This window comes from Phaethon aethereus (assembly GCF_964289735.1).
Source record: "Phaethon aethereus genome assembly, chromosome: 2".
In the NCBI taxonomy this organism is placed as follows: Eukaryota; Metazoa; Chordata; class Aves; order Phaethontiformes; family Phaethontidae; genus Phaethon; species Phaethon aethereus.
In genome coordinates this window covers 132,304,851-132,376,939 of record NC_138582.1, presented here as the reverse complement: position 1 = coordinate 132,376,939, position 72,089 = coordinate 132,304,851, and the positions used below count along the sequence as shown (strand labels likewise).

Here is a 72,089-nt window from a genome sequence, read left to right as displayed (position 1 = left end):
ACTGGGACTCTTTCCCCAGCATGCAAGCCAAAAATCTCTTCCTCTGTTCCAAATTACCATTCCTCTCTGAAAGAAAAGATAATGAATTGGAATAAAACCAGGCAGGCCATGGGGAGGCCCCAAGGTCATGGTCAGTGAAGCCCTGCAAGTGCCACCAAGTCCCAGCCCTTGCTTTGAACACGAGACCACAACGGCAAGCAATGCCTGCGGGTGTTATTTTGTTACGCTGATTGTTGCTTTGTTTTTCACCCCACATTTGGAAATGAAAGCAACTTTTAATCAAGAAGAAGAAGAAAAGCTGAAAAACAGACAGGACTTTTGGGTTCATCTTTGGTGAGGGTGATGGCACAGCAAGGGTGTTTGCAGAATTTTGTTCTGCTCCAAGACACTTCCCACATAATTAGCCCTCTTGCCACTGTGAAACTATTCAATATATACCTTCCCTAGTGAGCAGTCCCGTCTAACCACAGCAGTCAAGTAGCAAATAACACTTTGTCCATGCTTATATTTTCCATCTTCAACAGAGCAGATATTTTAGATTTTCCAACCACTCTTCTCCCATCCATGACAGACGTAAAAGAGGACAGTTAACACTTACTTCTCCTGAGGCCACCTCATTTAAACACCTATTATCTAGATTCTCAAGAAACTTTTTCTGTTCCTCTGGAAAGTGAGGGAGAAAAAGCATCAAATGAACAATTTTATTTATTGTGCCATCTATGAGTTTGTAATAACAATAATGCAATTCTGTCCCCAAATCCTTAGTTGTTCTTCTTGACATGATTGACTTAAAAGTGAGTACTCCTACTCATTGGTTTCTTTTCTTCCAAATAAATTCATAGTTTTGAGGTAGATTGGTTTGGTTTTCCCCAAAATACTCAATATACTTAAGCAGTGACTAAAGACAAGAAGATTGCTGCTTTTCAAAGAAGCCAATCCTGTGAGATTTCCTGGCTCTTCTCCTTTAAGTGTATTAACAGAAGTAGGAGAAAGGTGGAAGGTTCCTGACAATAACAGGCTCTGGCCCTAGTGGTCCCAGGGAATGAATGCATCTGTTCACTTCTGCAGGGATCTGAACTCAGATAAGTGAGGATCGCTGAGTTCACTCTACCATTAAATCTCTGCCACAGCAGCCTTCCACCATCACTGTCCAGGATCAAGAAAAATATTGTAGAAGTGTGAAAAAAACCTCAGAAGTATTTTGACTTGGCTGTGTACTTACTTGTGGCCTATATGACATCTGCTTTAATCTGGATCTTATCTCCCTCTAAAAAAAACATTTCTAACTCATTAAAATTATCCACACTCAAAAAAACCCAAGTAAAACAAAAACCACCCAAAAAACACCCAAGCCCAAAACCCCCAAACAAAAAACAAACCAGTGAGGACAGTGTGGGCTTCTTGTCATTTATGCCTATGGAAATTTGGTGGATGTAGGGACACTTCCTAACTGATTGTTTTGCACATTGTCTGCTTATGACAGAGAAAGGGAACCAGACAACAACAGTGAGCATTTTGTTAACAATTTTCCCCAAGAGCTTCCCCAGTTAGCTAGTCCAGGCAACACCTATATGAAGAAACCATTAGTTTCTCAATAACATCTTATCTACATTTTAGTAATTACATCTTTCTTCAGCATTTAGACTCTACAGTATGGGTGCTGTTTGAAAAGGATTATAGTAACTATACAAACTTATGCAAGCTAGAATTTTATTCTGAAGTGGATTAAAAATTGCCAGTTTGTTTCTTAGCAAGTGAGAAGTTGGAGTTCCATACCACAAAAGCACGAGAAACTGAAGAATTAGAGGGTCAGGAAACACAAATGAAGACAAATTATTTCAAAATATAATGTCTGAAGTTAATAGCGGATAACCAGGTTAACACTATGGAGATTAGGAAGTTCACACTGCAGAAAAGCAAAAAAAAAAAATTAAAAAGACATTGTTTTTATCCACCTTTCCCTCTTTTTAAAATGTATATAATAAGAGAGTATTTCTCTCAATGGGGTTAACAGAGCTGCAAATTGTCTAAAAGAGATCGTTCATTTTCTTTCACTTCTGGTTGACGAGCTCACTTTCACACCAAGGTAAAACACAAGTAGCTCAAGAGTTGTCTGAGGAACACTAGAGGATGGGAAGACTGAAGCTTTTCAGAGAAATGCAGCATTCAAAAAGGGTCCCAGGAGGTAAGAATTAGCATCAATATCCTGTACTGCTTGTATTACCTGCTCGCAGTCTCACAGCACTTTACGATATGACCAGGTTTGCATAATGGGAAATTGGTACACTGCTGATCTAAACTTAATTCACATCCAGATGCAGCAAGTTATTGTTTTTATCACCTGTGTCTCACAGGAGCTGTTGAACCAAATAGGCACTTTGCTCAAAAGGAAAAAAGAACATGGGTTAAAAAGGTAAGAATAGCTACTCTAGGCCAGAGTGCTGTATCCTCCATCTCAGTCTCATTTCTTGGACGGAGACCAGTAAGAGATGCTGAAATCAGACAAGAAGAACAGGCTAAGCACCCAGCGATGCCAGAATGCACTCCCAGCAATCAGCAGCTTTAGGACTTCTCAAAATCAGAAGTGTATGCTTCTGTATCCTAGCTGCTGATGCCATTTTCTTTATGAACTTGTCTGGTTGCTTTTTGAACCCGGGTAGAGTTTTGGTCTTCACAGCACTCTGTGGCAAAGGCTGCCAGACCTTAACTATGGATCATGGAAGAAAATTCCTCTGTGTATTCTGAACTTTTGAACCTGTTATTTCACTTAGCATCATGCAACTGAAGAAGTAGAGAAAATAGTGAATGACTGTTCCCTGTCTACTTTCACTGCTACTCATTATTTGATAAGAGCTCTTTCATATTCCTCCAAGTCATTTCTTTCCCATGCTGAAGAGCTGTCATCTATTTAGTTATGCCTTGAAAGGAAGCCGTTCTGTATCTTTGCTTTCCTTCTTAGTATGTTTTCTCTTTACTCTTCCTTTTTGAGAATGGAGGATTCATAAGTTGGGCACACCGTGGCTCTTACAGTGGCACAGCTGTTTCACATTTTTCTACTATACTCCTTCCCTAACACCACCTAATACACTTTTTTGCCTCTTTGACCCTCACTGAGCACTCAACTGACATTTTCACCGAACTGTCCAAAATGACTCCAAGATCTTTTGTGATTACTAATAGCTACTTCACAGCCTATCATTGTATATGTGAAACTAAGGCTATTCTCCAAAGCACGTTACTTTATTTTGCTTTTGTCAGCAGTAAGTATCGGATGGCATTTTATCACCTAGTTATGAAATGTGATCTTTCTACACCAGTTTGAAATAACCTGTTTCTCCTCTGAAACTTCCTTTCATGATCCTCTATCCCTCGTTACCAGATCACCCATGAACAATTTGGGCGGCGCTGTCTCTAGTATTCATCTCTAGCAGACTCCAATGATCTCCTTCCCTGTGAAAACTCATTATCTATCCCTACAGTCTGAGTGAGATTCAGTGTACAAAGAAACACATCTCATGTAATTTTCTGCACGGTATAGCCTGTATGGTGCCGACAAGCACGTGTTTCCCTTAAATCCCAGATCACGTCTGTCAGCTTTGTGCAGATGTCTTGGGTATCACAGAGCATCCCAGATGGCACAAAGTGCCTATTTTTAGGCAACTGAATCAAACTCTTTGTTTCCTGTTTCTTAACGAGTTACAGACTCATATAAGCACAATTGCATTGCTTAGTAGTTTTGTTCCTTTTCAAGTGGTTGGCAAAAGCTGTTTTGGAAATCCAGACCTACCGTATCAACTTTTCACACATGCTAGTAACTACTCTAAGAAAACCTCTAAGAAATTTGTGAGAGATGAGATCCTTCTAGAAAAGCAACGATGTCTCTTTTCTACCATACCTTATGTGTCTACTTTTTGCTACACTTCCTACAGTTTTTCTAATACAGACATCAGAGTTAGTGGCCATTAATTCCCAGATCCTCCTGAAAATCTGTTTTATAGACTGAGGTCATATTTGCCACTTTTTAATCACTCTGGTACCAAGGGAGTTTTAGGTGCTGTATTATAGAGTGAAACAGTTCTACTTCTCCACGCTAAATATTGATGCAAAGACCTTGAACTAATCCAAGCACTGGCTCAGCATAAATTAATCCATGAATTAATCTGTAGTCCAAACACGACGATCAGCTCTTGGCAAAAATGAGAGAGGACACGCATCTAATTCTTGGTCTATGGCCTTTTTGTGTTTAAAAGCTATAGCCATACCAGCAACTCCTCCTAGGGTAAGCACAATTAAGAGATGGCCAAAAAAGTTTTTCTGTCCATGCGGTTTGTATCTAGTCCTTAAGCAAAACATGCTACAGTAGCAAATGGATTTTTTAGCCAGCATTTGCACTGGTCCTATACTGCTATTGCCACATCAGCAAAAGGCTCTCACTCCTCACTGATATTTCTATGCCAGCAACACTCTTAAAGTGTGGGCTGGGCCTACTTTGTAGTACTTTCCCATGGCTGCCCCAAGGGCCACAGCAAAATCTCAGCTCTCCACAGCTCTGTGGCCCTGCCCCCTGTTTCAGTCTTCCTGCATCTTTCCCTCTACCTGTGCTTTCAAAGGAAACCAGCCCAGATGCTTAAACATCTGTCTCCCACTGTGCCCACACAAGCACATAGGGAAAAGACAGTGGGATATGGATCATATATCTGGATTTTTCACTGGTGAGACAAAGGTGAAAGCTTCTCAGGATGTTTAATTCATGAGTCATCACCATCATTAAGAATCAAAATCTTCCTGTGAATTCAGAATGTGAGTAACTGCTTGAATTAATTAAACAATGTCTCCTTTTGTGTAATGAGTAGTTAAAAAAATTGTATCTAAGTGAGTATACTGTCCTGTAAAGCTGTTTTAGAGGAATCATTGCTCTTGTGCACAAAGGAATCTATCTCCAGATGGAATTTACTCCTTTATAGGAATCTTATTTCTCTGTAACATTAGATGCAACATCTCTCTATCCTGTACTTCTGAAGACACTTATTCATAGCCACTCTTCTGGTAAGATAGTTGAATCTTGTGGTAATATTTAGATAGGGTCAGTTTCTGCCTAAAATGAATGTGTTGCTGTAGATTATTCCTACCCTTAGCCAGCATCGTATCACATAAATGCATTAGGACATTTTCCTGGACTACAATGTCTTTATACATACTGGAACAACTACAGAATAAACAAATGGAAAGGCATTCTCTGAAGCTGACCTGTGATTTGGAATTCTCTCTCAATTCCTTGAGCTTCATTTTCAGTGTATAAGAAGTCCAAGCTTCAATACTCTACAACTGTCACTTCCTCTTATGTTCGTCTACGGCTACTTATCTGAAAGGAATACAGTGTGTAACATGCCTTCACAAACACTCATGCATCAATACATCCTCCGTTCACATTTGTATTTCATAGCTATGTTGCATAGATCTCCATCAGGTCTAATGCTATTTTCGGCTTAGAGCCTTTGCCCCTTGCCACCTTCTTTCTTCACCTTCCCCAAAAGAAGGAAAATCTAAGATGAAAGTCAAGACATACTGACTATTCGGTAGGCTCCCACGGCTCATCTCTGCCTGGAAGGACCCTGTTCACAGAGGCTCGTTCTGGATATTTCACAGCAGATCACAAGCGTGAGAGAGAATTCTACCGAAACACTGTGTTTAATGCAGCAGCTTACTTTGCTCCTTCAGAGTTTCTCAAATGCTGAGATTAGGGTTACTTCTGTGCCATGCCAAATGGCAAGCAGCAAGGGAGGACGGGAAGATTAAGAGAGATCAGACCGAATTTTGACTACAAAGTGTGGGAAGACTCTGGAGTCTGATTGATGAAGAGCAGCAACTTTACAAGACCTTTTGTGTCTGACTCCGCTCCTGCAGCACACTTTCAGGGGTACGCACAATCTCCAAAGGCGCATCCAGAGAGCAAGGCATAGAGCGGGTGGTCAACGTCAAGCGAACAGGCAGCAGTTCCGCAGAGGGCTGCACAGCCGCTTCCCCGGAGCACAGCAGCTCGGGATGCGCACGGGGCCGCTGTGGTGATTCCAGATGCCCAAGAGGGAAGCGGCTCACTTGACCAACATTGCAATGTGGGCAGGAGCATATGGGTGCTTCAGGTATTACCCACACAGGTGGTACAACTCTCATTTGCCCTCAGGATTTCAAAAGTCTTTAAGAGCATAATTTTCACCTTGGAAACACCACAGAAATATCGGGCTGTAGTTGCTGGAGTGAAGCATTAGTTTAAGAGCATGAAATCAGTGATATTTTTGAGAGTGGATATGGTTGACAGTATGCTAGGATAGGTTAAAACCAAACAGCCATGATAAGTAAATATCTCTGGGGCGAGGATTGAGGAGGGGGTGGGAGATTGCAGCTAGGTGGATGCTTTAGCCCAAACGTCAGGAAGCAGTCTGCAGATGTTTCAGGGCCTATTTCAATATACAGAGCTCGAGTTAAGAGTCTATATAACAGATGGCAGTTTCTGAGTCACTAAACATTATTATTTGGCAACAAACTTATGCTCTCTCAACCATTTCTCAAGGGATTCTTGCCACAAAGTGCTGCGAAAGTGATGTGTATTCTGTAACTTTCAATTGCAGAGTTTCTAAACCGACAAGCAGAGCTCCATATAACTGTAGACACAGATACATATTTAAATAAAAGATCTAAAGTAAACTTGGCATACATCAGCTTGAGTCAGAGAAACCAACACTGGAGTCCAGAGGCCCACCATTTTCTGTGTATTTCTGGATTATTTATGCTTGCACTTCACTCTTTGCTAACAGACCAAATCATTATTTTCTTTAGGTAGATTTTTAGGAAATTTCGGTAAATGTGACGGGAATTGAATCTTGACACCAATGTCTGGCACTGAAAGTGACTTTCTCTTTAAGATATCTTTAAAAAACCCCAACTAAACCATATTTATAGTGTGATTCCAACAATGCTACTATGAGTATTACACATCCCACTCAACAAGTAGTTACAGGCTCAGAAGACCAGGTACACAAAACGATTCAGGTACCCAAATGGTTCCTGATTTCATTTAGTCCGAGTTTGGTGGGATTTAGGTACCAAAACACTTTCCAGGATCTGGCCCTGTGTATCTTTGCAAGGCTATTGGAGGCATTACTGTTAGGGACAGGATTAAGAAGTCCCAGCTCCAGTCTCATCCTCAGTTTATTAGGCTATAAACTTTTCTCAATTGCATCAATAGAGTTAATAGAAATAGAACACAACCTTTCTGTGATAAGACTCTTTATCACAGCAGCCTCCCAGAGACGCACAGTCTCTACCCTGCAGAGCTAATAATAGACAACATTCCTACAGGGACGTAATTCATGGAGCTGCATGCACAAGTCATGCACCAAAACCTCATAAAGCACCAAATGAATCACGCACGTAATAGAAACAAACAAGTTGCACACATTGCACAGTGAAATGTTCTATACAAACTATCTGCTTAAGAGCTACATATCTTAAACCCAAAAGGAGAGAGAAATGGTAGAGGGTAGGCAATAGCGAAATGATTGCATATCACACCTTGGGCAATGAGGTTGTTATTTTTGTCTCTGTGGTAACTCCTTCTGCCTGTTACGCATTTTATTCCTATTCTGTAAATACTGTTGACTAGGAAGAGAAGGAAAACTATGAATAACAAGAGCAGAGTTTAATCACAAGAAATCAGTATGGTCTACTTAAATCCGGGAAGAGGAAATACAGAAAAGAGGAAAGGATGGCTTCACTTAAAGCAAAACAAACCTTCAGAGTTAGAACACCTCTCTTTCAGAAGGCACATCCTCTTTGCTCCCTCCCCTGTACAATGCCATGCAGTTTATCGAGTGAAAGTCTACCGGATGAAATGCTTCTTTCTCAGCAATATGCCAGTGATATCCAGAACTGCTCATAACAGAAAGCCAAGTCTGCAACCATCTTTTGTAAACAGTCATTGGTTGTAGGCACATACGTATCTAGAAAGTGATGAATCCTCTCAATGTTGGCCTTTAAATTGTCATTTTTGGCACAAACCTGCATTTCTGAAAAACAGAACCAAGGCATCATGTTACACAGAAGAAAGACATCATGTTCCAAGCTGGAAAAATACTCTCCTTTTCCTCTGGGTTTTGTCTATCAAAACAGGGCAACAGAGCTTTTGCAACCTTGATATTGCACACTGACATCAAGGTGACTGCTATTATATCCTGTTCCCTGGGCTAGGTACGATAATGAACCTATTCTATCAGTACAGATGGTAGGAGTAGTTTGGGAAAGGCAACAGTTAAAAACCACTGAACTAAACTACAGCCAAAGATAAGACAACCCTTTTGAAAAATTAGCATATAGAAACCTTTTGGATTTTCCTTTAAAATTTCATATTTTTCTCTACTATTTGCTTTATGCATACTGCATTTTAATTTTGATCTGTTGATGATTCATAAGCAAAAAAAAAAATTACAGCTGATTCAAGGAACAACAAATCTATTATGTGGGTAACATCACAGCCTAATCTCCATTGCAAAAGTATATGGAGTGAAATCTTTGTTCCTTCTGGAAATGCACAGGAGTCTATCATTGATTTCCATAGGGATAGAATTTCAGCCATTAACTGAAGGTATTTCTAAATGCTAAGACGAGGCAGCCGGTGTAAAAACATACTAGTCAAAGTCAAACAGTGCTTAGATAGAAGAGTTTTATCTTCATTATAGTTTTGCTGTTTGAGGGGCTTGCAGTGAAGGCACATTAAATGCATTTCCAAAGTCAAGCTTTACGAGCTCTCCTGTAGCTATGTAGATATGGAGAATTAGATGTCATTAGAGCCAGCCCTTTGTGATCTCTTCTTCTCCTGCAATGTTTATAGCACGTCCCTGGTTAGCAAAATGTCCAACAACTCTAGAGATGTCAAATGTTTTCGGACTTGACTTTGTAGAGAAGCCGGCCGTAACAGACATGAAATACTCCCTAAACATTGAGCCTTGCCAAGCTTTCTCCTCCTCTGTATTTTGCACTCAAGTAGTGATGTCCATGCATCTCCACTGGTATCTCACCTTGCTCCCGAGCTTTGTCTGGAAGGAATATCAGCAATAGTTCTGTTTGTAGTGACCTCACTTCTTACTATTTTTTTTTTTAACTGCCTTTTTCCACCAAGTAGGAAGCAAAACAAAATATTGAGTCACAGGCTAAAACAGATCCCTAAGTCCAAAGAAACCTTTGAAAGGGATGGGTGTTTTCCTCCCATAAGACAGACTGTGTAATGTTTAGCACATTCTTTTGCTAAGTAACATGTTCCAGCTCACTTTGAGAGAGAAGCAGCATAAAATCACCTCAGCTTTTTTCATCACTACACGTTTTTCCAGTTGTTCTGTTGCCTGCTTCAGATATTGTAAAATGTACCAGTTCAGTCAAGTGCTGCTTCAGTCTGCATGAAAACAGGCATGAGAAATTCAATGCCTTTCTAGTTTCTTTCCTTTCCAAACTCCCATCAGCCATCATTCCATCTCTTCACAAACAGCATCCAGATGTTAATAAACATCTCAAACTTACTGTTTTTCAATGGCACAACCTTTTCCTATTCCGTTTTTCCTATCATTTATTTTGTCCACCCTGCAAACTTTGTTGTTTGCTCATATTTCCAGCTCACCACAAAATATGTTGTATGAGTGTCAACAGAAAAATTACTTTAATATGAACCAAAACAATATTATTTGCTTCAAATCCAGGGAACTAGAACCTGCATTTAAGTTTATGCCCACTGGAGCTTCCACTAATATTTTTCTGGATGGGAATTTAATGTGGAGCATCACTGAATGTTCCAGTTGGAGTTCAAAAGTGAACGTTTATTTTCAGAGTTCACAATAACAAGGAGACTGAGGATCTTTTGTATATTTTTAAAATGTGCTTCATTCAGTAGAAAATAGGTCCCCAGGTCATGATCTATGGATTGTAAATCAATACAGGTCTGATAAGGCTGACAAGTGACAGAAGTAGAATATGCAGCACTTTGCGCAGGCTTTGCAGTGTCACTGAACATACTAATGCCTCTACATTTAAGACCCTCCCCCAAATTAAATTTATGGGCATGCTGGTCTCAACTAGAGAAAGGAATTATAATAGTTATATGGGAAATACAAAATATATTATAATGCATCTCCCACGGTTCCCATAATTGTGTGTATAAACAGTTGTTTTCAACCTGAGTTCAGTGGACTCTGAAGGCTTGCAGACTACTTCTAAGAGGTCTGTTTACAGTAATGAATAAAAGCAAAGGCTTCTTTTCTGGGTTTAATTCTGCTAGGCAGTCTTCCCCTTCTCTACTGACCAAAAGTGCTTGAAATGACTGGTACAACCTAAAGGAGAATGAATTAGGTTACTTCCTCCATGGACCTGACAACAACAAAAACTGGCAAAACGTATTACTAAAAAGTAGCAGCCTATTTCCAGGCTCTTGGGACTGAGGCTGAAACAAGGGGGACCTCCCCCAGCAATGTACTACCTCCTCAGGAAGGCTCCTGCAGGGAACCTGGAAGACTCCAGACTCTTAAAAAAGGTTGACAGCAAGTCTGAAGAACCACAGAGTTTCTCAGGGAATCTAAAACTGCAGATACCAGAGACATTGCACCTTCAAAACCAGCTGAAGATCTGAGACGTGGTGCAAGTCTGAGCCAGATTTCTGTTAACGGAATCATGCTGCGTATCCTGTCCTGCAGAGATGAGGATAATCTTGTTTGCTCTTGAAAAGCTCACTTGTCTGGCTGTTCTTTGTGTCACAGGACAGAGACTTGCTATGAAGGGTTAAACCCTTGCCTCCAATTAATATTGTTTAATGAAGCTAATGGGTGTGCTGGGCTCACCAGCCCCAGTTGAAGAGCAGAGAAGAGCCAAGGGCTTAACCTACATCAAAGCCATGACGAGGGTTGGCAGCATTGAGGCAATCCGGGAGCAGACAGACTGCAGACAGCCAGAGCTCTCCTGGACCATGGAGCCAAGATAATGTACGAACACTGTCCTCAGGCCTCACATTCAGATATTCCCTCAGGGGAATTGCCAGAGCATGTGCTATTTGCTAACGCCCAGGATCAGGTCTCTATACCTCCCTGAGTGCAAAAGGGGATTGAATCAGACCTAAACCTAACCAAAATGCATTCAGACCAATGTTCTTAAGTTCTTGTTAAATTTGTACCAGCCTTCCCAAAATGTTCCTGCTAATCAGAATAACAGCTCAACTAGCACCGATGTCCCCAGGTAGACATCTGCTGAGCACCATGACTGTCTGCATCTGTGCAGGTCTGCAATGCTATGTTATATCCTATACCATTATAGCCTATGTCCTCAACATCCATAGGGTTCCGCAGTGAGTGTGGCACCAGCCCCTGCGCTGCCCACACGGATGCTTGGTGCTGCTCAGGGTCCAGCCTGGCATCTGCTCCCTGCGAGGACTCTCACGCTGTGTGCTGTCACTGGCTGCTTTCCCTTCTGAGGTAGTCTGTTTTCCAACTCAAATGGGTTTAAACTCTTTTGGGGTTACCAAAGTGGTTAAGAGCCCACCAGTAGCCTGCATGGGAGCAGAGCCGGAACAAATTCACCCAGAGAAAAGTCCAAAAACAAAAAAATAATGATTCAGCTTTCTGGTTTTACTTCTCCAAGGACTTTGCAAATGAAAGTGAGAAAAATGTAAAGGAAATGGAATTATGTAGAAAATTAGAATTATCATTACAGCCAGCCTCTTTTTTTTCTCACCCTGGGCAACTTTGATATCCCAAGGGAAGGTCCTGGCTACCTATATATATTGTGTCTCTGTAAGACGGCTTCTGCAATGAGAAGCAAGGAGGTCTGTTATAGGATTCCTAAAATATTTTGAGGTACCTATCCAGCTTCTAACCCTTACAGGAAGCATCATTGTTTTGATGACCTACATTTTTGATGTTACACTGCATTGCAACAGTAGTATTATATCACAGTCTGAGAACCACTTTCATTTACTGCACTTAGGACTGCTTAAATGCAACCTCAGAGATGGATTTGGATCCATCCAAATTGGATGGATCAGCCGTTGGGATGGATCAGCCTGTTCCACTGCACCATCAGTTAAGTCGATTTTGGTGCAAGGCATAACTGAAATATCAAGTAAAGACAAACTCAGAAGCAAAATATTAAGATAATTAGTTGCTGTGGTGACTCAACACAAAACATTTCCCAATACTACACGTCACACATATTCATGCCCAGGATTTTCTTGTTTGGGGTGGAAGGAGAGCAGATGCTTTCCATAGCATGCAGACGTCTCTTCAGAGAGTGTTCCACAACAGCCCATCCACTCAATTATTGGAAAGGTTTTAGAGATATAGCAAACCTGACATAACCTCAGGTTAAAATTCAGGATCACAGTCACATCAGGACTAACCAATGCCAAAAGCCACATAAGAATTTGGTACAAAAAACTAGAAATCCAATACTTATTGCATGAAATTCCACCACCTGGATTGAACACAAATAGAAAATGGAGTCACTTAGATTGGAAAACTAATATAAAAAAAAAAACACCCCACACACAACAAAAACAACAACAACAACAACAAAAACACCATGATTTGATCAGTTTGCTGTTGGCCTATTTACCAGAACATGTTTGCCAGAAAATTTCAAACCAGTACAGTCAGAAGATGAGTGTTTACTTAGTTTCTTCACAGAATCACAGAATTACTCTCTCATACACAACTGTAGTGTGCCTGATGCCAAGATATCAGTTCAATCACATATTGGGGGGAGGGGGAAGAGAGACATTTCTCTAGATCTTTAGAGATGGCACTTCATATAGCCCCTTCAGCTACACTTTGACTCCCATTTCGACCCCTCCTGGTGCTGCCTTTTTGGTGCTTGCTAAGCACTGGCTGAACTTTACTTATGGAAGAAGTAGTATTCTACATGAGCAGGAAAAGTCACTTTTCAATAAATCAGTAGTTGTCCTACTGTGTTCTGCATGTGAAATTGTTAAGCCAGTTCTTTCCCCATTCTGTATTATTTATTTTGTATAAATGAGATTTTTGTAAAGAGTATGCAGTAATTCTACAAAGGATCATCTAAAATATTTATGAGGTTTAGATAAAATACACCTGCTCTTTGGATGCATTATCTACCAAGTCTTACCTCAGTTGGACTGGATTTATTTATTTTGGCTCCATTTTCACAGTGTTTCCCAACCTTTTCCACTCTTTCAAGCTGCATAATCTTCTAACCAAGGAAGTTAAGAAGCTAATGTCAACAAAGTCTGTTCAAAGCTTTCACTTTTACTGATTTTACCCCTCCAAACAGTCACAGATCACAAATCGTGATCTGACTGAAGTCAGATAGCACAAGTATGCCTAACCCATTGTACTAATGGTTTTGGAGGGGATCACTTAGGCAGTAAAGAGAATATATTAAAGAAGAGATGTTTTCTTCTTCCTTGCACCGAAAGAAACAAAACGGCACTTAAAATGAACCCAAAATTATTTAATTTGATTTCTTCTCTTTGTATAAAGGTCAATATTAAATAAATAAACAAGCTACATCATTGAGTGTATGTTTAAGGATATCATAAGACAATGACATAAATGAGTGAGTTTTGCCAGACCCAAGTTTCATCTCTGCATATCACTGCTCCCAAAGGGGAAACAACTGTGCAGTTATCATTCCATTACGCTGATGCATTGCTTTTGCTCCCTCTAGAAAGTGAAAAACTAGAAGCTTCAACAACTAAAGCCAGTTTTGCTCATAAAAAAATATCATTTGGTTTGTCCACTTCATAATAGAATAAAGAAATTCCATTAGCCAAGGGCTTATCGGTACTTTGTGATGAACTGATCTGTTAGGATCGATGCCTTTGGTATCTTTTTGTTATCATCTGAATCCGTAAAGTGAACATCTTTTAACCTCTGATATTTCACATTTGTTTCCAACAAAGAAACCCTTATATGCACTACTGCATTAGAACACCAACAGAAGCTGGTGTTGTCCTAGAAGCATGGTGTTAAGAGTGCGACCGTTACCTTTTTCACTGTAACACTTGATGGTTTAGCTATTCAAAAAAATAGTATTCCATGACTAATACACTAATTGCCTAATGATGCTAAATAACACTAAATAAAAATAAATTGAAGTTTTCTAACAATATTCTTGGAATAGACCCTGAAAAGGCTGTTAATGAGTGACCTGCAATTTATGCAGGGCTGGAGAAGTAGACTCACACTAGCTGTTTGACTGAGGAGGTGGAAGGATAAGAGAGACAATAAGCACCTTTGAACAATCAGTGCATCACTACCGGTGGCTGCACAGAGCCACAAAAACACCGACTCCACAGACAACAGCAGGAAGAGAACAGAAACGTTGCTGAGCGAGTTGTAGCCCAGCAATGCACAATCCTCTCTAGGCGATTTTTTCCTAGTTTATTCACGTAGTTTCACGTAGTTTATTCTGGTGGTGGGCAGGGCCACAGGATGCCATCAGCATGCAAATAACACTGCACAGCCATTACTTTCCATGCACACCATCGAATCCCATGCCATTAGGAAAAAGAGAATGACTTCAGTCACGTTACAGGCCAGAAATCTTCATGGGCCATTTATAGACCATTTGATCTGAGTGGTCATCCTTTTTACAGATAGCACATCAAGTAGGATGAAAGGATAAACCCCTCTGTGTGCTAGCTGCCTGCTCTTGAGTTTTACACTTATAAACAGACTTCAACTTATAAACACTCTCCACATACTAATTCTGGGAAAGATTTTTGGAACATTAGTCTGCAATTGGGGTGGAAGAAGTACAGATGAGTCACACTTTTTATTGGTTGCATAAACTTTCATTTTTATTAAACTGTTTTCTGAATATGTATTTCATTATCTTTTTTCTACTTACTGATGTTGATTTGTCATTGTTTTTGGCTGCACCAGAATAACAGTGCTTGTTATTTTTATGGCAAGTTTTGTTTCCACATTTTTGGTAACAACAACAAAAAATTTACTGTTTTCTCAGCACTAATCAGTCCAATTTAGCATGATTCCAGAGCTGACAAGTTGTGGCTTCTCTATGGGTACAGTTAAGCACATGCTTTTCAGCTAAGCATAGTATTCATGCTGTCCCTCAGCTGGATTTCACTTACAATATACACCACCTAAATCCAGAACAGCTCTTTATAACCACAATCAGAATCCAGCCCAGGGAGTTAATTCAGGAAAGGAACATAAAAAAACCACGATAGTATTCAATGTGCCAAGGACAGCATCATTATAACATACTAACATGCTAAATATGGTGGGGCAGAACCTCCAAGTAGGTAAAGACTTCTCACTTCGTGCTGTTTTGATGGGGCTTGGCATATACAAATAAAGAGGTATGGCATGCAAAGTGTGTGGTTAGAAGGTCAGCCTCCATATGTGGCTAGGCTCATCCAACAAGACTGAATGCCCTCACCAGGGCACAGCCTGGGACATCCATGCAGGGACGGGGACTGACAGCTGAGTTGTCCTAAAGGCCTCCTCCACATCCATTCCAGGCAGCAGCACACTGCTCACAGCATCCCACACAGGGGAGGTGGGATGGAGGCCCCCAGCTGACCTGATCTGGCCGTGCACCTTGCCCTGCTCAAGTGCCAGCACACAGACCAGGGCAATGCCCAGCCTGGGAAAGCTCAAAGCCATTTCTTGGCCCCCTTCGACAAATCCTGCTATTCACCATCACATGGGTGAGTATGAAAAGTGGCAGCAATAAAGACACTAAAGGATGCTGTCCTTATGAGAAACAGTCCACCCTACCCTTACACTGCGAGGGAACTGTTAGTGTGCATGGAACAATGAGAACTGGAACCTTTTCACTGACTTTTGCATCCTTTATGTTTACCCAAGAGCTCTATTCCACATAGTCACCTGGCACTAACTTTGTGTGATGCACCAGCACTTGCATTTCCAGCTCTGGCACAAAGCATTTAAAAGCTGCAGGTATCATCTGCTCCTCACTGTGCCATGGAGACATGCTACAGGTATCCATGTCTTCCCTTGCCCCACTGCATAGTCTGAGGTTACTCTTGAAACATAGTTCACTACCTGCCTTTGACTTTGCTGATGCTTGAAGGGGGTCAGCTTGTCACCTAGTCTGGGGCTAATACTTTCTCTGCAGCTTCCCCACTGCAGCACAACCGTGCCTCAGCTCTGCACGCTGAGGCAGATAATGCGAGCAGACAGCTCTGCCTTTCAATGGTCACACTTTATTCTGCAGGGTTTTTTAACAATATTCTCTTTAAATACTTGTGTCATGATTATAGAGCACAGAGAAAGAGCAGGACAATTGCTGTCCTTCACTTCAGCCAGGAGGCTGATTTATCTCAGCATCTTGCATCAGAAATGAGGGCTAAATACTACTGTGTACTTGTAAGCCAACTTTAAACTTCAGGGGCAATTGACTTTGAAATGCATTAAATTTGGGTATTTTAAATACTTGTCTGCCTGACTCTCGGACCACTCCTTTAGTTTTTCAATACTGAGCCCTTAGGCCTCCATTAACTATGCTGGAAATTGTATGTGGTATTTTGACTATTTATTTAAGTGTATTTAGGTTTTGCAAAATAGCTGGAAATCAGAATTAAGTTAATCTGAGATGCAAGATAATGAATAAATACCCAGACTCATGGACTACAAGATTCGGTAACAATTCTAGAGGGAATCACAAGAGTTTGAAGCAAAACAAGGTTTATTAGTCCTCTCCACGTTTGATCAGCTGGGGCCACTCATTACTTGGAAAACCAGAGAGCTCCCAGTATTATCATGGGGCTAACCAGAAAGGGAACCAAACTCCTTTACTCTGCAACTTTAACCATTACAGCCCATTCCCCCCACTGGTAATCAGCCATGCCTCACCACCCAAGAATGAAACTGCCCAACAAGTATGTTACATACTAATAAAGGAGTTCATATTTTCCCATAATCTCTAGCCTCCTATTTTAGGAGGCTAATTTTGGCTTTTCCCCCCATCCACTTTTCCAGCAATACTTGTCCCTTTTTTTTCCCTTCCCAGTTCTTTGAGCCTATTTCAATGGAGGCTCTTGCCGTCCTTTTCCCTCTTGCATCTTGTACACCCACCTCTTTGTGCTTGCTCCTCTACACGTAGCTCTGACACTTTTCCCTAAAACAGGCTGGCCTGAACCAAGTAATAAGCAGCATTGCCTTAAATGCAAAGACAACATTTAATGAACTACATGGACAGCAGGCAAACTCCAAGGAGGCAAAATTGCAGCTACACAGCCCCCACTGAGGAATGTCTCCAAATACTCATGAATAAACAAAATATAAGAGAAGCAAGGGCACTCAGTCACCAAGATGGATGAAGTAACAGTTTCTTCTTCTCAATCGTTTGGCATTTAAATATATCAGTGAGATGGCAGCAAGCCTTGGCTTTAGTACAGCTTGAGCCTGCAAGGATAACAGTTTGTACTTCTGACTTGCGGGTGCCACATTTATGCCTTGTCAAACAGTAGAGTGGGAATGTTTGCAGAGTTTTGCCTTTGGAGTGAAGGAATCAAATAATCACATGCAACTGTCAGCGACATTCCAAGGTTACACTAACAAACTCACATAATATTTATTGTTCTCGTTTCTCTAAACTGACACCAATTAGCCTTGCATGTTGCTGACAAAACCTTTCCATTCTGCTTAAAACAGGATCCTTGAATACACTTCTTGTGTTATGTAATACAACTCCTCAACATATTGTAATGTGCCTCATATGAGTCACAGCAGCTGGGTAAAAGGTAAAGACCTAGCGCTGACATTTTTTCTTCTGTTACAGTTAAGCAGTTATGAATGTGGACAAAGCAAAAGTTATGAAATTAAGGCAATGAACTTGCCTCCTTGCCGGAATCCAAATGGACGAAGATTTCTTCTTGGAATATGAGTTAACAGAGATACATGGATTCAGTTAGCCCCTGCCCATGTGAATGGTGCATAATTTACTTTTTTGTTAAGCTGTCTTATAAATCAGATAGCTTTACAGTCATCTGCCTGCGAGTACCATAGGTGCCATTCTGACTGCCTGCCACCATGTTTTGTCTGTGTCCTGGTTTCAGCTGGAATAGGGTTATTTTTCTTAAGCAGTCAAGGACTGTCCAGCTTTTCAGGCTGGCCGGCCAGCAAGTAGGCTGGGGGTGCACAGGAAGCTGGGAGAGGACACAGCTGGGACAGCTGACCCAGGCTGGCCAAAGGGATATTCCGTACCATATAACGTCATGCTGAATATATAAAGCTGGGGGGAAGGAGGATGAAGGGGTGCAGGGGTTGGGAAGAGGGGGACAATGACACACACAACATTCAGACTTAGAGCGTTTGTCTTCGCAAGTAACTGTTACACATGACGGAGTCCTGCTTTCCTGGAGATGGCTGAAGTGGTGAACAAATTCCATGTTTTGCTTTGAATCATAGAGTTGGAAGGGACTTTTTAAGGTCATCTAGTCCAGCCCCCCTGCAACAAGCAAGGACATCCTCAACTAGATCAGGTTGCTCAGAGCCCCGTCCAACCTGATCTTGAAGGTTTCCAGGGATGGGGCACCTACCACCTCTCTGGGCAAGCTATTCCAGCGTTTCACCGCCCTCATTGTGAAAAATTTCTTCCTTGTATCTAGTCTAAATCTGCCCTCTTTTAGTTTAAAACCATTACCCCTTGTCCTATTGCGACAGGCCCTGCTAAAAAGTCTGCCCCCATCTTTGTTATAAGCCCCTTTAAGTACTGGAAGGCTGCAATAAGGTCTCCCCAGAGCCTTCTCTTCTCCAGGCTGAACAACCCCAACTGTCTCAGCCTGTCCTCATAGGAGAGGTGTTCCATCCCTTGGATCATTTTTGTGGCCCTCCTCTGGACCCTCTCCAACAGGTCCATGTCCTTCCTGTGTCAAGGGCTCCAGAGCTGGACGCAGTACTTGAGGTGGAGTTCTCAGCAGAGCAGAGTAGAGGGGCAGAATCACCTCCCTTGACCTGCTGACCATGCTTCTTTTGATGTGGCCCAGGATACGGTTGGCCTTCTGGACTACGAGTGAACATTGCTGTCTCACATCTGGCTTTTTATCCACCAGTACCCCCAAGTCTTTCTCGGCAGGGCTGTTCTCGATCCCTTCATCTCCCAGCCTGTAGTGATACTGGGGTTGCCTTGACCGAGGTGCAGGACCCTGCACTTGGCCTTGTTGATCCTCATGAGGTTCCCACGGGCCCATTCCTCGAGCTTGTCCAGGTCCCTCTGGGTGGCATCCCGTCCCTCAGGTGTGTCAACTGCATCACTCAGCTTGTGCCATCTGCAAACTTAAGGGTGCACTCTATCCCTCCTGCTTGTATGCACAGCTTTTGCTTTACCTATTAAACTGTCTTTATCTCAACGCAGGAGTTTTCTCACTTTTATCTTTCCAATTCTCTCCCCCGCCCCACCAGGCAGGGATGAGTGAGCAGATGCGTGGTGCTTAGTTGCTGGCTGGGGTTAAACCACAACAATCGATTTATGCAGTGAGGAAAAAAAGGTTGGGTTTTTATCAGTTCCTATGTCCTTTAATTTTTGCTTTGGAAAGAAATTCAGTAAATCTTCCCATCTTTTTTCCCTTGCAGCTCCTATAAGAGGGAAGAAGGAGGGGAAGAAGGAGAATATGAGAAGAACAGCAAAAGGAGGAAAAAAATGTGAATGTCTCCAGCACATCCTCATACCTTTAACTTGCCAAGAAAGAAGGATAACTATTTCCACTTAATTTCCCTCCTCCAGTCTCAACCACTTCATGGGAGACAAGATGGTAACTGGCTGAAGGCAGCAGGAGTTACATGAGCAGCTGCAGTAGGAGACCTGTCAATGTCTGAAAGGTCAGAAAGATTTCCTCTCTCAGCAAATTGGGAGTTGTAATGTAAAGCCCACCTATCTCCTTCTCCCACTTCACTGCTTATAAGGGAGCATTATCCCCAATGCATTCTACATCAAGCTTTGGGGGAAGTTTTTTTCTCCATTGATTCTCCAGAGGTGTCCACTTGTGGCCATATGTAAATACCACTAGTGCATGAATTCATGCACCACTAGCATTAGTCACTCTCCTGTCTTTTGATCTCCAGTTGATCCAAGGAAAGTGAATGAGATGAAGGCACATCACAAGCAACAGTCTTTCACTGAGTGACAAGAGCTTTGGCAAACTGAAGTTGAACATGAGTTTGGTTGGGCAAGATTTCTTATGAAGATTCTCTGCCTGGACATTCACAAAAAGCCATGAAAATGGATTTTGAAACATCTCAAGCCTTTAGAGTAACTTAATCATAGAATAGTTTGGGTTTGAAGGGACCTTTAAAGGTCATATAGTCCAACCCCCCTGCAATGAGCAGGGACCTCTTCAACTAGATCAGGTTCCTCAGAGCCCCATCCAACCTGACCTGGAATGTTTCCAGGATGGGACATCTACCACCTCTCCAGGCAGCCTGTTCCAGTGTTTCACCACCCTCATTGTGAAAAATTTCTTCCTTAAATCTAGTCTAAATCTACCCTCTCTTAATTAATCTGTAGTAATAAAAAAAGACATGGCCAGGACATAAACCTTAAGCACTGTCACAAGGTGATCCTGTAGCATTTAACTGGCTAGCATGGTGCCTGCCATGGGTTTGGCCTTTCTGAACTCAAACTACGTTCAGACAGCATAGGCCAGGGAGTGGCCTTTTAGAGAAGGTGGCCAGAAGTACCCTACACCTTGGGTCAAGGGTGTTTAGCCATGCAGCTGGAAGCTGGGCCATACCTCTTTCCCCCTGCCCCAAGGCTGGCTCATGAGATTTACTGGCATAAACATATCCATAAGCTCCTGGACAGGAATACCACCAAATATATAAACTGTTCCAGAGAGCAGGGCCTACTAGTGAGTGATGCAGTATAATGAATCCTCAAAGGAGCAGGAAACACATACTCCATGGCATTCTCGGCATGATGATGCTGGCAGTCAAAAAGCTTGTTGTAGGGGAGTGTGTTGGGTTTTTTCCCTTTTCCCCTAGACTCCTAAAAACCTCCAGAGGAGATATTGTCCCTTTATAGTAAACTTAAATCAATACTTTTCTTTTTTCAGTTGCCTTCCGTGGTCCACTTGAAAATGGTTCAAAGATTTCAGAAACAAACTTAGGTGGAAAAGTCACAGCTGTAAATCAGTAGAGTTACGTCTCATTACAAACCACCACTTCTGATATGAATTAGATGTCATATCTTGCAAACAGTCTGTCCTATAATGAGGAGAAGCCATGAGTCCTCCTGTTCCAGAAAGGCACTTTGGGGTGAGGTGGTTGGGTTCCCCACCCCCACCCCCCACAGAGTGGCACCTTATCTGGAGGTCCCGAGAGTACACCGTAGGCAACGCACCCAGCACGATTGCTGGTACCGCCATGGTGAGCGGCGTGCTGCACCCTAAAGCACACCCGGGATAGCAGCAGAACCTCCCGCAATCACTGCTTCCACTTTGGCCCCTTTGCACAGACACCAGAGAGTTTGCCACTCTCTACCCCAGTGACTGCCACTTGTCCCTTGTCAGACACTCTTGTCAACCCCGAACTCAGGAGCAAGCACCTGAGCGCTGCCATCAGCAGGGAAGCCACTAGAGTGGCAATCAAATAGTGTCACATCACCTAGTCCAGAGCTTGGCAAACCCAGATCTCTGCCCCTCAGGCCACCACAGGGTATCTTCTGGTGTTCAAGGCTGCCTGCAAGGAGGCTTGATTCCACAGTCTAGCTAAGCTGGCTGTCAAAGAAGATTATCTGGGCATTTAGCCTACATTTTTCATTCGTATTTTTCACATTTATACTAATTTATGCATGTAAGCTATATGTATACATTAGCTTTCCTACATTTTAACAGCCAAGTATTTCTGATTGAATATTAAAGAGATGTTAATAACATGGCAAGGCTAATTAAACATTGAACATGTTGCTATGTAGCTAGCATTTTAAGGAGAACTACAGCTGCTGTGATGAGATTTCATTTATGTGCAAGAAAACACGCTCTTGAAATAATCAGAGATATATTATTCAGAAATATACAATCTATTTCAGCTGTCACAATAATAAAAAAATCTGATGTGAGCAAATCAAGCCATTTAACAATTGTATAAGAAAGCTCCAATTTATAGGAGGAGGTGAGGCTTGTTTTTCTTATACCCTAGATGATTGTGGCTACAATAACACTACGATGGATTTGGATGAAGTAATCCAGTCTTAAATGGAACAAAAAGAGATAAATACATATTAATAAAAGCACAGATAAAAAGCGTCAGCAGATATGCTAAGTACCTCTCAGTTGTCAAATACAGAGATATCAAATATCTTTTAAGAGTTCAGCAAATAGCTACTCTGAATGGTAACAAGTGCAGGCAGGCAGGCAATTTAAACAAAAACTAAAGCAGCAGGCAAGCCATACTGCACTGCCCCAGCTGGCTCTCCTACTAAGCATCCTGTATCATCATGCAAGAGTGTTATTTTCCTGATTTATATGCTAGATCAAATCTGAAATACAATTTTCCATACGAAATGTGATTGCCAACACTACTTTAACTCTGTTAACGTGGCACTGCAAATTTCCATTTCTTTTTGTCATTTCCCTGTTAATCATTAACTTTTTAAGCCTTTCTCTTTTTTAGATTATAGTCCTTATAAACATCTTTTGAAATGTGAAAATAAACCTAAGTTATCATAGCTTGTAGTTCTTCTCAAGCATCACAGCAGCTATACTGCAGCTGTACAGACCCTGGCTTCTCATACTGTGCTTTCTGATAGCTGTGCAAACTGCAGTGGGTTTACACAACTGCAACGTCTGCAACTTAAGCAGCTCAGTAGACAAGATAAATACCCAGTCGAATGTCTCTAAGTAGCACCAATTCATCTAGGAAGAAATGGTTAGTAAAATTAAGTATCAAAACCAGATATGGCTGTATCCACAGAGTCATCTGATCAGATAAATGTCATAGTAGCTGCAATAAAATGGAGAAAAGTCATAATTAAAAGCTGTAATGGCTCCACAGAAGCAGCCAAACCTAACCTCTTCAACTACAGCAACTTCATATGAAAGGATAGAAGCAGGTCCCACAACCTCACAGTGTCCCTGAGGCATTCTGAACTCTTGAATGATTTTTAAAAACAGGACTGTATCCAAGGAGACTGAGGTACAGCACTCCCAACTCCTGCCTTTGAAATAAAGAAGATGTTGGCACACCACATTTAAGCAAAAGCAGACTTTCATAGTGGGATGAAGCATTGAGCCATTTCAACCAGCAGCAACAAAGATTAGATATAGCTAATGATGATGTTTTATATAAATAGAATCAAGCATGTTATATCCCAGCATTTCAACAGCCTTCCCTCTTCCAGACAATCCGTCACCCCTGTGATGTAATAGGGAAACCTCCAGACAGGAAAAACACTTTCCTATGCTGCTTTTTATCAAGGTCTAAAGATTCACTGCAGGGTTATTTTCACCAGTTGTCTCCCACAGGTCTAACCCATCTATTTAAGATATACATCTAAAATAAGTATCACTGTCACATTCTCCAAGGCAGCAAAACATAAGGAAGATTTTGCCAAGATTAAAAAATGAACAAAAAAATCCCACTAAGACTGCATGTCAACATGCAAAACTGGTTAAATAATAGCCCTGCATAAAAACACCAACATGACACCTGCATCCCAAGATTGTCCATGCTCCTAAATTTGGAGCTTTGATTGCTAAGTGAAAGAGTTTCTATGAATGTCTTTGAGGAATAGACAATATAGCAGCCAGAGATAATTGCTTGCATTCAAGGCATAACACTTCTTACTAGAGAAAGCTACCATTTTCCAGGAGGAATAACTATCTGAGGAGAGCAGCTGCTGGGACAACCCCTTGAGTGGACTGTAAGGATGACATCTTCCACAGGACAATAAGAGACAACAAATGAGGTCCCATGGATGTGATCTGCAACCTCATGGGATGGTGGAAGATGGGTGCTTTAATGACAATTTTGTACAGAGAGTGTTTTTCTTGAACATACAGAGAACATGATGTGATAAAGACTTTAACCTGAACTATAGTCGCTCTTTCTAGTCCTCCCTCACTCCATACTTAGTAGTGAGTCTTCAGACCCCCCAGCTTGAACCAGGAAACTCTACCTAAGAAGCTAACAAGCTCCCTGGCATGTCACACAGGAGTGCAGAGGAGACAGATTTCATTTTTCCCAGCTCCCCTCCTGAAGCTTGCAGAAGAAACAAAGCTAAGAACTCCATGCCCAAAGAGGCAAGCATATCTCTTTAGTGTGGTTAGGAATGAGGCAAATTCATTGATCTAAAAGACTAGAAATAGTATGGATGTTCCTAAGCCTAGGTGAGTCACTGGCAAGTAAATGTAGAAGATCATACCATTAAGAACCAGCTGATGCACTGTACCCACTCTCTCATTACAGAGAGACTTAATCAGCCAGAGCACAGACCATGAATGAAGCAGTCTTCTTTTGGACTTACAGACACAGGGGAAACCTGGCAAGACGTCTTCCAAAAGGTACCAGCTCAGGCAAATGAGCCTGGTTTTGCTTCAAGAGCAACATGAGCAAAGATTTTTTTTTTTTTTTTTGTATTAACAGGGATGTGAAGATATGTACTTGTCTTATAACTTTGTGCAAACATTAACAAAATGACCATGTTACAGCAGAAAGCATAAAAACCATTTTAATTAGAAATGGTACAACTGAGACTATGTCTGACAGTAGGCTACAGCTTGGCAAGTGTGAATTTAAATTATTTGCAATAAAGTTTGAATTCAGAAGTTTAACAAGCAGTTCCCATTAGCCCAAATTAAGGGATTGGCAGAAAACGCTGTCAAAATAAAATGCCTACTGTAAAAACCTATAGGATGAGAATGTGATCCATATTTAATACTCTTAAATTTAAAGACACCAGTGGAGAATGGATGGTAGTCTAATGACACTGTTCGCTAGAAGGTTGAAAACAAGAATATCCTCACTGTTACAAATTCATGTTAGACTTGATGAGGATTCAGGGAGATATAAACAGGCAAAATTAAGCCCTGCATCTGATTAGGAACACCAAGACCTCTCAGTGACCTGGGAATGATTCTGTACGTACCGTTCATCATAAGACACAAGTGTCTGTTTTTTCATCAGGTATAACACAGAGGTCATACAAAAATCACCACTGCAAGTGAACTTGGTGTGGGGAAAAATTAAGACCTTTTTTCTTGTTCCAGAAAAGGTGTGAGATAACCAGGCAGGAGGCCATTCATTCTGGAGGATGGGCAATAAGGCAGCAGGCCATGGCCCCCAGCTACCCTGGCATGGCAGGGCACGAAAGGACTTACTTTATCCAGCAGTAACATGGACAGTGTTTCTGGGGAGACCAGAAGATCATATAATAAATAGCAGAGCACACCCCAGAGACTAACTGAGCCCTTAGGTTGCTGTAACGCATCTGGAATTCTGCGTCACGTCAGTATGGATTGTCACTGTCACTTAAATGTTTGTCTCAAGAAGCACCATACAAGTAAGTACATTTTCAGTCTGAAGAAGAAAACCTGGCAGGAACAGATTAAATACAGCGTTCATTAGCTGGGACTGCGACGCAGGGCGCAACCCCACTGCAGGAGCCATTTTCAAGCTGTACAAGAGCCCCAGGTCTCCCTGAGGGAGGGTCCCGCTGGGCAGCGGGTGATGGGAGACAAATATCCCTGTCCATCGCCACAGGGCAAAGTACACAGGGGTATTCTCCACTATTAATTTCTGACAAATTCTGCACAACAGCAATTAGAGCAGAACATGCAGGGACAGTTGCTTTGTTGTTAAGACAAATTCATTCTCAGAGCAATCAAAAAGCATCTCAGAGATGTATTAATAGTCTCTGGCTCTAGGAAGAGCACCAGGACAATGTAGATTTGTATTCTGGGGGAGGGAGAGGGGGAAAGCACCCACTGGACGACTGAGATGAGTTTGACACAAGCAGAAGGAATAAAGGCACATTTTGCCTGGCATAAGAGCAGACAAGGTCACCGTGATGCACAGAACATGATCTGGCTGGAACCTTGGAGTTCCCAGTTAGAAACCTGACCTCACATCCACTGAAATCAATGGAAAGACTTCCAGAATCTGGGCAAGATGCAGACTGAATCCTTAACCAACACAAGTGGGGAACAAGAATTGGCTGACTGTTTTCAGGGAGTTTAACATTTGTTTGAAACAAGCATTTTCAGGAAAAGTTCCCTAAAAGGAGGAACTCCTGTCACAGGGAAATATTTTTCTTCACCGTTATAATTCTATTTTGACTTAATCTGCCATTAGATTAACTTTAAAAAGCACTTTAATAAAGGCACTTCAATACACCTCTGGGTGAACAGAACACATACCGTGAAACACATGTTCCTCTAGCTAGTTGTTCATTGCTAGATGAGAGAAAGCTTAAAAATTGTTGCCCTCACCACCCTTTTCTCTTTTTAAGATTGGTGACTTTACACAGTTGTACTGTTTGTAGTAAGTACCATTCCAAACAGCATTTGCCTGAACAAATCTGGACTTCTAATTAGCCTTGTAGGTTGGATACAGTTTAGTTGTGTATGTCCGAGTCCTTGTTGTTGTTTCCAAAAGAGATAGTGGCAGCTCCTCAATTTGCTTTACAAACAAAAGCAGTAAATTTGACCCATTAGTATGTTAATATGACAAGCCCTCCAAAAAGTTTGAAAAGAAGCTGAATGGTTATCAGCAGTCGGCACTGTCCAGATAAAGTAGGGTCAGATAGCTACTGGGTTCAAGTGCAACAAAATTGTACGTATGTAGAAATTTCCTTCTGGGAAGAAGAGATTGAAGTCAAGCTAAAATAGGATGCAGGACGCTGTGCAAGACCTCTTTGTCAAGCAGAAAAACTTCAAAATATGTGTAGTCAAACTGACAACATTAATACATTAACAACTTGCAACTCCTACTCATACATAACTACAATATTGTTGCAACATGGTCTGTTTGGACAGAGAGATATGAAAGGTTGTTAGACTTATGTTAAATGAAGCACTCAGACCACAACTCTCCATCAACACTGATGTACTAAAGAGCTGCCTAGAGACATGTGGACACAAGTTAAGTGCCCATAACCTATGCACTGTACCCACAACAGAAATCCTTCAGCACAACATAAAGGCCAGATAGAAGCACCCTCCAAACTGCCAGCTTACCATCTCTGACCTATCCATTAGCATTTGCAGACGTCCACATCTGAGAGTAACACAGCTCCATCCAGGTTTTGGAGAAGCCATCCCTTACAGGCCACCCTCCTTCCCCACTGCTTCAACCACTAATGCATGCACTTGCATTAAACACAAGAAAACAGGCCACTGCTTGGTCACAGGGAAAAAAAAAAAAACCCAAAACAAACACCGTTGCTGCCTAGCACAACAAGCCACACTGACAGCAACACTAGGAGAGGCCACCCCAGCCGCTTCAATACTCCCTTTCCATATTCACCAAGCCAGGAAGATGAGAGAAGCCTGGCTTTGCACGTGGCTGGGGATGTTCAGCTGTCCAGACAGCACTCAACTCCCCAGCTCTCAGATTCCAGCCACATCCAGCCATGACCCATCACGGGGCAGGCAGGAATCATCTCCCCAAGTTGTCTAACTGATAAGCCAACACCACTACTACACACGTGCTGACGATGTATGCCAACTACTTGCCTACACCGCCGCCCAGGCGCCTGCATGGATGGAGCAACTGCGGATAACAAGAGAGGCAAATTGTGCAGCCATGTACAGAGCAGAAGATTGCTGGCCGGGGACAAAGAGCAAATGGAGCAAGTGCAGGCTGGCATGACACGATGAGGGCATGTAGGAGCAGAAGGCAGTAAGGATATAGAGCATCTCAATGGGCTGAGGGTCCTGATAGTGCACCGGGAATGATGGTTCTCATCAGGGTTAATGAGTTTGCTCCTCACTTTGTACCTTGCCCCCAGTCAATAATAATCAAGAATCTCTGGGATCCTAAATTTGCCTCCACAAAAAAAAACCCTGCATTTCCTATTTACCACCTCACCACAGCTGTAGGCCTCAAACACTTGGCCTGGACTCCTGTCCCTAGACACACCCCTCATGTCAACTGAGGCAAAAAGTCCAGCCAAATAATTTTACTGCTGCTTATTTATTTGTTTCCAGCTCATACTTCTGCCTTAGTCCTCCCTTGGCACTAAGCAAGAATTGAGCAATAGTGCATGCATCTCATATTTCCACTACCACAGGTTCAACACAGAGCACAAATCACATCAGACAGATGTATCACGGGTGCAAACCTCTGCAAGCACGGGCTGTGATTCCTCAGTCTATGAATAGATGTCTTGCTGACTAGCGGGCAGCCCATGCGTCAATAACTACAAAATATCCAGCATTATTTATGACCACTCATCAAGGTTGTCCTGATTTTAAGGCTAGCCTCTGAGCCATGTCAGACATTTTCTCCATACCAAATATTTAGTATTAGGAAACAATAGCAAGATCCTCACTTACCACAGGTCCCTCATCTCTCCACACCACGCCAGGAGTGTGGAGCGAGTGAGGAGTTGAACTAGCCTGGGAATCTGTGGATTTGCTTTAAGCTCAGTGGAACCAGAAGATAGCATGAGACAGTCCGTTTTAGCACACTAATCCAAAAGTCTGTCAGGAGACAGCTGAGACGCCAGAGTCCTGTGGTAGCGATTGCTATCTGCAGGAGAGAGGAGCAAACTGCACAGTCCTCTGATCATTTGCGGGAATAAGACCTGTGACAGCATAGACCTAGGAATTTTTATTACAAGCTGTGTATAAGCGATGTTATTTCACCTTATATTATCCAGTACTGTACTGTTAGAAGGACCCTCTCTAAGAAACTGCATAGACTGTCCTGTTGTAAGAGATGAACAAGTCTGTTAGCAAGTCTGAAGGATACAGATTCCTTGTTAACACCACTTTCATCCATGCAAATGCGTTAAAAAAATACAGTGGAGAGTAAGTAAATAATTAAATATTGCAGGAGGACAAGTAATTTTTTGTAGATGTTAACAATCACACTGAGCTGAGGGTACCAGCATGTCATGAGCTCTTTCTGCAGCACTTTGAAACCTCCAGTTAGTGAACCCACATTTGGAAGAACCAATGGAGGATTAGTAGAGACAAACCTCTTACCCTACTATGTAGGGATGCCCTAGCCATTTGGAGGCTCTTTGCAGAAGGGGAGTTCTGGCTGCAAGCCCGTTCCACCAGTAAATTTCCTCTTATGAGGGATCTGTCATACACAGCTACAAGTGTTTACACCAGTCAGTTCCACCTACATCTAATTGTTAGGTTACTTTCTTTCACAGCTTTGTAAAAGAGCCTCATTATGGCTATTAATACTTCTGATGCTACACAACTGTAACTGGGCACTCAAGGTATGATAGATATCCTGATCTAAGCTAAGAGCAGCTTCCCCTGAACTTAAGTGTTTCCTCAATTTGCTGTCCACAGTAACTCCAACCTTTACATGACTACTGTTAAGGTAAGGCCAGACATTGCAGACATGCTGTACCAACAGTTGACGTAATACAGGTCCCATCTGGAAAAGGTGAAAATCTAGACAGACAGAAATGTAGGAAATAAACAGGGTTAACTGATCCACCACCAATGGCTAAATGGAGGGAGAATCCACATCTCCCCATAGCCCCCACTCTGTGAAGTTTCCAAGGCACTGTCACCATTAGCTACATCTTTCATAAGCAGCTTTCAAGGATTTTGCTAATTCTCTCTACCTTCTTCCATGCATAGATAGTACCACAAGGCATATGGTCTGGTGTTGTTTACAGAGCAACAAATAACAGAGTAGTCTGTACAGCTTCCAAAGAAATTCCTCATTGCTTACTCTGCAGTTATCATAATACCAATATGTGTTTCCTGGTTAGTTCTCTCTGCAATGTTTATACGCCAAGAACAGATGACCATTTCATAGAAACCAAAGCCCCTAACCGAGTGCAGAGACAAATTACAATATAGCAAAAAAACTTGGTGCATAACAGTTACAAAGTAGGTTAAGTTCTCAAAGCATTTTAAGCATTTAAGAAATATATGCAAGTTGATATTCATTTGTAGGAATATCATTTTTCCATGTTGGACAATGTCCACCCATTCTTTTTTAAATTAAGCTCCAAGAAGGTAATTTGAAAGGTAAGGCTGGAATCTGTCCTTACTGCATGATTCTGTAATTAAGATAGAGCTCTGCAAAGGATTTGCAAGAAGTCCCACACTAACCAGCTACCTCTACATGGACAATAGTTGTTCCACCAAGACTTCATGCAAGTCAAACAAAAGGAGACCAATACTTTTCCTAAATAATCCCATCCATAAAATATTGAAATACTGGTAGTAATGACACAGTTGCACATCTAACTTGACTGGTTTTGATTCTGCATATTGCATTTAAGCATGCAATGTAAATTTATTCCTTTGCTTTGATATGTTGTTTTTGGGTTTTTCTCCCAAATAAAACATCAGAGGTGTAACACAGATTAGTCACGTCTGAGATATTCCAGCACATTAGTTTGCCAGTCATTAGCAATGAGAATGGAGTTCTGTGTAAAGCTCCCGCTAAGAAAGCGAAACGCAGACAGATTTTGCCAAAGCTTGCTCAGATAAAGAGGGGATCCTTGGCCTCCTTTGCCGGAGCCAAGCAAAATGCATTAGCTTGCACTCCCAGTATGTAGGGCCAAGGGGAAAACAAACACAGAGCCAGCCTCACTTATTGGCCCTGTGCCCTTTCCACACCATAAAACGACTGAGGCAGCACAGAAGAAATGTTCTCCGTACCCTGCTGAAACATAGAGGCCAGCTTGCTCGTGTCCTCGTTTCCAAAGGCCTTTGCTTTAATAACACGCCTAAATGCATTGCTTCTTTTTGGGTGCCTGTATGAGGTCCAGTGTTTCACCTTCCATAATTTGACGTTTGATAGCTTCCATACTGTCCAGGAATGCACCAAAAGTGATGCTGTACGAGAGGGCGAGAGAAAGAATGAAGTGCAGTTTTCTATGTAATATGATCTACAGACTTTCATACTGCATGCAGTAGGAATAGAAGTAGTCATTAGTGAGATGAAGTATAAACTTTACACTTCTGTAGTCAGTTACTTAACTGATCTTTCCAGAAACTTGGCAAAAGAAGCGTACTGCAGCTATGCATATATATTATACTTAATGATGGCCATTAAGCCTGCAGTCACAAGATTCAGTTTGCCTTTTGCTGCTAAATTTGTACTGCAGCCTCCCAGATTTTGTAATAGTTACTGACAAGGTACAAAATAATATCCCTGTGAAATCATGACCTGATTAGTAAATGGGTAACTGCACCCCCCTCTTCAACTTCATTGGTCCCAGTGGGTTTATACCAACAATAAATTTGGTTCATTCTTTGAAGATGAAAGGTGCTATAACATGCACTTTATTAAAACCACTATAAAGAGTTGTTATTTTTGCTCATGTACCTGCTGAGTGATGGTTTCCAGAAGTCTAGTGGCACCCCTGAACATGCACACTGACTTTACTTTCTGGCTTAGAGAATTCCTCTTAAATTGTAGACCACTTTTCCAGCTTTTGGTGTACAACAACTTGTATGCTTCAGGACTACAGATCAGCCTTTCTCCAACCCAGACAGCTGTGTGGAAACACAGCTTTACCGTAAGGTAGAAGTGATACAGCATTTTAATAGACAGAGATATCCAGACTACCAGGTTCAGAGTCAGATGCTGATCTTGACTCTTGTCCAGACCACGATCTGGTGGGATTGGGTTCAGATGTGGCAGTGCCAAATTCTCACCGTCTTTGACCCCCATCAGAAATCTCCCATGATGATTCTAGCAATGATTTCTTCCTCTGCATGATGACTTTCTTTACATAAGAAAAATTCTGAGAAGCTTGCAGGACCATTTTTTAACCTCTACTAAAAAAATCTCTTCCCTCTCTTTCCCTTTTGGTGCAGAATCTCCAAATCACTGTGTGAAGTCCCAAAACTAACATGAGCTGATTCTTTTGAGGCTTCAGTTGACAGAAATGTTAGTGCTAGCAAAGAAGCAGCCTAGGTTCCCAGTACCCATGCCACAATATAAATCTATAATCACGAGGCTCTTCAAAAAAGGATGCCATCTCTAGATATGCACCTTTAAAAGCAGTAGTCTTCCTACCAAAATTGTCTACTTAGCATTTTCAAGCTCAGTTGTATGGATGCCAAGGGTATGATTTCTGAGAAGCACTCAAGAACCTTGAACAAAGGCTTTGTTCAAATTACTGTCTATGACTATAGAGCCATTTTCCCAAACAGAAAAAATAAAACAAAATAATAATTTAAAAAAATCAACACTTAACACGAAGAGGAAAGGAGTCAGTGAGAAATCTCAATTGTTTTGTGCCATATGCAGCAATTAAATAAGGGAAGAGAAGTCAACATTTACTTCAGTCACAAACACAGGGAAAATGAGCTGGAATAATCAGTCATGTCTCTCAGTTTGTATTCTTGTGCAGTTAAAGCACGTCCAGAGTCTGGTGAGTGACATTACTTTTCTTGGCATTTGACGGTCAGAAATCCCTGCCTCAGTAACCTTACAAACGGGATGATATTTGCAAGCACATCTTTTAAAAGATCAGTTGTTTTCTATTATTATTAACAATCTGTCTTGCTTGTGATCAGAGTGATAAAACCATTCATGTCTATTCCTATTGCCTCTTGTCTGGTAGTCAGAAGTGACCACAGCCTGTATCTTTCACCGCCTCTGCCCCTTTCCTAAGCCATCAAGAAGTCAGAAATTTCAGAGCTACAACCTATTGCTATGACAATTCTATTTCTTAGAAGTTAGTTTCCAAAATCCCCGTTCCTGCCTAAGAGTTTCTTTTAAGAATAGAAGGGAGCTCAGAAAATCACGTAGGAAATTCCTGCAAATTACAGGCACGAGGAGGCTTTTCTTGTAGCAAGTGTCCCTTGTAGCTGCATGCTTCACCTCCTTCAAAGGCTGTGTTTGGAAAGGACATTTTCCTTTCTACCAGAGCACCTCCTTTGGAAACACAGACTTGTATAGGGAATGTAGTAAATTAACACGTATCTCCGTTGTCTTGACACTTCCTTCCACTCTATTATTATTTATAATGGCTTGCCAACTTGAAGATACTTTCATGAGACTGTAAACAAAGGGCTTTAGCGGGTTTCCTTAATCAAGGTTGCTGGGGCTCCTATTTTAGAACAGGAGAAAATAACCGATCCAAAACAAACCAGGATTCAGCGCGATTGTCACACCATGGAGGGAAGTCTGCTTCTGCTGGAGAATTTGCTTTACATTGTTCTCCAAGTTCAGCCATTACTGAGCAACTTCCCAGAGCATCAGAGTTAACAAAAAATGCATATAGATACCAAGTTTTAAAAGTATATTAACAAATTAAAATCATCTATTTAATTCAACTGTACAGAATTCATTTCTATACTGCTAGAGGGATGAGAATAAGAGTTTTTATCTATTCCAGGTTTAGTGGCTTTTTGTTGTTTTTTTAAGAGAAAAAAAGCAAGAAAGGCAGTATCTTCAGCAGTTGGTTTACTCCTTTCTGTAATCACCCTGCCACAAACGGAACAGAGAACATAGGACTGGATGGTAGGATAATCCAGGTGGTAACAGATGCACGAGCTATGAGAGTAGACCAGGTTGGTTTTATTTTATATATTTATATTATCATACACACACACATATCTAGTATATGCACAGAAGTTCTATACATATATATACGCATTCCCTTTCTGTCTTTCTCCTTAAATTCAATCCTGCTCTTAAATATATAGGCCACACACACAGATATCAGTAGCAGTGCATACATGCATCTTTGGGCTAAACCTAGTTTATCTAGAAAGCCTTAGGCACAAAGGCCAGCTTCATTTAATACTACTTTACATTTAACTTTTGTTCACTCTGCATGAACATCGATGATCCCAAACAAATGTAAAGAAGAGCACAGGGTTTGTTTTGGACTCTTGAACAAACGTTTTCAAGATCTACATCAGTATACAGAGTTTCATATTTTCTAGAATATTCACCCCATCACGAGCTGCACTTCCACAGGGCAGGGAGTCGGGGGAGAAGGAATCTAGACCTTTATTCCTGAAAGTTAACTTTTCCATACACACAGCTGAACTGCATTAATTCTTATGAATGTAATGTATTTTAAAAATTGATATTTCAAAAAACCAAAAAAAACTAACAAAGGCAAAAGGCTTGAAAAAATGAGTGTCTTCCACATTCCTCTTACTAAACACTTCAAGAATATAAGTCTTGTTTGGGATCTCTGGAGAGAAGTCATAGGTCTAATTCACACACCTGTGATATTAACATCACTTAATTTCATTTTCTCTGTATTTTCCTCATACTAAAAATGAAAGCACATAAAAATAATATCTACTGTAGCCTTACCTCAAACATCCACCTCATATTTACTCCAGCTTTTCCATCACAACAGCATCACCAAATATGCTCTCTGTGCTCTCAGTTTATGCTGACCTGCTCCCCAACTGCAGCTCATTAAGCTACACACCTGCAGTGACTTACCTTGGGCTTTATTCAGCTCTTAACCCACCCCAGCAACAGTGACATTGTTTGCTCTTCGCACTGTCATTAAATATTGTCTTCTCATCAGGGTTTTATCACAACTACGATACTCCCTGCCAACTTCCCTGATAAATCAAACCCCTGATATTCAGCAGGTATCTGAAAAGCAGCTATTTAGTATACCAAGTACACACAAATATGTAACTATTTAGAAAAAAAAAAGTAATTTCCAGCTTAAGTGATGTGGGTGACCATTGCATTGAAACAGGTGCAATCAGTTATGTGACTGCATGTCACTCAATACTTCAGTGTGTCAAAAGATGCAAGAACCATTTAAAGCTTTTTCTTTTCACTTAGTTTAAACACCATTTTCACTACAATTGCTTATTATGGGGACAGCCTCTCCATATGAATATTGTGACTTTTAAATACTGTCTGTATTTAAAATTTCTGGGAAGCATATGCTGTTTATGTATCTCCTGTACGTGCAGAAAGAAATAGATTGGATGTGAAGTGCGAGTTGCCCACCAGGGAAAGAGTACTTGGCAGGGAAAAAAAGGCTTTGCTGTGGGTGTCTTTAGGATCACTCGGATTTCTAGAAATGCTCTGTTTGCAAATGGTTTCATGGCCTGTTCTGTGGAAATAAAGTAAATTTCCGACCACAGATTAAACTCTACAGGCAGAGTTCCCTAGGGGGAATCTGTGGTGATTTCCTTCTTGTGACCCTCCACCCTTAGGGCTGAATTTATCCCTGAAGTAACTCTACTAATGTTGTTAATATTACATGAGGGATCAATTTCCCTTACCTCATTTGTTTCATTTTTAAAGCAAAAAAAGCCAGGCCAGTCACTCCAAAAGAGTAAACCACCTTATTTCCATTTCCACCTGCGCAGCTACAGCAATTCACAGCCAGCTAAGAACCTGTCCCACTCTCTCTGGTGGTGGGTTAGATTTTATGGTCAACGTGGGATGATTTTCTAGTGAAGGATGTTTACAGTAGTCAACAAAATAGTCCCAACCATTTTAAAGCTGGATTCAGGTTACCTGCATTGGGTTACTGCGGGTTGAAGGTATACTGAACCCTCTCCAGGTTAACGATATTAATAGCAGTTGAGTACAAGCAGCAGGAGTTTGTGATGGCAAACTCTCCACAGAGCTTGAGATGTATCATTTCTAGGCTAATAGTGACCAAAGGTATCACCCTTCCCAGATAGCTGGTAGCTGTCTAAGGCTGTGTTAGTGGCTAGGTTTCAAGCACGGAGTACATAGTACTGTACTTTAAGTCCTGAGATCTACCATTTCTGAGTTAGAGGCTGTGGTGCAGTAAATCCAGAAGCTGTCACTACTGTGGTAGATTCCCTCTACTTTCCATCAAATGCCCTTCATGCCCACAAAACTGCTTTTGCAAAGATGTGCAGAGGTCCATGGCTTCCATGCTCACTTTTACATTGGCCATGTGATTTATGAGCAGAAATCTTGTAAAAATGGAGTTTCAGCTGCATTTCCTTCACTGACAGGTTGGCAAACATCTTATAAATCACAATGTTAGTGCCAAAAACCCTGCCAGCGAGCAACTGATTTTATCAAGCTTTGATAGCCTCCAAAACCAAGTTCCACAGAATCTTGTTCTAATTTATTATTAACTTGCTATTAGAAAATGGAATGAACAATATTTGGTGCAATGCCAAATACACAAAGCATCTGCAACACCTGCAAATGAATTATATCTTGTGATAATCTAAAAATACATATTTCTTATTGTATCCTGGCAAGAATGGGGAAAGTAACTTGATTATAAAACCACCACCAATCCTGTGCACCATGTAATCAGTCTCATTTTACACACTGACTTTCTTCACATCTGTGCAAATAAAGCCATTTTAAAATGTACAAAGAGCTGTGGCATATAATACATGCAGCTATAAAACCATGCGTGCTGCTACGTGTTGAGTCTTTAAATGGAAAGTGGCACATCTGCTTTTGGCACAGGAGTGTAAATCAATCCAAGATGTTTATTAAAGAGTAAGTAACAACCTGTCCACGCGCTCTTTCCTCCATCCAGCCTTGTTTTTGTTCTTTCTTTGTTATTTTCCTGGCAGTTAAATACAGGCTCTGCACATTGAAAATATGTGTTGTTTCTTCAGGTACGGATAACATAATATGTCACATAATGTTTAACAAGTATGTGATGGGGAATGGTTTGGACAAGAACGCAAGCCAAAATGAGGTGGGGAGGAAAGGGTAAGTACAAACAGCTACACCACAGTGACTGGAAGTTTTATTACTCTGGATAAGGCAACTGTGTTTCCTAATACTTTTCAAAGGAATAAACCTAGATTTGATTTCATATTCTAGGTCTTGGCAATAAATGAGCAAAATTTGCAATAGTGAAGGATGGTGAATATTTTCTTCCTCATCAATCAGATGCATAAGCAAGCATTAAAGAATGGAGGAGTCAATATGGCTTGACTTTGTATTTACTGAAGGTATGTATACCTTCCACAACTCGGTCTGCCTGAGCAGGACTGGTAGGAGCTTTCAGCACTTGCATGGGTCGACCAGCAGGAAAGACAACACAATATTGGCATTGGTCAATATTGGCAACAGAGGTTGGCCCTTTCTGGAACAACTGCTGATGTATTTGGCATAACTTGTAACATGTTCCTCTCCACTGACCAAGGAGCTCTAGGGTCTGCTATACAGCAGTCCAAGGACAACAATACCTTTTGTGGGCAGCCCCTTTCATGGGCTACCTGCATGAAGCAGCACTTAAAAGACTGGAAGCAGGGAAGAAGGCAGTGCCTCTAGGCCTGAGGGTAGAGCCTGGGACATGCAGTGCTTCTTCCTCTTCCATCAAAGGATGCACAGGAACATGTCCTAGGATGCCTGGGGAGAGGGACTCCCTCACAGCTAGGCAGGAGGGAGCAACCCATTCTGTGTCCCAGTGAAGGGCGTACTTTGTAGCATACTTTTTCGTAACCACAGGTGGAAAGAAAATATCATGGACATGGTCTTTTTGACTTCCAGGTGGGGAGGTAAGAAAGTGATGCTGTTCTTCAAGTGCATTTCGGAAACAAGACATGTCCTCCCAGACACTGAAGTGCTCATCCATTGAAAAGACAACCTCTCTTTTGTATGCTGGCAAGGGAAAACCACAGTGCTTTCCTGGCTCATTTTTAAGAGACGAGGTTGGAAAACAGGCTGGTTGACACACGATGATTCATGAAAGTTCATTGTGCAGAACTGGATATGCTTGTGAGAAAGCTTCAACAGAGAGGTCCATGTTGGAGAGGGAGTAGAAGCTGCTGGAATTGTGCCATCCAGTGTTTTATACTTGCACATTTAATTGAGTAGATGGACCTCCAAACGTCTTCTGTGATTATTCATTTCTCCTTTGTTAAAATGGTCAGGATATATTCAAAGGCCAGATTCCATATGCATATGTTTCAGTGATAATGTTACCCATCAGCTCTGTCCCAAAAGTAGCAAAGATTGCTGTAAATTTGTTAATTGGGTCTCTTTTCATCTGTAGCTGAAGCATAGCAGCACGAGAGACCCAGGTGGATTTGCTCAGCAACACAGAAGATACCAGGACAGAATTTATACAGCAGTTACCACTGCAGGCTAGAATTATCTTGATCAAAGCTGTTACAGCATCCTGTTATAATATTTTAGCTAGGGCAAAGATATTAATTAGATTAAATCAAATCAAAATACTTGGGTAGATAAGAAAACTAAAAAAAGAAAAAAAGCCAGTAATACTTTCTCCCATTTATTCCACACACTCTTAAGTTTCTCCTTTTTTTATTTTTCTTTAATTTTCTTTTCTTCCACATGCCTGATAATGGGACTCTGTGGAACTGAACCTTTTGCAAATAGCTGGTGCCAGCTTTTTGCACAGTGCCTCGGACAGGTCTCTTCATTTCCATTTCATTTTGTCTTTCTATGGCTGACACATATTGTTATTTAAATGAATGCTTTTGAACTCAGATTTTTTTAATGCAAATGTGTGCTGCTTCCCTGTTGAATTGAAAACATCAACACTTTTTTTTCCTTATGAAAAACAGGGCAAAGAGCAATATTCTCAGGGCTGAAGGTGGGTTGGGATGTTACTTTTCTGTGAATTTAAGTTAGAAAAGGAAGATACACACAATGGTCAAGTATCTAAATATTGTCTAAATCTTCCTTCTACCCAACATATGATTAAAGCAGTATTATACCTTTTAAAGAACTGTTGAGGTAGGGAAGGTGCTACCTCAAGGCTTTCTGTGTAAGACGGTTAGGAGAGTACACACAGAACTGAGAGACACTACATGCCTCTAGCAATTTTAAGGTGCTCTATCCTGTCCTTCCTTTTGAAGGCCATGACTCATTTTAGTTTGAAAGTAGGTCTCCTCTAATTTTTCATTTTTTGGAAGCTGTTTACCAGGAACCATAGGCTGAACTTACAGAACATCTCACAAGGAAGTAAAGGGGAAGAAGGAAAAAAGAAGAAACCCTGGTTCCCTTGAGAGTATACTGCATTCATGTCTTCAGGCTTTTCTTTTACCTATTAAGGTCTAGAAATATACTTTTAAACAAAAGGTGAACATGAAAGTTCTCCAGTAATCACATGACTCCTGGAGCTGGAGCTTTCTGCTCATTAAATATTACAAGATATGCAAAAAACCACATTCCATGCCCCCAGCTTCAAAAGGGTTGGTAACACCTGAGTTACATCCAGAGCTGATCTCTGCCAGAGCAGGACGTGTGTGACGCTGAAGCATGTGGACTGTCTCACTCCTCCCATTGGACAAGCATCCATCTCACAGCAAAAAATGCCACAGTCTGTGCCCATTAGCACCCGTGCCAGCAATATTAGCAAACAGACCTCAGAGACTGAGCTCCCCTTTTCATCACAGAAGTTGTCGTTTTCTTTCAGTGTCAGTAGCTGTTGTTCCAGCCCGGGCTTTCTACATATTATTCCTGAACTATTGCAAACTTGAAGTGCTCTTTCCCCTGCAATAACAAATTTGTGGATGAGGAGACAACTTCAGTCTGCCAGGTGATAATTTGGCATCCTTATGTCAATGTTAAAATCCCTACAGCTGTAAATATTTATTGAATATGAAATATGCTTATAGACTCCAGCTAGCACATTACCATATGAATAAATCTAACCTTAAAATAAATCATGTGCACTCCATCTTTTATTCAGTTTATAAAATTCCTGCTTCTTGCTCTGAGCTTTCTTAGCTTAATATGGCTATTCAGAAGCAGAGCAATTTGTGGTGTGCCTTGATTTTTCTAATACAACGTTTTGCTTCTTATATTTCACCTCTTACAGCTTTTGCAAAGTTTTGATTTGATAGGACAAGAACAGTGAGGGCATTAGGACCAAGAGAAAGACGCACACATTGCTCTGTATTATGTCTGGCAAAGTGCTTCCTGACTGAATGCCGTAGTTATGTGTGAAACAAAGTCAGGGACCGACTAGTTCTCATCTGTTGATCACAGTTAACTTGAAGCCTCTGAACGGGGGAGAGCTGTCAGATCTGCTTTCAGAGATAAGGCACTTCAATCCAGGCAGCAACTGGCAACTTTGAAGAAGCAGGAACTACTCTGGAAGGAAACTATAAGAAATGGAATTTCTTTTTACTTAGAATTTAAAAAGGAAAAAAAATCAAAACATCAGCCACTCTTTTCATCAGCTAAACATGCTCTTTCCTGACTAAGCTGGGACTCTGTATAAGAACTACTTTATCTCACTGGATCCATGCTACCTTTTACTACAGTAAATGCAATATTAATAGGAACGTTGTATTTTGTCTGTAAATAGAGAGGAAAGCATGAAATGGCATCGTTGAAATGTGAGGGGAGCAAAACAACCCTCTTGGCAGACAGTGAAAACCAGGGCTTTGCTGCAACCCGAGGACTGGAGTCTGAGAAAGATCCAAGTGATATTTAACATGACCATCTGTATCATTTTGTCACCAACAGTATGTTCTTGAGGAAGAAGTGCAGATATGGATCACGTAAGCTGCAGTTTCTCTTGTTGTTGCTGATGCTGGGCTTTTTGCTACTGATGGTTACAACGCTGAATCCACCACCCAGCAACCAGAGCAAGGAAGGCACTTTCCAGCCTGCGGAGTTCAACCCCCGGGAAGGGTATCAGATGGGCTTTGCGGAGACCCAAGAGATGCTGGAGACCCAGGAGGAGAGCCAGCCGTATTACCCTTTGGATGGGCTATCACCGTTCATCTCCCTGCGGGAGGATGAGTTGATCGTGGCCGTTGTGTCGCCCACGGGCAGAAGGAACCACAGCAGGGTCAGGAAGGGCTACCGCGTGGTGAAGCAGCAGAGCAGGCGGCCGGAGGCGAGGGCAGAGGCGGACTCCGAGTCCCAGCTCCTGTCCCTTCCTCTGCGGGCCGGGGAAGGGGCTGCTGCGAGAGAGCGACCGCTCGGCCTGGAAACCCATGGCTTTAACGAAGCGCTCAGTGAGCGGATCTCTCTGCGCAGGGAGCTGCCTGAGGTACGACACCCGTTGTAAGTAAAACAGCCTATTTAATCTCTGGGAGAAAACTTGCCTCTTTCCCCGTCGCCGTTCCCCCCATGAACCTCTCCTCCTCTAAACCCCGCGGCTTTCCTATCAAACTCTCCCCTCTGCTTCGGGATAACGTTTTTCCCCACGCGGTACGAGGAATACACCCCCGTTCCTCAGAGCCAGGTACGGCTCCCAGCCTCCCGCCGGCGGCCCCAGCCCCGCGGCCGGCGGCAGCCCGAGCCGCCCCAGCCGGGTCCCACAAGCAACCCGCGACTGCCCATCCACGGCCGCCCCCGGCGTGGGCCACGGCCCCCGCGGACCCCGAGGCCGCGCCAGGTGCTTCCGGTGCCGACGGAGGCTGCACGAAACACCGGCCGTGTTTCAAGCCCTCAAGAGCCGACAGGCAGCAAAACTGGAGGGGGGGGGACGACACACAGCTACCGCTTCCTGGGGACGCCGGGTCAGAAAGCGGAGGACGAACGAGGGCACTGCGCCCCGTGCCACGACTATTGTACGCTGTTACCTGCGCCTCCCGCACCCCTTTCCCGCGTCCTCCCGCCCGCCTCCCTGGGGCTACAGGGAGGCCGGGCCACGGCGGCTCAGCCCGGCCCGGCCCGTCACCACGGCAACGCGGCGTCCTGCGAGCGGGCGGCAGCGCCCCCTGCCGCCGGCGGGGCGCCCTCCGACGCAGCAGGTGCCGGGCGGCCGCAGGGGAACGCTGCCCGTGACCCGGCTCCCGCCGTTCCCCCCGGTTGTAGGTCTGTCTGCTGGGCCTGGGAAAGGAATCCGAACGACGCCACGCTCCGCGCTGGGTGCCGGGGGCGTGCGGCGCTGCCGAACAGGAAGGTCGGTTGTTCCGCTCGGCCAGGCCCCGGCCCCGACCCGCCCGCCGGCTGCGGCTGCCCCGGGCCCGCTCTGCGGCGAGGGGACGAGCGGGGCCGGGCAAGGGGTCCGGGCAGAGAGGAGTGAGCGGTCGCCCCTCCGCTTCCCGCCACTACGACTCGCTCTGAGGCCCCAGGGTTCTCCTCATGGTGGGCGTCTGCCAGGGCTATGGGGTCACTGAGCTTACAGAGTGATTAAGGGTGTCAAGGAGTTGGGGCTTTCGACTTTTTTAGTATAAGTGACCCGAAAACACGGAAAGAAAACTCCAGGGAGGAAGGCAGGTGGAGGTCGGTGTGTCTGACCGGATCTTCCAACACCACCACAGCTGGCAGCAGCCAGGCTGTAAGGCTACACAGAACAAGTGTTGCATTTGAAGCCCCACATGTTGCGTTTGAAGCCTGGAGACTTGCGAGCCAGTTGCTCCAGCAGCCCAGGAGGGGCAGTTCATCACACTTCTTAAAAAGGGGCTGAGGTCTACCTATGCTTTCCTGCCCAGGGGAGAGGGAAAGGGATGTGGGCGGGTATCTCTTTTTTTCTTGCCTCTTGTAACAAAAGCTATTGCAGCTTTCCCCCAGGACACAGTGGAAAGACGTGTCAGAAAACATTTTAAGTAACACACAGAATATATATAGTATTTTTTTAAGTGGCCATTTTCACATGTTTAAAGACAGCTGGTGTTTCTAATTTAAGGGGACAATCTTAAGGAAAGAGAAATTAAACTGTTTTCTGTACTTGCTGGCTAGGTTCAGTGTTAATTTGGGTAAATCATTGAATAATGAAATGCTAATATTATTTCAGTTATTTTTGACCATGCTTCACTGGCAACTCTTTGGACTATGTAATGTTTGAAGGAGGAATGATGACCCTGGTTTACTGCCTGTGATGTGAGCCAAAAACGAGTTTTACTTTGGCAGCTGAAGGGCTATCCGACAAGAGAAAGGTTTAGTTAATACTAATCTCGGTAAGATTTAAGCCATGATCTGAGAGCTCTTGGATGGGTTTTCCTGTCTGACTAGCTACAGCCTAAAGAGCTATCAACACCACATCTTATAGAGCCCACATTGAAACGACAGATCTGAACATCTGAGGCTTCGCAGTTGTTCAGATCTCAATCCAGATCATAAACCTGCAGCAGAGGTCTACCTCTGAGTCAGTCCTATCCTTTATGGTACAACACTCAAACCACAATTCTTTTTTGGCATAATTTACTCTGGGGGCCTAGCTCACAGCTATATCAGTCCAGTTTTATACCGGTGTAAAATGAGAGTGAACCAATAATGAATCAGATTGTCTACTACTCTTAGTCTGTTTGAATCATGTTGTTCTAATAATGTCTGTTATTATTTAGTTACAGATAATCGAACCAGTTAGAATTTCAGTGAGTTAGCTCCATGGACTTGGTCTCTCTTGCTTCACTTGAAATTAAATGGCAAATTCTTCATACCAGAAACTATGCCTACTAATTGTGAAACACTTCCAGATACTGTAAAATAAGGCTGGCTAGACTTCACACTTGCGTACTTCATGTTTACTCTTAAACCAGAGTGTAAGATGTAAGGTAAATGCCATAAGATGTTGGGATCACCCTGCACGGCTCGACCGGTGTTCAACGATGAGATCCCAGAGATCGTATCACGTCGGGGTCTCCAGTTGCGGGAGAAGGATGGACTTCACAAGTCTATGAGAGTTATATTCCGAAGCCCTTTATTGTCTTGTCTGACTCCAATATATATCATAATTTTCGCTTAGTCACTGCGCACACACTCGTGATTGGTTACAGCTTGTTACACACACTATTGCAATTGGCTATATACAAAATATCATGCGCTGTCCATGCGCCTCTCACACAGTCAGGATTCGCTGCTTGCATGTGTTCCTGTTTTCCTCGCTTCTTCTTAGTTGTTTATCACAGCTCCTTCTCCTCAAGGCTGAGCCGTGCAGATATCCAGCTGTTTACCAGCTTCTCAGTGCCACAGCTCCTTCTCCTTAAGGTCGAGCCGTGCAGGGTGATCCCAACAATAAGATATACTATTCATGCTGTTCCTTAGAAAATCACATAAAGAGGTCTGTTGTGCTTTGCATTGGAGCAGTGAGCAGCATAACTACAGTTTCTTCTTAAGTGAAGAGTACAGAGCTCTGCTGGACATAAACCAGAGCCTGCAGGCTGTGCTGTGCCTTGACAGACAAGGATCTGACTTCCTCACCTGGAAAGCAATGCTTTAGACATCTCTGACCCGACCCCAGCTTCTAACATAACCCATATCTCTTTGGATGCCTTTCCAGGTGAATGTTTGGTGCTACTTTTTGGAAAGTAGATGCATAAAATGGTCTCTTCCAGCACTCCTGCTGATCCCAGAGTAAAACATACCAGGAGAAGTGAATCAGGTACCTTGTTTTGCCCCATTTACTTTGAGTACCAGTTTTGACACAGCCAGGGTTTCTGGGTGAAAAAGCCTAATAACTTGCCCAGTTGTACTAGAAAGTTGTTCTTCTGCCTCGAGGATCATCTCTGAGGTACCTTCATCCCTCAGAGTGCTTTCTGCTGCTATCAGTTGGTCCAGCTGCTGTTGACACCCTCCTGGGACAGTGGACCTGAATCAAGCCTGTCATTGTGACTTTTATGATGGGGGTTCTGCCCAACAAAAGACGTTTTCCTCTCTTGGGCTTGATTGTCAGATGTATCCAGGCAAACAGAGACTCACAATGTATCTGAAAAGGTTTTAAGTTTCATGACAAAAGCATAGCTTCCACTTGAGTGCTGTTGGGGGCTGAATCTCAACAAGACATTTTCCTGAAGGTGAGTGGGAGTCCCCATCGTCAGTTCCTTTGCCATGCCAGAATTGCTCTCCTGTTCATTGCTGCATGTGACAATTCCTTATTTTTCACAAATTGGATTTCAATCATTATGTCTCATTTCAGTCACAGCCCTGACTTTTTGAAATGCCAATTTATGATGGACAGTCTATGAAACTGCTCCAAATTACAGGAAAGGTATTTCTGTATTCCAGTACCCTTTTGCATTTTTTTGAAGATTAGATATCTATATTGCAAGTCTTTGCCAATCTCCATAGCAACTAAACACTCACCACCTAGGTTATATATTCAAGTACAGTTATTTTCAGTCCTTTTCCAATTAAGATTCCACAACAGCCTTATTTTCTTGCTATAACCACAGTACTAGCAACAAAGCATTGTAGTATTATGGTGCAAAATATAGGTGCTTATAGCTCTACTGAGTGTTCCTGGTAGGAAGCAGCCTGATAGTAAAAGGACTGCATCAGATCTTCACTTCTCTTAATTACCTCTAGATTCTTCTGCCTGAAAATACAAAAATTGCCAAGTTGTGACAATATCCTTTTCTCCATCCTACTGAAAATGGAAACAATTATCAAATATGAAATTGTGAAATAACAGCATTGTTGATTACAGAAAATTAGTAAACCAAGGACAACATAGATTCGTTACAATGTAAAAATCCTCAAGAAAATTTGCCTCTTTATACAAAAATATATTAATGTGAATTATTATAAACTATAAAAAATTATTATAGTTATGCTCATTTAAAATTTATATTCCCAGAATTGTATCTGTAGTATTCACTTATTTGTATTTTTTATTAAATCATTCAGACTATGGATTGTCTTAAATCCATTCTACGGATAGACAGCTTTGTGTCTGGAGAGTGTCTAGCACTCTAGGGCCTCAGTCCATGTATAGAAGCACTAAGTAAAATGGTAATAAACAACAATATTAAAATTATATCCCTTACATGAGTTTTGCTGAGTAGCTAGTTGTTTGACAACTGCTCTAAAATCTGTATGATGATTTGTTTGGCAATACAAAAATGCTGAAACAACAATGGGCCACATTCAGCACATTCTGTAATTTCTTGAAGAAGTTCTTGCTGCTAGAGGTTAAATGAGCTAGGAAACTGAATGACTACTACTCAAGAAATGAAAATATTTTAAAACGTGTTTTCAAATTAAGCAATGCAGATATATAGGCACAGTCTTTGCATCTCTACAATGGGCATTTGAAGGCCTGTTCTGGAAAATGTGCATCCTCATGCCAGTGTAGTACGTCCTCTGTCTCTGAAGCAAGACTGGTACATCAGAAAACAATTTTTGTCATGAATGGGATTTGTACATCCTTTACATTTATGGAACAGCCATTGTTTGATAAGAGTTTATAGTTTTCATGTACAGTTTCTGTGAGGATGAATATGAAGTGTTTTTCATTCTTAAATGCTTGAGTTGTTAAAGCAACATGTAATTCACAGTAATTTTGATGGAAGTTGTTTCAATGTCATGGGAGAAATCTTGGCCCCATGGAAAACTGAGGAGCTGTGGGCCCCAGCTGGCACTCTGGAGCATCTCTAGGAATGACATACGTTGATGCAGGCATCCAGTGTCTTGCAGTAGATTGTGTCAGTACCTGGAGTTGTAAAGTAAGTAGCAGAAAACGGCATAGAGACAATCCACCCAGCTGGGAGCCTCATTCATCAGTGATGTGTTTCCATTGAAAAAAGCAACCTGTACAAACTCTGTAGGGAAAAACACATTTACTTTCTTAAATGTATCTGCATTTGGTTTTGTTGCCCATGTAAGGATACATTTCTTTCCTGTACAGGACTGAGATGTGGGCTTCTTTCACTGGTCAAGCAGTCCACAGGTATACTGATCTGTTGTGCAGATGACTTATTTTACTTGTTAGTCTTAAAGGTACTGTGTTTCAATTTACTCTTTTATGTGTTACTTGAGAAAATGTGCAAATTGGTGGAGGTCTTTATGCCCCTCTCTGCTTTCATCTAATTGTCTTCAGTTTCTCTTTCTTTGCCTTCTGGACCATTTCTTTTGAGCTGTGTATTTTCAAGCATCCAGAGCAGAAGAAATTATCCCAGAATACAGAAAAACATTCCTATTTTTCCATTTTAATTTTTATAATTTTCACTTTGTATTCCAGTCTTAGATACCTTAATACTTCCTTTGCTTTGTTAGAAGTGAGCCGGTATCTTAAACTGCTTTCCGTCCCTCAAGGTTTAGGTGTAGCTTACAACTTTGCTCTGAGAGACAGGTAGCCAGTTGTACCAGTGTTTCTAGTGTCTCTCTCGTTTGATCCCATGCAGGTGCCTACAGCAAGAATATGACTCCAGTCTGCCTACTGCTAGTGTCATCATCTGTTTCCATGACGAAGCCTGGTCTACTCTGCTGAGAACTGTGCACAGCATTATGGACACAGCCCCAAAGGCCTCCCTCAAGGATATCATCCTTGTCGACGATCTCAGCCAGCAAGGTAGTCCCCATTTCTCTGTATGTGAGCTCTTTCTTCCAAAGCTTCAGGTAAGAAACTGTCGTCCTCCAAGGAGTGTGTGAGGAGAGTAGAAGGCAAAGAGGACCCTCAGGAAAAGAGCTAAGCCCTGAGCTGGCTGCCAAGCTTCACTCTTCCATCCCTAGAATTCAGCTTACCCGTTCAGATTTGAAATATGGGGTTTTTTTCCCCATCATTTCCCACCACTTCAAACTTTCTTACTTTAAAATAAGATCACAGTGTGCAAATCTTAGCCTTCCCACTGGACCAGATCTGCCGTAATAATTTCCAGACCTGGACTTTGGCTGAAGCATAGAGTGGAAAACTCCACATTGCTAAAGTAATCCAAAGCGCTTGGGAAAGCCAAACACCTTTAGTATCTCACTCTGATCTGCACCTTTTTATGAGATGACGAGAGCATCCACCTTTTGCTGAAAACAGGAGAGGAGGCTATTAAGTTTCCCACAGGAATAACTTTGCACCTAGTGAATCTCAGTTTCTGTTAGTCTCTACTTCTCTTTGACATGATGCTGCTGTGGGAATATTTGGAACATGGCCTACTTGGCCATGTAAAACAAATGCCCCTAAAACATTTTACCAGGAAGAAGTAACATCTCCTACCACTTGTTGCTAAAACATTTCAGTGACTGTTCTGTTTCTATCAGGGCCCCTGAAGTCAGCTCTGAGTGAATATATCTCTAAGCTGGATGGTGTGAAACTCATCCGGAGCAACAAAAGGCTTGGAGTCATCCGAGGTCGGATGCTAGGAGCTGCACGGGCAACTGGGGATGTGCTCATCTTCATGGATTCACACTGCGAGTGTCAGAAGGGCTGGCTGGAACCTCTCCTAGCCAGACTGTCCAGCAACCGGTAAATATCCCCATGACCTCTGAGCTCCTTGCATATGCTAATTTCTGCTGAAAGATGTGTACTTGGAAAGATTTGGGTATGTTTTTAATCCTCTCTTTGTTACCTTCTTCCTTCTGCTCACATTGCTTTTATTTTCTACCTTATCACCACATGTATCACTCCGATATGTGGGAAGCAGGATAGGTCACACAGCTGATAACCGTATCACTGAACTGTCAGAGTTTGTATCCAGTTAGAGCTATAAGATGGCTTCCTGGTGGTCTCAGTTAAAAAGGTTGCAGTCTCAAGCTCTTTGGAAATTGGCAAACATCCACCAGAGAAACTACTGCAAGACTCCATTATTTTTACTTTTTAGCTGTCTCAGTCAGGAAGCCAAGGATAAAATGCTTTGTCCTCCTGAGCCAGTTTGGCTACATCCAATGTCACCTGTACTGTCTTGGTTCCCCAGAAAAAATAGACTCTTCTGGGCAGCCTAGACAGTTCTAGCTAATCACTGACACCAACCTGACAGAGAAAGATACAGATTCATATTTTCCGAGTCTTTCATGTTTAGGTTGGTGCTTGGGTCTGCTCTCTAATGTATAGCTGAGCTCATCTATGCAGTCCCCAAGTCCTTCAAAGAGATTAAATCACTGAAAATGTTTCAAGAATTACATGGCAGTAAATCCTTTATTAAAGGGACTTTTCTGAAAGAAAAATGTGTACATTAGCCTGTCTATCATTACCCATAAACCACTTGGGAAAAAATGAATAATTGCTTGAGGAGGTAAAAGAAAAAAATACATATTTAAAACTCTTATGAGACCATTAAATAGTCATGCTAAAGACCTTCAAAAGCTGTTCCCAGCACTGGAACAAGCTGCTTTTATGGCTGATTATGTTTGCTTGTAAGAGAGTTAATTGCAGTTCTTAGAAATTATTACATCATTTGGATGAAAACATTAAAAATGCTGCAAGCAAGAGTAATGCTGCCCTAAGATGTCAGGACTATTCTTTTCTAAAAGATGCACCTTGGAAAAACAGATTATTTTTTGTCTGATGACTTATTAGATGGTTTATTATGAATGTATTTCTGATGACTTATTAGATGGTTTATTATGAATGTATTTCATGATTCTTCTGCCTTAAGCTATAGTCTATTGTTGATGTTCATGCAATATCTTTATCTATTGACCAGTACTTATTCAAGGCTTTATTACTGAAATTAAAAGAGTTACAAAAAATCTCAGAGGAGAGCTATATGAAGGGAGTATTACAATGGCAAGAGAGAAGTTAGGACCCCACCACAAGTGTAGTGATTCACTGTCAAAAATTATCCCTGCTGAGGGAATGCAAAGCCACCAAGCCTACTATCGCTCTGAGATTTCTGTAGCACTGTCCCCAGGGAGTGAGAAGGGGATTCTTTTCCTCTATAGGGCCCGTACAGTCATTCATTTCTCCATGAGGGCAGAATTTAACACTGAGTTAACTAATGGCTAATTGGATTAATGGTGCAAAAGTGGAAGAGCATTTGGATAATAGTATGGGCTAAGCCATCCCTTTCTGTATGCTGTATCAGTCACTGTGTCGGACCCTGGAAGCTTTGTCACTGCTGGTGTGGAGAACCTGTGCCATTCTCCAGTGCACAGGGAAGACATGCTCTGAGGCACCTGGCAGTTGCTTTCCCTTGCTGTCCCTCTTTCTCCAGCTGAAGAATGGTGATAATAACACTGACTGGATAAGAAAGTTAACTCATGATTTTTCCTAAATTGCTTGTAATGCTTGTATGGAGATCGCTATGGAAATGTAAAGCATTAGCATAGTCAACTTGGCTTCATTTAGCAGTTGAGGAGCTGTTAAGTTGAATCATGTGCACTCCCTGAGACTGCCCAAATGAGGAAAGTACAGTGAAAAAAAGCTTACAGTGACTGGTGAAATATCCATCTTTCCTCTTCCTAATGTACCAATCAAGCTGCAACTCATGCACTTTTGCTGGAGAGACAGGATGAGAAAACACTTAATCACCTAGAGTGAGTGACTTGTTTGCTGGCAAGGAAAAATGCAGCCTTTCTAAAGCTCAGACCTTTGCAGGAGCTTAACAGAGCTTGAGGGAGATTTTAACTTTGAAAATTGTGATTAAGCCTAATTTTCTAGACTCCTGATCAGATCTATCACTAGATGTGACCTGTCTTAGAGCGATGCTGAGAGATCGTTGCCCAAACTGAGACGTCACTGTGAGTTGAACATACTTAAAAAAAGGGAGATACCCCTGGTTCTTAGTAGCCTGTGGTAATGACAGACAGGACAAGCATGAGAAAAATTATCCTGATTTTACAGGTATGGAAATATTTGACACATACTTGGCTTGCTTTGGGTGATGACATTTCATCTCCCTATGTGATGGTTTTATTCACTAATCCAATTAAAATTATTTTCCCAAAAGTATTGAGTCTCTGAAATCATTACACATGCATTTCTGCGCACCTTGACTGGGACTAGTTCTGTGAACCATACCTAACAAATTGACTGGGAAGCTGTGCATCAGCTTAGTAGATCACCTAGAGAATAGTTCAAATGGTTCGTAAAGCATCCCTTGATATTTTAATTATTCAAGGATGAATACCGTAGGTACCTGGACAACATTAGAAAACTAGATGAGATGCCTCACAGATCATTTCATTTGACAACTGTTTGTGTTCCAGGCAAATTCCAGGTGAGTAGCATGGTGCATAGTAATGCAGCTGTGCCATTATTACAGTCATCTTTTGAGGAGTTTGCCTTTTCCAGGAGAGAGCTGCTATTTTGTATTCAGTCCAAATGCAGTGAAAGGCAGAGGGGGCATATAATGAACTTGGAAGCCTTGAAAAGGTTGTTCCTTTAACCTAAAAACAGTGACCATCATGCTGAAGCAGGATGATTTTTTAAAAAAAGATCCAAGTGTGGCTCCTAAGAATACTGCATGAAAGCAAAATGAGCCTTGATTATATCCTGACAAGGAATTCCACCTCTAAAAAAGGCATGGGCACCACAACTGTGGCAGAGGGGTGGCTTGCAGAGGGGTAGCTTGCCCTCAGGACCTTGCCCCTGCTCCTTGTTGCAAGGGCTGTTTCCCTCTGTGCTGGTGCACTGCCTATACCACAGCTCAAATATTACATTAGGAGACATAAGTCTGTGGTCTTATTGAAAGAAGCCTATCTAGTTTCTACAATTCAAAGTGCCCCTACTTAGCTCCGTGATTCTAGGTTGCTAATCTTTAATGAAAATGCTGTTAAACAGAATAAGAAATTAACATAGCAATGAAAACGTATCTCATCCACTGTTTCACAGAATCACAGAATCATTAAGGTTGGAGAAGACCTTTGAGATCATGAAGTACAACCATCAACCCAACACCACCATGCCCACTAAACCATGTCCTGAAGTGCCACATCTACGTTCGTACATACACGTTTGCTCCCATTCAAGAGTGAACCGGAGCCTCTGCTTGTAGATAAGGAATAGAAACAGTTCTTCCATCCAGAAAATTTCTGTGTGGTTCTAGTTTTATGGTAATACCCTAGAGAGAAGGAAACTATTTTGCACTACAGTTAAACAGCTCCTTCATCTCTTTTCATCTGATTCTCCACGTAGTGGCCCATAACCCCAGCTTTTCGAGCTATTAAATGCATATGCCATTTGTTTTCTACCTTCTCACAGGCTCAGGGAAGCATGATGTTATCCATCCAGAGCCCGCACAACCCCAGCATCTGAGCATGCATTTCTGTGCTACTCTCCTTGTTTTGAAAACCTTCCGTATACTTCACATACAACAGCCTGCTTCCTGAGACTTCTCATTTTGCCTGATCTTTTTATATCTTCCATTTGTGAATAACACTCCTTTCAGATTCAGTAAATTAATGTTCTGCATTTACATGGTATGTTATGTGAAGATATGCTATCTCTTTACAATCTTTCACAGTTGATCAGGATCAGCAGGTGACCTATTTTAAAGAAGTTGAGGTAAAGAAACTGAAGAAAAGAATCTAAAGCTAAAAGCAAATATTACTGACAAAAGTAGGAGCAATGAGGATTTCAGCATGATTCATGGCACAGTGCCCTTGACTGTCCAGTGTTAAAAGGTATTGGATGCTCCTACAGATTTTGGTACTCCACATACAAATTTCAAATTTGAATATTTTAAGAAAAAAGAAAGGTTCAAAAGATTTTCTTTAAAATAAATAGTTTTTTTAGCATTCTACCTAGCAGAAATTTGAAATATATGTTTAGTGCTTAGCATATGAGTAGTCCATCAATTCAAGGAGACTGTTCATATGCCCTAAGTTAGTCTGGAGTTCATCTGTAAGGCAGTATTTAAGTAATCCTTTATACCATAGCTTTACCATTCCTGATGACTGCATTTTATGTTTTTATTGACCCTATCTAATTTCAAATGTTTTGCATTACTATTTCTGTGAAGACTTTAGCCAGCCAGCAAGGTGCTTTCAGTGAAAATGCAGCATGCTGTGGAACGAGCTTGAGTTCTCAGTTACTGAAGTTCTGACTACGTGCAGAGCCAAAGAACTTGGAGTGCCTGGATTTCCTAGCTGTCTAATTTTTTGCAAGGAATGATCCTCTCCAAAACTGGTTGAGGAAAATACATAATTTTCATGTTTGTTTTTTTTTTTGTTCCTCCTTATTTAAAGAGGGATTTAAACAGATTAAAATCGGTTCCCTTTCCAGCAAAAGAAAGTATAAATCAATAAAAAGCACTTTCAAAAAACAGTGTATCTAAAACTTCAAAACAGATGTATTAATTAACTCTTCCTGTCCTCATGTTACTTATTCTAAAAATAGAAAAGAACATAATGTCCATGGTGACTGTAAAGGGTCATGGGAAGGCATTTCATTGCAATTGTATTTGGTTGAGAAATCCCAAACCAGGAAATTGTTCGTGTTTGGGTTGCTGTTTTTCATGGAATTGTGACCTTTTGTAGTTCATGTGTGTTCCAAGCATTTGAAATATTCACAAATTAGTCAAACAGTTCAAAGCCTTGCTGCTAGTTGAAGTTCCTGTTTTTTCCTCTCCTTGGATTCCACAGAGTAAAATTAGCAGTAGTTTGCTAGTGTGTGTTTCATTTCAAAGTGCTGAGAAGCTGCTGACTGTCTGCCAGTTACCCAGTTAAAAACAAAAAGAATAGCTAAGAACATCTTCCAACTTTCAATTACTTTCTGCTGCAAATTTGGATTTAGAACCACACAAACATCAAACCATCATTGAATATGCAGAAAACAGATCTTTTATTAAAAAAGCATTAATACCAAAAGATACGTAAAGCACTGCTTGATTAAGATTAAAATTGGACACTGATAGTTTTCAGATAAGATAAAGTTACTGGATTCCTCTATTTCAGATCAGAAAGACACTCCCAATATTTGAAGTTTTAAGAAGATGTGTTTTATACTGGTTTCAGCAGAGCTACACCAGTTTATACTAGGTGAAAATCTAGCATTACACTTACAAACATATTCTTGAAAACTGTTAATCTTGGCATTCTGAAAGAGCTACTAAAGTAATAGCTCTAAAACACAGTTATTGGTTTGTACTGCATAATTTTGTGGGAAAGGAGATTAGATTTTATTTTGTTCTGGGTTTTTTTGTTGAATTTAACCAAGGTAGAATGTGACCTATCCAGTGAGTTATTTTCAGCTGTCTTAAACACTGTAATTGTCCATGTCATAATTTGCACATAATCTGGATAATTGCTTGGTCTCCAAACCATCAGAATCCATTACATCACTGCAGGTATTTTTCTTGAATGGCATTGAAGAATCCGTGCCCAATAGCAAGCAAAACAAAAGCATGCATTAAAAATAAAGGATTATTTTGACAAGAACTACTGCTGTGGTGCTTAGTCTTATGAGGAATTGCACTGATGCTAGAAGCATCGTTGGAGTTTGGAGTTTTATAGTGGCGAGAAATTTAAGGTGGATCCAGAAAGGAGGAGAGGTTTTAAATGGCTAAATATGAAAATGTAGGATAGTCTGAAACATCTGGATCATCTGATCCAGAATATATTGAGTGTAACTCTGAGTATCTGCATTATCTCTGTCTAAGCTATCCCAGGTATGTACATGTGGTCTAGTTTTCATGGTCGTTTTTTGAATGGTTTAGTCTACATTGCCTCCTCCAGCTTCCACTCAAATGCACCCTCCTAATATTTCTGTCTTAACTCTGAAATTGTAAAATAAACTACCCTGGGGTTATTAGTTTCTCAGTCCTGTTTGGATGAGAATGGATAGACAAGTAGCAACAGATAGCATGCATTGCAACAAGTAGCAACAAACTGAGGTACAACTCCAACTAGACTCCTAAGCAGACAGTTGTCAGAGATGCTCGTACACTGGAGAATGCAGCAGGCTGTAGAAATTGCAATTATAGTGACTTTTCATTTTTTGAAGTTTAGTAATATAAAATCCATTTAACTTGTTAGCTTGATTTTTCTCAGCTTACCAAAGAAAAAACACGTGCTTGCGTGAGTCCGTCAGGACACTACCTTTTAGTAACTTCTAGAAGCAGTTATTTGACTTTTCATGCCGTTAGTGAGTAAAGGTTAAATACAGCTTTCAGTAGAAAGGCTCCTGCTGGCTTGAGTCTGAGGTGGTTGCTCCTGTCCTGGGTACAAAACTATATCACACGGGTATGATCAAGAGAATCAGGGGAGGATATCACCTTTATTATTTTTAGTATAATTTCTTTCCATTTCTTCTTCTTTAGTCCTGCAGGGGAATGACAGAAAATCACTGCCTTAATGTATATGCCTACAAATGTTGCAGGTGACCATAACATTTTCTCATCTACTTATAAACCCAATGCTTGTTTCTAAGAGTGCCTATTATTACACATTACAAAGGCTGTTTTTACACCTGAATGGAGAAGTATAATCACTTCTTTATTTTAAATCTTTCTGCCTTTAGCTCATCATACAACAGTCTGCTCTTATTAGAAAACAAAGGAATGACTGAGTGATTTTAATGCTATCCAATGCATAGTTCATCTTCATACAATTCACTGACAATCAGTAGTCTCTGTTTCTCCATGGGCTTCTAAAATTCTCTACAGGAAATGGCACCTGTGATAAAAAAAAAATTGAGCTTCCCACCACCCTGATACTGAAAAAACATTACTCTACTGATTGCAAAGGCCGAGAAGATACATCAAGATTATATTAACATCACCCAGAGTTACCATCTTCCTCAGTGGGTTCTGGTCTTTGCCATGGAAAAGTACAAAGGGCTCACTGCATTGGAGACTTCTGAGGTGTCCTTTCTTCATTGATTGTATTATGTTTTAAGTGTATTTCTCTCAAGAGTGATCTCTGACCAACATACAAATCTTTAAAAGGGGAGATAAAACCTTCTACTTTTTGCCCCAAATAACAGAGAAGAAACAGATAATGTTTTTCTTTAACACTTCTTTTCCTGCGGTCCCTAATACCATTGCATTTATACTCTGAAAATTTCCAGATGTGATATGTCACTGACCTGGAAACAAGGAATGCTGATGGCTCTTCTGAAATACCAGTTAATTCCAAGATGATGTACAAGCACACTGTGAAATACTGTGACATGTTTGCCATGGGAAAAATGTCTGATACCTCTTCTCAGAACAATGCAGATTTAACTCGAGTTAGAAATGAACTGGAGGATTGCTGCTTACGGTGCAATGACTCTATTCTGGCTCTTAGAAGTAGATTCCACACTGTGACAGTGCATTTGCAAGAGCATTTTAAGCGTATGATAATATACAATACAAACAGAAACTGGTTTATGAACTCAGTGCTAAAAGTTTTTGCAAAACAAACAGCAGAACAAAATAAGGATAAGTGCATTCTTCATTGGCCTGAAGTGACAACCTCATGAAGCCTGAGGAAGATCTAGAGGAAAATCAAAGAATGGCAAAGTGTGTGAGGCCAAAATAATTTTTTGCTATAAAATTTGCATCCATACAGAACCTACAACATCAGAGGCTGGGGCCTCTTTAAAAGAATTTATAAGAATTCTGATTGTTAACTCTTAGCAAATCCTGAGTAGCTTTCAAATGACAATGCAAGGTATAGGTTATCAATAAATTATTCATCCTTAGATTCCTCACTGCAGGCTCAGTATTCCCATACACTGAGCATCTGAGCTTCTATCAGCAGGGAAAATAAGGGCACTCAACATCTTGAGAAGTGCTTATGCTTGACAGTATCAAAAAGGAGAACTACTGTTTGCTAACACAGTAGTGATCTAAACTTATGCTTTGGCTCTGAAAATAAATTATATTCTCTTTTTCAGAAACAGTGTTGTCTCCCCTGTCATAGATGTTATAGACTGGAAGACTTTCCAGTACTACCACTCTGTGGGCCTGCATCGAGGTGTTTTTGATTGGAAACTAGATTTTCACTGGGAACCAGTGCCAGAGCCTGAAGAGAAGGTACGACAGTCTCCCATCAGCCCTATCAGGTAACAGTCCATCAGCCGACATGACTCCGCTCAGCTCAGCAGCAAAACTGTACAACTCGAGTCATCTTCCAACTAGCAGAAGAGAAATGTGGTTACTTGCATACGCTTGGTTAACATTTTTTGAAGGGATAGGTTTTTGGTTTACACTGAGTTTGTTTGGCCTTTAGTGATCATTCTAACTAGATTGCAGTCATACTTTCAACATGACAAATATTTTCCACATGTTGAGATGGCTAGTATATGACCTGACCAGACAAGGTGTGGAGGTTGGTAGGGAAAGAAAAAGATGGATCATACGGAGTTAAAAGACATGTCTTAATCATTGTCTGTTTGTCTGTTGTTTTGGGTGTACATGTATGTAACATATCCCACTGCTCTGAGCCTTATTTAATCATCTCTTGGCTCCCTTCTCCAAGCAAATCCTGGAATTCAGTTCCAGTTGTTCTTTCTTTTGGTTAGGTAATCAATTAATTCAAGCTTATGTGGTCTTCAATCAAGTATTCATTTTGTAATACAATCTCTATGGAAATGGTGGGATTTTCATCCTTCACATAATTCCCTATCCAAAACTGAAAGGTGTGCACTTCCAAACTATTTTCTACACAGGAGTCCTGTGGTAGCTGGTGCAGTGGTGGCCATGGATCGACATTACTTCCAAAACACTGGAGCTTATGATTCTGACATGACCATGTGGGGAGCAGAAAATCTGGAGCTATCTATAAGGGTAAGAACCATAATTAAAACATCAAGCTGTGGTAACTATTGGGCTTTTAAGGAACCTAAATGAAAAGGCAAGAAGCAATTTATAAAAGCAATTAAGTGCAGAACATCTTGGGGTATGGAGAATATCACTTTCCTCACAGAAATCTGTCCCCACGCTCCATGATCTGTCAGGACTATACAAGAACATGCAACAGCTGTGAGTTAGGAACATTATATCAGGAGAAGGAAGTTTCACTGGCTGTCACTATCTGCCTGAGGACAGAGTCACTGGTTTCAGTACCTTCTGAAAGCTGCCTCTTCTTTTTTGGCATGTAACATGCACCGAAGGGAGAGTAGCTTTATTTCTTTGCCAACCTGTAGTTTTAATACCAGATCGTTTATATTAAATTGTTTGCATTGTTTTTTTCTGAATACAAAGTGTAACAGATACTAAGAAGCAATTAAAATTGCTGACACAAAGGGTATAGAGTCTTTAATGTCCCAGACAAAAGAAGGTGTGCCCCCAGGTCTCTTCACTACACTGCATTGTGCACAGGAAAACATAAAAGCATATAAATAGCCATACTGGGTCAAATCAAAGGTCTGTCTTGCCAAGTATCTTCTCTGTGTCTCTGTGTCTGTGGGGAACAGTGTATGTAGAAGCACATAACAATGCTCTTGCTGTTTCCAGAAATGTGCAGGTTAGGATTTCCTTAGGCAGACTCTATAGTAAAGGAGCTTCTCCTTTTTAGATAAAGGTAATCTGAATAGGGTAATCTCTTTTTGTGCTTTCACCTGTGTTTCAGACCTGGCTCTGTGGTGGCTCTGTAGAAATTATTCCATGCTCCAGAGTTGGGCATGTCTATCGGAATCACTCTCCCCGTGCTTTCTCCTATGAAGAGGCCATTGTGAGGAACAAAATCCGAATAGCAGAGACCTGGCTGGGCTCTTTTAAAGAGAACTTCTACAAGCATGACACCGTGGCTTTCCTAATCAACAAGGTAAAGACATCTGTAGTCGTTTATTTCTGAGGGAAGGAGTGTGTGTTGAAGTAGGTGAAGGGGGTGGAATAGGGGTGGGGGTGTCTGTGTGCAGTCAAACAGTCAAAGTGCATGGTGCTGGAGATAGTCTTTTTATGAAACCTTCCAGTGGAAGAGCTGTCAGATCAGGAAGGAAAGAGAGAAGCTTGTGCCTAGGAGTTGTTTGCTGAAATTATCAAATCTCTTAGAGTATGACTCCTTCTCCAAATGACTCCTTCTTCAGCTTGCCCAACAAGGTGATTTATTTTTCCACTGATAGTACATGGAGGGTTGCAGTGCATCTGAAATGGAAGCCAGTAGCACCGTGTGCTCTAGGGCCCTCCTAGAGAATTAATTCTTCATTACTGAAGGTCTTCCTTACTTGGTTCATGAGGATATTCAGTAATATTCACAGGCACATGGCAAACTGTGGTGTCTCTCTTACTGGAAGGGAACATACCTGAGTGGTCTAGTGACAAAAAAGGTGATTTTTTTCCTGAACTGACAGACGTCCAGGAGCAACTGTCTGTAACTGAGAAAGCCAGATCTCAACATAGGCACTATTTACAAGTTACTTTTTCATTAGAAGCATCGCACAGACAGCAGTCCAGTCTCCAGGGATTTGGATTCCCAGCAGCCTGTATGCTAAGACAGGCTTGCAGCCAGGTATGTGGTGTAGCCCTGGCATGCGGCCACACTTGAACCATCTACAGGATATACACCATCCAACAACTGCAAAATGGCCACACTTGTTTTTAAGCCACTGTATAATCCACTGCAGATAAGATCACTCAAGGGACTGTATATACCATGTATTACAAACCAGTGGATGTAGCTGTGGTTCATATCATTAATGTTGTTAATGTTAAGTTGTTAATAACGTGAAGTTGTTAATGTTGCTGCAGTTTTCAGGAATTCTCTGGCTACAATACCTTTTCTTGTAACGATATCCTCTCCTACAAGACAGTGGACAAACCTGTGAGCAGTTGTGAATGAAAATATGTCATTCATCTTCTTGTTCATTTAACAGTGCCATGCTTTTAAGAAGAAAGATTCACTGAAAACAGGCAGAGCATGGGTAGTGCATGGTGTGCAAAATTTCCCATTTTGCTCTTGCATTTCAGTCCTGCACACCTTGGTCATTGAAATGCTGGCCATCACCTAAGAAAGCCAGATCCAGCAGGAGCTGCATTGTAGTGGGGAGAGGAAAAGGCTCTACATTGGTGTGGCTTCTCTCCTGTTACCTGGTCTGACCTCCACACCACCAGTGGAACTGCCTCTCCAGTCAGCCTGCTGTGCTAATCCTAGAGTCTGAGACTATGGCACGGGTTTTTTTAAATTCTATTTTCACATTTTTTAAAAAGGTACTCCCTCCTTGTCTGTGTTGTAGGTTTGAATTCCAATGGCCACAAGTTCATCAATTGACTCACAAGGGTTACAGCCATGTAATTGAAAGGAGGACACTAGGCCAAGCCTTGAGATGGGCAGTTAGGTCCTTAAATCATTTAATAATTGCCAGAAAGCCTTTTGTGTCAACTCGGAAGCAATTTTCTGTACTAAAAACTACAGCCAACAATGATACAGTTTACTAGCTGTAAGCACTATGACCTTTTGCCTGAGAGTTTATTCTAGCCAGAATACTTTTACTACATCTAGGTAAAATGCTCCTTCAGCTGATCAATTTTACGCTCTCTGTGCTCAGTATACCATGACATAAAAGGCCCTTTTCTCTGTTCCTTTCTTTCACAGCCAATATTTTCAGTATGTCAGTGCAGCGGGATGTTATTCAAAAGACACAAGCAAGCAAGGACATTATTGCCGCTCAGCTGGAGATGGGCCCTGCGGGCATTTATTGCACTGAGAGGGTGAGCGGAGCCACCTATTGGCCACTACCAAAATCTCCGTGAGCCTTGAGCACCGGCATTGCCCACTCCAGAAAATAACGAGTGACCCCCGTTTAGGTTGCTTTATAAGTATTCCCGTTTTATGGTCTGAATCACATCCCGCAGAGGATGCCCGTGGTGTCAGCATTAATGCAGATGAATAAGGTTCTTCCCAGCTCTCTACTATTTCAGACATCCTCCCTTTTTGTCCTTTTCTTATGTGGTTTGTTTATTTAGTTTACAAGCACAGTTTCCTTTCAGATCGGTTTACAGAGATAATGACTTTCTTTACATTATTTACACCATTTATTCGGCATCAACTGCAGACTGTAACTAGTATGACAAAATGAGATTTACTACCATCGCGTTCTTCAGCCAAAGCAGAGTCTCATGAGAAACATCTCTTTAGGGAAAGCATTTTACTCCTGTATTTCCCTTTTCTAGGAAAACCTCTTGGGGCCGGGTTTGTGTGGTGCTGTGTTGCTGAACTTTGTTGCTATGCTTATTGAATCTAAGACTGATGTTAAACTATGAGGTTCTCTTTAACATATCGCAACTGCTGAGCTTTGCCTGTGCAGCTTACAGAGGCTGGCACATGGCATGATTGATCCCTGCCTTTAGAGGCTGATACCTCTCTCTTAATCTCCAAGGCCCTTTTTTTGTCAGTGTTTTCCAGGCACGTGGCAAAGTCCTTTTTTCTTTCTTATGGATGCAGAGAAATTACTAGACTGAGGAAAAGTTATTTATAGGCAATTCTTCGCTTATGTCACCAATTTTAACTTCTGATTAAGGATCCAGACCAGTTTCTTAGAATCCAAAACTGCATTTTTAAAAAGCAGAAATGTGAAGGGGGAGATCTGCTGCTGGCAAGAAAGAGGAGGGTGGTGAGGTGTTTTTAGTATTTGGGCACTGAGAAATTTAGAAAAGTGTTTTGTGTGGTTTTGAAACTGAAAGATTAGACACTTACCTGCTTAGAGGATTTCATAACCTTGTTAGACATCTTCAGTGCTAAATACCCTCAAATATTCAGACTGTGAGTCCTTTGCAGTGCAGTTGCCCATAGCTGCACCAAAGGTTGAAAACACTTGTCTTTTTTCAGAACAGAGTTGCTACCAGGAAGAGTGAGAGTTGAAATTGTGTGTATATAATTCAAGAAAGCATATCAATCACAGGAAAGGTTTTATGCCTTTATAGCTGCAAAACATATTCGCTTACTAAATTTAGTAACTGTCAGATAATAACGTGATAGATTATATTTTGGGCTAAATTCTGTTATCACTTACATCCTCTGATTGTGGAGGACTGATTATAACTGGGTAATTTGGGCTCTTAAAGGCCAGGAAATTGAATTTTAATCAGTGGGGCAAATTCTGTCCTGAATGACAATCTAATACAATTCCACTGATTTCAGTGCAACAAGTATCAAACTTGGCCCTGACTTTTTTAATTAAAAAGATCACAAAGACTCACTTATCTTGCAGTATAATAATAATTTTTAGAAAAAATACTTTCACAGTGTATGCTACTTATGAAACATTTACTTCTGTTACAATGCCTGACTAAACGCTGGTTTAGCACAAAGTTAGAGGAAGGCTGGTCCTCCTCCTTCACATGCTCATGAGAGATATATATCAATATCTATTACATGCAGCATAGAAGAGGTGGTGGAAGTAATTCCTATGCAGTCGTTTTCATTTCTAGCATTCCTATGTGGTCATTTTCATTTCTAGCATCTCTAACACTAGTAACCTTGTTGCCCCTGTGCTTTCTCCATGAAGGCAGAGAAGCCAGACTGCAGTGAGCGCCTTCAGCTACAGAAGAGACTGGGCTGTAGAAATTTCCAATGGTTTATATCAAATGTGTACCCTGAACTCTCCCAACCTGAAGACACACCAAGATTCTCTGGCAAGGTAAGACAAAACACACTATAATGACTAGTGGTTTTGCATTGTTCGGAGATCCCAGTATCACTTCCATGTACCAAGTAGTCAGGTGAGCATACAGGAAGAGGCTCTTTCTGCTTTGAAAAGTTTATTGTCCAAACAGACAATGCAACAAGGATGAGAGGTCCAAATTCTCACATAAACATTGAAAGCCAGCCAGGAGCTGAACCCAGATTGTCTGATTCAGTTCAGTGTCACAGCTCAGAGTACCCTGACCTTAGGTTATTTAGGTGCCATTACTAAAGGAAGAGAATTGTGTTGCCTCATGCAGATGGCAACCACAACAGCAGCTGAGGTATCTCTGCACTGCCCTATATGCATGAAGAGAAAAAAGTATTTCTTCAGTCCTGCACTTCTCCCAAGGGCAGAGGTCGTAGCAATAGCAGTTCCTTGGCAGACTGTGTACAGGAGGCAATATTCTCAATTTTTTTTTTTAAAACACGTAAGTCCATAATTATCATTCATTAAAATAAAATTTTTTTCCAGGCAGCCTTAGTGGAAGGGATTTTCCCCCAATGAGGCAACAAGGTCCACTAATTGAGTCACACCCTGGTATCTGTAGCCAGATTTTACTGTGTCCTTTTACTATTTTGTCTGTTCTTTGTTATCAAAGTTTGCTTAAGAGAGTGTGAGAAAGAACTGAGTGTGGATCACAGGATTTGTCACATGTTTTTTTCTTCTAGAATATCTTCATTTTTCTGACTACAGTGCCCAGTTGAAGTGCAGTTTTCCATTAGCATAAAATTTTTGACATATTTCTTTTAACTATCAAAATAGTTAAAACCAGGAGTGGGTATCTAACTTAAAATTCACTGGGTAACACGGACCTTTGAGTGTGAGACTCTGCCTTTTGTAACAGATCAGTTTGCAAGATCAATATGCAAGATCTAGTCTGAAAGAAAAAATATTGCCTGAATTACAAGCAAAAAAGTGTATCATAAAGGGATACAATCACAAAAAAGTTAGCTGAAGGATATTTTGTTTGTATCTGATTGTGCTTTATTTCAGTATAAACCTTTACTTACAGCTTTACAATACTGGTCTTGGCTTCTGTGCAGATTACAGACCTGGAAAAGCCATTGCAGAAGGCTCTATCAAACTCTCCCCTTGCAGTGACAGCCTCACCGAGGTACTCTATACTTCAAGTATAAAGGCACTGTATCAGATCTAGGGAACCATCCAGAAGACAGTCACTCCAACATGTAAATGGCTGGCTTGACATTAGTGGAAGTACTGATGTGTTCAAAATTAGACATGTGCTAAGGCAATGATGCCCACTCTTCTGCAGTTGAGTGTCATTTGAAAAATGGCAATGTTCTGTGTGTCACTGAGGCCAGATGATACGCACACTTTGCTCCAGCAGACATCATTAAGTGACTGTTTGTTAGTATATTTGGTAGTGTCTGGAGAACAGAAAGTCTGGGAGTAAAAAATACGTAACAGTTCTAGAGCACTGGGGATGGGTTTCCCCATTAGTGTTTAAACTGCAGTCAGAGACGGGAGTAGACTCTCTTTATGTAGACTCCCAAGCGGGCATTAGACTAGCAAGTTCATGCATTAAGAGAAGCCAAACCAATACAGGCCAACTACAGCTATTTACTCTAAGTCCCAAGCAAGTTTTGCTGCTCACACTGAACTCGGGGTGAGCTGCAGGCAGATTTCTAACTGCAGTGTATGTGGACACTGTCAGAAACACCCTTCTGTTCAAATATTTACTAAACTAGAAAATTTTATTATAGGATGGGTTTACTTTATACATAATTCCAGTACACAAAGCCTTTCCTTAGGTAAATAGTTATGCCAGAATTAGCTAGCGGGGGGGATTGCTTTGCAGGGTCAAGGCTGTTGGGTCTCTGTCACTCATGTTTGTGTTGCATCTTAACAAACATGTATAGGAAATGATTTTTGGAATTAGCATTTAAAAATGAATGGGGATGTCCTTCCACCATTGTTCAAACAAACCCTCCCTTTTCCAGCACTTTGAATATAATAGCATGAAGGAAATCCGGCTTGGTTCTGCTCCGCTGTTTTGCTTTGATGTCAGACACGGGAAGGTTATCCCTCAAAACTGTACAAAGGAGACAGACAACAGACAACAGCGGTGGGATGTCCAGGAGGTCAGTAGTGACTCTGCCATGAGGGGAGGGCAGCTGATGGTGACTGTGGGTGATTGACAGGATTTGTGTGTGGGGAAGGGATGAGGTATCTGAAGGGCAAGTTTCACTTCTGTACCATTTTCACTCAGGAAATTTAGGATGACTTTTGCCCACTGTTTGTCTTACTGGCCTTATAGGAATAGAATCAGAATCAGTGGCTGTGAAAATACGAGCAGGGCAAATCCTTGCCCACTTCTTTTTGAACGAAGACGAAGGGCCTGGGAACCCTGAATCCTCCCAAATGAGAGCCCTTTGGGAGTAGGGGAAACTTTAAAATTCCTCCTGCATTGTAAGAGAAGAGCAAACTTCCTATTAGAGGAATTTAGTATTATTCAGTGGACTTCACCCAGCAGAGCCGGGACTCCCAGGACAGCCTGGGAAAATAGCAACTCCTGTAGACGCAGGGATGCTGCAATCCTCAGGTACAGTTCCTACTGTAATTTGTTTTGATTCCTAAGGGAAGCACTGGTCCTTTTAAAGTTTTGTGGCCTGTAGTACTGTAGTTGATGACAACCTGTACCCACAGGAAAAAAACAGTGGTGGAAAAGAGATTTAGTGAATTCTGCACCCTACAACTCCTGTCAGCTTCAAAAGGAGCTATGCATGCTCACCAGGCCCTGGGCTCAAAGCTAAACCTGATCATTACATTTAGCGCAATACTTAAAAAATTTTGAACAACCAGTCATTACTAGTGATCTATTGTATGTAAAAAGCTTCAGAAACATGGCCTAGCTTTTACTGGAGATCCCTTATTTTTAATTTGTTCTTTCTTTCCCTTCTTCTCTCATCTTGTAGAATGGAATGATTGTCCATGTCCTTTCTGGCAAATGCATAGAGGCAGCAAAGAGCGAAGATGAGAAGGACTTGTTTTTGTGTGTATGTAACAAGAATGCAAACCAGATGTGGCAATTTGAACGTTCCCATGTGCTGCATCAGAGATGACTGACAGGTTGCTGTGGAGGTCAAGTCTCCAAAATTTAACATTACTTCTGCTTGGGATTTAAGATAAATTCCCTGCATGGACAAGAAAGATGTTTGTGTTTGCTGCAGCATGCAGGGAAATTAGGAAGGTCTCTCCTTCGAAAGCCTGGCTTAAGTAGTTGTCACCAGTTCCTGGTTTAATCAGCTATAGCTAAAATTTCTATTTATTGTGTGAAGCAGGGAATAAAAATACTGTGAGCATCAATAGATTCTCAACTCTGTTATTGCAGAAGACAGTTAAGTTTGCCTTTTAAAGGAAACATGGAGAATTGGCTGCCAGACAGCTTGTCTTTAGCATATTCTATGACTTCTGAGGATACAGGAAAACGAATGTTTGTGAAACTTTTGAAACTGTAAGAGAAAGCCAGCCAAACCAGGATAAGAGTTTAGCCTTGTTTTACAGTGCACTCGACTCATATAAAACAAAGTAGGTTTTGTGTGCATAAAAATAGTAGATATTTTCACATGTAATAGCTAGAATTTTGTTTTCCAACTAGCCTGAGCCAAATTTCTACCCTCTATGAGACTACACAGGGCATAAATTAGCACTTAATTAGGCACTAACTGCTCTAATTGACTTGGAATACCAACAGTCCTCAGTGTTTGGCACACTCTTCCTTAAATTCTTCATCCACAGTAATTTGTATGAGAAAATGAGCCTGAATTATTAACAATTTCTTTTTTAGTTTTAATGAAATTTAAGAACTCTTCAGGAAACTTTTGCAGAATATGGAAGAAGATTGAACTAGATTAGAAGAGTAACAATTTATTTTGAAATAGAAAGTATCAGTATCAAGTCATCCATTTGCTCTTATAAAGCGATGGGACGAGCTCATTATTACACCAGTGACAAAAGTGCTGCCTGAAAAGAGCAAATTAAGGGAAACGACTGGTTTCAACAGTGGCTACCTAGAAAGAAAATACTGGTGCCTGCTTCCACTTGCGTGCTGCTTACTGCACTAAGTCTTTCACACTGTCAGTTTTAGCCAAGATGTTTTAGATTTTTGCTGTCATGGGTCTTCAAGCTGATCCTCAAAAGACAGTAACACGCAAAATTTTCTAAGCAAGCTTCTGCAGAGCCTGCATGCCCACTGACCTCCTGTCTTTCACAGAAGTGAATGAGAGTTCATGCTAGGTAATGAGAATGGTTTGCACTAGCAAAGCAAACTTCTGTCGGTATTTTGTTAGGGCACTTTCAAGTTTGGAGTTAAAACCAATAATGATGACACTTTCCAAGGGCCTGCTAAGACAGGACAAAGATTTGGGAGTCTTCCCACATCAGCATCACAGCTGATTTACAGTATGAATCAGTTATAGCCATATGTATTTATTGAAGGGGAAGGGCATCATTAATGAAACTTAATTTGGTTTTGAGATTTTTTCAAGAGACAGAAAATTGGGTTTTTTTGTAAAATATACAGAACATTGTTTGAACTTCAGACAAAAGAAGGAATAGAAGAATATTCTGCTCAGAGCCTTCCAGTCACCTGCTCTTGGTAAAGCATAATGAATTGATTTCAAGCATATAACATTGGTTACAACAGAAGACATGAACAGCATTCTGTGTTGTGTTGTCTAAAACATTTCCCAGTGGGGTCTCTGTTTGCTTTGAGTGCTACAGATTCCACACCATGTTCAGGCCTCACTCCAATCACCTCAATTACTACTTACTCCTTCTTTGATAGCATCAGAATCGAATACCATTTGCTGCTGTGTCATTTAAAATTCCTGTGACATTCTTGAAAATGCTTCAACTTTCAGCTGAAAGGATGGTAGCAACTTCTTCCAGAACACAAAGTGATCCCTGATCAATGCCCAAATCTAGGGTGAGAAAACAGAATTTCTAAAATTGCATAAAAAGTGAGTGAAATGCTGTTTTAATGACATGTTATTCTTTTATTTTAAATTATAAGTATGCCAGATTTTTAAATTATGTATTATTTATTATATTTTGGATGCTACACTGGGAATATCATTCCTTCAGCATTTAGCTTAATGTTAAAAAATGTGTATACAAATATGATAATTGATCACAAGTGGGATTTATCACAAAGAAGAATGAAAACATTTTTTGTTTAGAGAGGAAATGTTTGGAATTAAACTTAAGAGATGTGGACATCCTCATCATACTGCTTTTTAACGTAATGATAAAAACCTAGGAAATAAGGTTTGCTGTGGATATATGTACAATAGAAAAACATGTTACATAATACCTCTTCCAACAATAAAATGAAAATATATTGTTCAGCACCATTTAAAAAATAATTGTTGTTCTACTTGTAGCTTTTAGTGACAGTGTAAATATGTGTTTGGTTTTCAAGGAAACTAAACTCCAAAGCACAGGCCAGAAGGCAACTGCAGTATGGTCCAGGAGGTCACACAGGGACAGCCAGGGGACATGGATTGAGGGTCATACCATGGAGCACACTTCCCTCTAATATAAACATAACCTGTTCTTACACACACAAAAAAAGGAAAAACATCTATCCTCTGTTTTTCCTAGTTTCCTTCCTGTATGCCTTTTAAAATGGATTGGTTGGTTGTACCACTGCTGCTTCCCCGTTGTGGTCATTTACACTTTGACCCTGTGGTTAAGAACCATGAACTAGACCCTTTTCCTTATGTAGGTTGTACAAGGGGGTCAACAAAGGGTCTCTGCTAAGGGTGCTAGTGCGTTTTCCTCATTTTTTGCCCATCTTTCACACAACACTAGCAGAGAGTGATGCTTTGAGCGTCACACAACATGGAATTACTTTTAGCTCTGTATTTAGACAGGGACAACATTTCAGGTTCCTCTAATTCCTATTGACAGGAGAGAAACCTAGGAACAAAATGTTCCAGGCAGGAACAGAGTAGCAGTTTTAACTTTGAAGGCCTCCAAAGTAGACCCTTGGGCAAGAGCAAAGGAATTCCAGCATAACACAAGTAAACATCTTATAGTCTAACTCCACATATTTCTTTGAATTTTGCAACCCAGGCATAATGAATGCTTTGAGCCAAACACACCCATGAAGCTGAGCTAAAAGGTCAGATTCAAGATCAGGTCACCTCTCGGTTGAGAGCGCTTACTAAATAGCCTGGTTTATTCCTCTTCGAGCTAACTGGAAATGGAAGCACATAAAGGCTGGAAGTATTATTCGACTTATTTTTAAACCTAGACCTAGTTGATGCAGTCGGTATTGACCGTAGTTTGGGGGTTGTCCTGCTAGGCGAGGTGTCATCACTAGCACAGAGACACAGAATGGCAGCATTTTAATTTGTGTGTTAACCTGAAGTTTGAACCGGGGGGAAAGTTAGAGCAACCTTTATGCTAAACCCTGTAGTGCAGAAATGTTCAGGGCATCTCTCTGCCCACGTGCAAGTGCCTCCAGGTCCTCCCTTGGAGATGCTGATTGAGCTATAATACTGTCTGCTTACTAAAATGCGATAGCTTTGATTACAGATCTCCCCAGGAAGGAATGGGGCTATGCTGAGGCAATCAAGAGAACAGCAGCAACAGCCTCGATTTTCCTAACAACTGGAAGGTGACATGTGAGTGAGAGCTTTCAGTTTCTGCCTTTGTATCTCATTTTATCTCTAGCAGTTTGATTCAAATTACAAACAAAATGGAAGGGAGTAAAAAAGGAGTGTTTTGCAAATATTGGTGACTTCTTGGCTCATGTTTTTAAGTTACGCAACTGCACCACTTCTGCCCTGAATAAAGTATATCAGTGCACAGTGACATGTTGTATTTTTATTCCTTTTGATGGTGATATGTTTGGCTAATGCTTCTTTTTCCTCACACTGCATAATAGCTGGTCTGCAAAGAACCCTGTTGAAAGCCTCCAGTGGCAGTGCCTTCACTTAGTCATCACTTAATGATCTTACAGAAACATACAGGAGCACTCCGCTTCCACTAACATCTTAGAGGGCATTTGATTTTATAGTCCTTTGCCATAATTTCTATCAGTTTCAGTGGAAAGGTCTGAATAAGGACTACAGAATTAGAATCCCTGGAAAGCATGATCTCTGGTACACCCATCAGCCAGCTCACAGCTGTTTCTTCACCATGTGACTTGGAAGGATGTACTAGAAAAACAATCTGGCTACATGACTTGGGATAGCAGGCATCGTGCTTTTTGTGATCATTCTAGCTGCAAGTGGTGTGTCTTTTTTTAAACAGCTACCCACTTGGGGATTATTATGCATTAGACACATGGGACAGGATTCACCTCCGTTAACTGCAGCCATCTAAACAGTAGTCACAACTAAGCTAATTGTCTAGGCTTCTTCTACAGGTCAACAGAGAACACTTCCCAAGGCCATGTCTTTCTTTTCAAAGTATTTAAACAAGACAGGTGAATCACTATCTCCAAGTGCTTGCTTTCTCTACTGATTGGAGGGAGAGTCTTAATGATTAATTCAGATGGTATGTGTAGCTTTTAAACTGGAGTTAGGTGGAAGGAACATCATCCAAAGGGTACCTACGCTAAAACCCCTTCCAGGAGCTCAACCCCAGTGCACAGCTCTTCAGATTCCACCCAGATCTGGCTTTAGGCACAGAGGTGACAGACAAGAACAAACTCCCTTGCTACCATCTGCAGTTTCCTCAAATAAGCTTACATCCAACAGCACACTGTTTTTCAAAATAGCTTCTTTGTTCACAAACTGAAAGACCCCACTGTGTAGGATGCTGTGTTACAGCATGATCTGGTCCTAACAGAATAAGAATTTAAATTTTCAGAAAAGTCTCTGTAATATTTTGAAGATGTTAACTCTAACATTAATGATAAATCTTCTATATCATTCTGCTGAGTAGGCTAGAAAGTTACAGCAGAACTTTGGTGATACAGAACAGATACGGGTATCAGGATTGTTAGCAAGGTTCTTCCTTTTAGCTTGAGCCTAAGTTACACACAGACTGAATGTAAAGGCTGAATACATTATTCAGTTTCTAAGAAGCTACATAATGACCTTTGCTGAAGCCCATGACCTTTGGTAATACTATCATGATGATTATTTACACTAATGGTAATTTTGTTACAAATTGAGAAGATGGCAAAAATAGTCCATTCTTAAAATATGCATTGTATAAAAATACTAAATATATTTTAAATAATCTATTTTGTGCCATTATTCAAAAGATTGCTACCACAAATCTCCATTCTTTGCCATATATTTATTAATCTTCCAGTCTTACAGACTGATAAAAAATAATCTAATAATGTCACTTACATTGTTATGGGCATAAATGAGCTTTGAAAGATTACAACCTTTGGTATTAAGTTTTTCACAGTATTTTTTCTAAACTTCTTAACTTAATATCCTATTAGGTGAAAACTGTTTTTTTACAGTCTCTTTTTCATCATTTAATGTGATGTGTACATGAAAAAATTAATCACAGATATGAAAGAAAATCAACTGGTACTTGATGCATCAGGAGTTCATCTCAAGATTTAGAATATCAGATATTTATATCTGAGTACAAGCCATTGGGAGGCTGCTTCAAACACAGTTTTTTCTGTCAATCACTCTTTATACATATGGTTTGGGATTACTGAACAAACCAAAAGTGGTCAAAAGCTGTAAGCAAAAGCCAAAGCAAAATTTTTAATGTGAAACAGTCCTATGGAGAAGGTAGTTCATTGCATTAGTGTCTTCCTCTTTTTTCTGACCCTTTTATTAGCACTCACTGCCTGCTTTGCCTGCTTAGAAATCAACAGCCAAGCAGTGAACAAAGAGCCAGTTTCATAATCAGAATATTTCAAGTGGGCAGATGCATAAAACTCATCATGGCGATTAAAAATAAGCCTTGCAGTAAAATTCTCATTGGCCAAGTTGTCTATCTAAAATACTGGCTTTTTGTCTCCTTATCGAATTTGTGTGTGTGTGCCATACCCATTGAAAACTCATCATCTGCAGTGCCAAGAGCTGTTTTAACTTACAAATCAGTCAACGAGTCATACAGCCTGGAAGACCATTTAGTCTGAGCAACGAATGCTTCCTGAGTTCATGCAGTTCAGCTGATGGATCACCAGCTGCCATAGCAAGCTCCCAGGTGGTGGCAAGAGACGCTTCTTCAGGGCAGTTTGCCGTTGATTCCTTTATTTGCAGAAGCAAAGGAAACATTAATTTCCTAGCGTAACAAACGGCGGCCAGCCTGTGGTGTCTGCGTAGATACGCACACGTACAACCTCAGAAAAGGAGCCTGGTGCTGATGTTAGGGAAATTACTTTTAGTTTTACATAAACAATGAGCAGTTTCAGCTCCAATTCCTGCTGTTGGAACAACCTCCTGCGTGCAGCCCGTGACAGCACTCTTCAGATTCCCTAGTGCCAAGAACAACTCTTAAGCCAGTGATGACAGGGAAGGGTGAAACAAAATAGGTCTTGACACTGAAAAATAACTTGATAAGCAAAATAAATACGAGACCATAATTTGCTAATTACAAGAAAATGTCTGTCTTTTCTGAAAAATATAGTCTTCTGTACCTTTTAATTCAACATTAGACATTATAACATGATACTTAGGCTTGGCAGAGAGTGGCAATTCCATTTTGCAGAATTTCCAAGGTTTCTGAGTTCGGTTTGGTTTCAGCGTGGAACAAGACTCAGTGTTTCCTTTAGTCTCAGAAACAGAGCTGGGATTCTCACTGGAGGCACGGTTAGAGAGGTCCCCAGGATGGGCTGCCCACGGCAAGGTGCTGGGCTCCACTTCCTTGTCGCCCCATCATAAGAAAGAACATTCTCCTCTGGGACGTTTTGC

General features: G+C 41.3%; 1 protein-coding gene across 1 annotated transcript; it reads left to right on the top strand.

Moving 5' to 3' along the window:
* Window positions 1-39,634: 39,634 nt before the first annotated feature.
* Window positions 39,635-65,306, top strand: GALNT15 (polypeptide N-acetylgalactosaminyltransferase 15; the record flags this gene model as incomplete). The annotated part of the gene is made up of 11 exons (XM_082015140.1): window positions 39,635-39,660; window positions 40,596-41,141; window positions 47,147-47,313; window positions 47,994-48,198; window positions 56,494-56,661; window positions 57,268-57,385; window positions 58,170-58,364; window positions 62,044-62,175; window positions 63,236-63,337; window positions 64,185-64,325; window positions 65,160-65,306. 11 exons carry the CDS (start codon window positions 39,635-39,637, stop codon window positions 65,304-65,306), a joined length of 1,947 nt encoding a protein of 648 aa, XP_081871266.1.
* Window positions 65,307-72,089: the final 6,783 nt, after the last annotated feature.